The sequence below is a fragment of the Salvelinus alpinus genome, chromosome 10, assembly GCF_045679555.1.
Source record: "Salvelinus alpinus chromosome 10, SLU_Salpinus.1, whole genome shotgun sequence".
In the NCBI taxonomy this organism is placed as follows: domain Eukaryota; kingdom Metazoa; phylum Chordata; class Actinopteri; order Salmoniformes; family Salmonidae; genus Salvelinus; species Salvelinus alpinus.
Window position 1 is genome coordinate 67,391,059 of NC_092095.1, and position 71,643 is coordinate 67,462,701.

A 71,643-nucleotide genomic window follows, 5' to 3' on the forward strand; every position below is an offset into this window, starting at 1 on the left:
ATGACAGCTTTGCACACTCTTGGCATTCTCTCAACCAGCTTCATGGAGGTAGTCACCTGGAATGCTTTTCCAACAGTCTTGAAGGAGGTCCCACATATGCTCAGCACTTGTTGGCTGCTTTTCCTTCCATCTGCGGTCCAACTCATTCCAAACCATTTCAATTGGGTTGAGGTCGGGTGATTGTGGAGGCCAGGTCATCTGATGCAGCACTCCATCACTCTCCTTCTTGGTCAAATAGCCCTTACACAGCCTGGAGGTGTGTTTTGGGTCATTGTCCTGTTGAAAAACAAATGATAGTCCCACTAAGCACAAACCAGATGGGATGGCGCATCGCTGCAGAATGCTGTGGTAGCCATGCTGGTTAAGCATGCCTTGAATTCTGAATAAATCACTGACAGTGTCATCAGCAAAGCATCAGATGGCCTCCACAATCACCCGACCTCAACCCAATTGAGGTGGTTTGGGATGAGTTGGACCGCAGGAAAAGCAGCCAACAAGTGCTCAGCATATGTGAGAACTCCTTCAAGACTGTTGGAAAAGCATTCCAGGTGAAGCTGGTTGAGAGAATGCCAAGAATGTGCAAAGCGGTCAAAGGCAAATGGGTGGCTACTTTGAAAAATCTCAAATATATTTTGATTTATTTAACACTTATGGTTACTACATGATTCCATATGTGTTATTTCATAGTTTTAAGGTCTTCACTATTATTCTAAAAGAAAAAGCCTTGAATGAGTAAGTGGTCAAAAAATTTGACTGGTACTGTAGATTGACTGAAATGTATGCTATGTTCATATGTTCATCAAGTGTAAGCATGTTAATTTTCTGGGATGGAGCATTAGCAGCCAATTGGTTTGGAACTTGCTGTGGTTACAGTAGTCTTTCGATGCCTTTGATGTGGTGGCCTCTAAATTGGAGTTTAGTTCAGCACAGAGCATGTGAACCCCAAAATGTTTTAAGTCAAAATAAATACATTTCAGCATTTTTTGTTGTTGCTATGACGTCATTCAACTTCAGCCTAATGTGACCCACAATTTTCTTTTAAGAACTAACAGTTCCTTCTTCCTTGTCATGTATTTTACAGTAGATGTCACGTTGTAATTGGCTACGGCCGGGAACCACTGGGGAACTAGGCTAATCTATACCCCCTCAACAATAAGGGATTTCCAAAAACATTCTTTCACTTCCGTTGAATATGACTCACTTCACGTGCAACTAACGAAGCAATATATTATGGTCCAACGTGAGAAACCATGAGCTTAAGTCAACATTCACCAGCTGAGAATGAATACTTTTCTCATTCTCTTTTGCTTGCTCTCTGAAGGTAATTCAATTGTTTTCCATGGCTTCTGACTAGGGGTTGATTCTGCTCAAATAAGATGAGATAGGTTAGCAACATTTACCAAGTTGAAAGGTCTTTGATTATTTTGTATGTAGGCTAAACTTGTTTTATTTATTTAACTGTTAACTTGCCTTCTTCCTTTTGTAGCGGTCTCTGTCAACATCGTAACTAGACGAAACAACACGGCTGACTTCAATGCCGACGCATCATATACCTGCTCCCATGCAGACCCGACAGGTGTGCTGCAAGTCACCTGGCAGAGGCTGTTCAAAGACGACTCGGTGGAGAATCTGGCCACCTACAGCAAGCGGTTTGGCGTTAAAATCATAGACCCGCACCGAGGCAAGGTGGTTTTCACGGAGGCATCTCTCAACTCGACGTCCATTACCGTGAAGAATGTAACATGGGCGGACGAAGCCTGCTATATTTGTTCCTTCAATGTTTACCCGAGTGGATCAAGACGCAAGCAGACGTGTCTTACCGTTCAAGGTATTTAATGCACTGAATAATAACAGTTTTAGGGCTTCCCTCTATTGTTCTCTATTCAGTTGAAGTTATATTTTAATGTAAGTGATATTGTAACTCAAAATAATAATCGTAAATCAGCACAGGTACAAGCACACCTGGTCAACTAATTATCCAGCCCTTGATTAGACCTAGTTGAATCAGGTGTGCTGGTACTGGAATAGAAGGGAGTCACTGGGGGTATCCTTGGAGATAATATTATTGGGGAGAAACACTCTTATAGAGCATTCATAAAGACTTCATAAGTAATACATACGGTGCATTCGGAAAGTATTCAGACCCCTTGACTTTTTGCACATTTTGCTACGTTACAGCCTAAAATGGATTAACAAAAAAAAAAAGATTTGCGAAAATGTCTAAACATGTTTTTGCTTTGTCATTATGTGGTATTGTGCGTAGATTGAGGAATTAGTATTTATTTAATCCATTTTAGAATAAGTTTGTAACGTAACTAAATGTGGAAAAAGGGAAGCGGTCTGAATACTTTACGAATGCACTGTAGACGATTCACTAATACATTTTTAAGCTAAACCACCAATACAGGTAATATAAAGGTCCTTACATCTGGTGCTTCGCCAAATATAGAATAATCCTTTATTCACCCTTTACTGCAGGACATTTGCTAAGGAATGATATATCTGAATAATACAGTATGGGCCGTGTAAAGGGTTTATTAGGGGAGTAGAAACACTATGCTTTAGAACACCAGCTAACTGCAACTATAAATCACCATATTGGCATTGTTACATCACTGGCAGGATTTTAAAAAACTGTCTGAATGACCATGAATTCTGCATGCATTAATAAGGGACATTTGCTGGTGTCAAAACATATATGAAAACATGATACATATTTTGAAAGCAGTTCTTAATTGATCTGCCTGGTAAAATAAATAAAATCAACATGATCTAATATTCCCTGTTTCATCTATTCAAAGGTGTATCTGAAGTGAGAGCCACAATGCAAAAAGTCCCCAGCACTGAACCTAAAGCAGACATGGAAGTTGTGGTCAGCTGCTCTGCCACAGGTAAACCAGCACCTTGGATCCAATGGAACATTTCTGCAGCAGCACTCATAAAGACACCTAACAACTGGACTGTCATTAACAAAGACCAAACTGTCACAGCCATTAGCAACATCACCCTCCAACTGTTGCCAGGCTCAGGGGGATACGTGGACTGTATCGTAAACAATGGGATGAGGACACAGAGACACGAGCGGGTCCTGCTTCCTATTCTCCCTGGAGAGAGGGAGGTTGAAGAGGGTACGTGATGTTGACGTATTATATACTTCTAAAGCATACTCTTTTAGCGTGTCAGAATGGTCCAACTTGAAAACAACATTGAGAAAACATCATCCCTAGCTCTATAAATAGCATGCCAAATTCATGATATTAATAATAAACATTTACATTTGGATACATGAATTTGGCGTTCTATTTAACAGGCTACATCATCCCCAGGGGCATGTTGTGATAGCCTTGTGACCAACATCATCGTGCAATAGCGCGACATTCTGTTTCCTGAAAACAGAACGCAGCGATTTCAGGCTGGTTCCAAGAGGCTAATGTTGTGATGCTATTAGTGCTGTTGGTAATGTTATCTCACCAGTTGGGTTTAATGTTGACTACCAATGTAAAGCATCACGAGTCACTCCCTTTTAAAATCACACTGTAGTCAAGTGTTGTGTTGAGTTCTGGGTAGTTTTCAGCCCCTCAGGGAAGCTACGTGATGGATGATATGATTGGATAGATGGAACAGAACATGATGTCAACATGTTATTCAAACTGAATGCATTAAAAAGGAATGGTGTAAAATTCCTTGTCTTTCTCTTTGGAGTAAATGCTGTCTCCAAACACATGCTCACTGGAATTTCATGTTTCACCTTCCAGATGACAAGAGGACATCCACGTGGGCTGTTGCCATTCCAGTATTCCTAATCATTTCCCTTTTAGTCATCTTTGGCTGTGTCGAGCTTCAAAAGAAAAAAAGGTGAGTCCGCACAAGATTATTTGTAATATCTAATATCTTTATTTTAATCGTCTTAGTAAGACAAATGGAATGAATTGAGTCATCAACTCTATATATGGTTCTGGCTTTTATCAAATAAACTGTGAGTAACGCATGCCTTAGAGCTCAGGAATGTTTATGGATAACGTCATTTTAGATTCACTGTAGTACAGTATAGTAACCTTCACATTCTATCTGGCAGGTTGCAGGCAAGCAGCGTTGGAAACCACAGCAGACGAGCAGGACCCTCTTAGGAGCATTGTGTAAACATCTGTCTGTTGTTGCTGACCGTGCTTATATGCACTGTAGCTGACCGCTGTTTTTGTTGAGGACTGGAGCACCTGTTGTTACTGAGCCTGGATGTCGAACCTTGTTGAATCATTCTTACGCAGTCATGAATAAACTAATTAACACGTGAATCATACAAGCAATGATATGGTTAATGTTGTTTAGAGGGACTGAAATGGCACTTTTAGGTTTGAGAGATTGATGGCCTCTTGTAGGTGAGTGTTGTGATATGAGGTTGGCTACCTGTTGCCTGGCTACCCAAACTCCTTGCTCCGGGCCAAACGCCACGCCCAAGGACGTTAGTTTCTTCTTCGCAATGAGTCTGGATTTGAGTACCTCCCCAACCTTTCACTGTATAAACTGTACAGTGTAGTGAAAGTCACTGCATAAACTGTATAGTGTAGCGAGAGTCATTGCATAAACTGTATAGTGTAGTAAAAGTCATTGTCTAAAAAAAACTGTTTTAATGAGTGAACAAAGTAAGAGGATTGATCTGTAGCCATAGTTCCTTATATTCACTGATGCCCACACATTCTGTAGTTGATGTTACTTTAATAATTCAACACATGGACCCATACTGCAGTCATTTACTAACCCATACTGCAGTCAGTTACTTACCCATACTGCTGTCAGTTACTAACCCATACTGCTGTCAGTTACTAACCCATACTGCTGTCAGTTACTAACCCATACTGCAGTCAGTTACTAACCCATACTGCAGTCAGTTACTAACCCATACTGCAGTCAGTTACTAACCCATACTGCAGTCAGTTACTATACTAACCCATACTGCAGTCAGTTACTAACCCATACTGCAGTCAGTTACTATACTAACCCATACTGCAGTCAGTTACTACCCCATACTGCAGTCAGTTACTTACCCATACTGCAGTCAGTTACTAACCCATACTGCTGTCAGTTACTAACCCATACTGCAGTCAGTTACTAACCCATACTGCAGTCAGTTACTAACCCATACTGCAGTCAGTTACTAACCCATACTGCAGTCAGTTACTATACTAACCCATACTGCAGTCAGTTACTAACCCATACTGCAGTCAGTTACTATACTAACCCATACTGCAGTCAGTTACTACCCCATACTGCAGTAAGTTACTTACCCATACTGCAGTCAGTTACTAACCCATACTGCTGTCAGTTACTAACCCATACTGCTGTCAGTTACTAACCCATACTGCTGTCAGTTACTAACCCATACTGCTGTCAGTTACTAACCCATACTGCAGTCAGTTACTAACCCATACTGCAGTCAGTTACTAACCCATACTGCAGTCAGTTACTAACCCATACTGCAGTCAGTTACTAACCCATACTGCAGTCAGTTACTATACTAACCCATACTGCAGTCAGTTACTAACCCATACTACAGTCAGTTACTATACTAACTCATACTGCAGTCGGTTACTATACTAACCCATACTACAGTCAGTTACTAACCCATACTGCAGTCAGTTACTTACCCATATTGCAGTCAGTTACTAACCCATATTGCAGTCAGTTACTAACCCTTATTGCAGTCAGTTACTATACTAACCCATACTGCAGTCAGTTACTATACTAACCCACACTGCAGTCGGTTACTATACTAACCCATACTGCAGGCAGTTACTATACTAACCCATACTGCAGTCAGTTACTATACTAACCCATACTGCAGTCAGTTACTATACTAACCCATACTGCGGTCAGTTACTATACTAACCCATACTGCGGTCGGTTACTATACTAACCCATACTGCGGTCGGTTACTATACTAACCCATACTACAGTCGGTTACTAACCCATATTGCAGTCAGTTACTAACCCATATTGCAGTCAGTTACTAACCCATACCGCAGTCAGTTACTAACCATACCGCAGTCAGTTACTAACCCATACCGCAGTCAGTTACTAACCCATACCGCAGTCGGTTACTTACCCATTTTGCAGTCAGTTACTAACCCATATTGCAGTCAGTTACTAACCCATACCGCAGTCAGTTACTAACACATACCGCAGTCAGTTACTAACCTATACCGCAGTTAGTTACTAACCTATACCGCAGTCAGTTACTATACTAACCCATACTGCAGTCAGTTATTATACTAACCCATACTGCAGTCAGTTATTATACTAACCCATATTGCAGTCAGTTACTATACTAACCCATACTACAGTCAGTTACTAATCCATACTGCAGTCAGTTACTATAGTAGCCCATACTGCAGTCAGTTACTAACCCATACTGCAGTCAGTTACTAACCCATATTGCAGTCAGTTACTAACCCATATTGCAGTCAGTTACTAACCCATACCGCAGTCAGTTACTAACCCATACCGCAGTCAGTTACTAACCCATACCGCAGTCAGTTACTAACCCATACCGCAGTCGGTTACTAACCCATATTGCAGTCAGTTACTAACCCATATTGCAGTCAGTTACTAACCCATATTGCAGTCAGTTACTAACCCTTATTGCAGTCAGTTACTATACTAACCCATACTGCAGTCAGTTACTATACTAACCCATACTGCAGTCGGTTACTATACTAACCCATACTGCAGTCAGTTACTATACTAACCCATACTGCAGTCAGTTACTATACTAACCCATACTGCAGTCAGTTACTATACTAACCCATACTGCGGTCAGTTACTATACTAACCCATACTGCGGTCGGTTACTATACTAACCCATACTACAGTCAGTTACTAACCCATACTGCAGTCGGTTACTAACCCATATTGCAGTCAGTTACTAACCCATATTGCAGTCAGTTACTAACCCTTATTGCAGTCAGTTACTATACTAACCCATACTACAGTCAGTTACCATACTAACTCATACTGCAGTCGGTTACTATACTAACCCATACTACAGTCAGTTACTAACCCATACTGCAGTCAGTTACTAACCCATATTGCAGTCAGTTACTAACCCATATTGCAGTCAGTTACTAACCCTTATTGCAGTCAGTTACTATACTAACCCATACTGCAGTCAGTTACTATACTAACCCATACTGCAGTCGGTTACTATACTAACCCATACTGCAGTCAGTTACTATACTAACCCATACTGCAGTCAGTTACTATACTAACCCATACTGCAGTCAGTTACTATACTAACCCATACTGCGGTCGGTTACTATACTAACCCATACTACGGTCGGTTACTAACCCATATTGCAGTCAGTTACTAACCCATATTGCAGTCAGTTACTAACCCATACCGCAGTCAGTTACTAACCCATACCGCAGTCAGTTACTAACCCATACCGCAGTCAGTTACTAACCCATACCGCAGTCGGTTACTTACCCATATTGCAGTCAGTTACTTACCCATATTGCAGTCAGTTACTAACCCATATTGCAGTCAGTTACTAACCCATACCGCAGTCAGTTACTAACCCATACCGCAGTCAGTTACTAACCCATACCGCAGTCAGTTACTAACCTATACCGCAGTTAGTTACTAACCTATACCGCAGTCAGTTACTATACTAACCCATACTGCAGTCAGTTACTATACTAACCCATACTGCAGTCAGTTATTATACTAACCCATATTGCAGTCAGTTACTATACTAACCCATACTACAGTCAGTTACTAATCCATACTGCAGTCAGTTACTATAGTAGCCCATACTGCAGTCAGTTACTAACCCATACTGCAGTCAGTTACTAACCCATATTGCAGTCAGTTACTAACCCATATTGCAGTCAGTTACTAACCCATACCGCAGTCAGTTACTAACCCATACCGCAGTCAGTTACTAACCCATACCGCAGTCAGTTACTAACCCATACCGCAGTCGGTTACTAACCCATATTGCAGTCAGTTACTAACCCATATTGCAGTCAGTTACTAACCCATATTGCAGTCAGTTACTAACCCTTATTGCAGTCAGTTACTATACTAACCCATACTGCAGTCAGTTACTATACTAACCCATACTGCAGTCGGTTACTATACTAACCCATACTGCAGTCAGTTACTATACTAACCCATACTGCAGTCAGTTACTATACTAACCCATACTGCAGTCAGTTACTATACTAACCCATACTGCGGTCAGTTACTATACTAACCCATACTGCGGTCGGTTACTATACTAACCCATACTACAGTCAGTTACTAACCCATACTGCAGTCGGTTACTAACCCATACTGCAGTCAGTTACTAACCCATATTGCAGTCAGTTACTAACCCTTATTGCAGTCAGTTACTATACTAACCCATACTACAGTCAGTTACCATACTAACTCATACTGCAGTCGGTTACTATACTAACCCATACTACAGTCAGTTACTAACCCATACTGCAGTCAGTTACTAACCCATATTGCAGTCAGTTACTAACCCATATTGCAGTCAGTTACTAACCCTTATTGCAGTCAGTTACTATACTAACCCATACTGCAGTCAGTTACTATACTAACCCATACTGCAGTCAGTTACTATACTAACCCATACTGCAGTCAGTTACTATACTAACCCATACTGCGGTCAGTTACTATACTAACCCATACTGCGGTCAGTTACTATACTAACCCATACTGCGGTCGGTTACTATACTAACCCATACTACAGTCGGTTACTAACCCATATTGCAGTCAGTTACTAACCCATATTGCAGTCAGTTACTAACCCATACCGCAGTCAGTTACTAACCCATACCGCAGTCAGTTACTAACCCATACCGCAGTCAGTTACTAACCCATACCGCAGTCGGTTACTAACCCATATTGCAGTCAGTTACTAACCCATATTGCAGTCAGTTACTAACCCATACCGCAGTCAGTTACTAACCCATACCGCAGTCAGTTACTAACCCATACCGCAGTCAGTTACTAACCCATACTGCAGTCAGTTACTAACCTATACCGCAGTCAGTTACTATACTAACCCATACCGCAGTCAGTTACTATACTAACCCATACTGCAGTCAGTTATTATACTAACCCATATTGCAGTCAGTTACTATACTAACCCATACTACAGTTAGTTACTAACCCATACTGCAGTCAGTAACTATAGTAGCCCATACTGCAGTCAGTTACCATACTAACCCATACTGCAGGCAGTTACTATACTAACCCATACTGCAGTCAGTTACTATACTAACCCATATTGCAGTCAGTTACTAACCCATATTGCAGTCAGTTACTAACCCATATTGCAGTCAGTTACTAACCCATACTGCAGTCAGTTAATAACCTATACTGCAGTCAGTTACTAACCCATACTGCAGTCAGTTACTAACCCATACTGCAGTCAGTTACTAACCCATACTGCAGTCAGTTACTAACCCATACTGCAGTCAGTTACTAACCCATATTGCATTCAGTTACTAACCCATATTGCAGTCAGTTACTAACCCATACTGCAGTCAGTTACTAACCCATACTGCAGTCAGTTACTAACCCATACTGCAGTCAGTTACTAACCCATACTACAGTCAGTTAATAACCCATACTACAGTCAGTTTAAAAGCCCCTTCATTCATAACTTCCTTCTACTGTACCGAGACTAGATTATAGACTAGTTCTGTCCTCCCCCTTCTGACCATTTTGAGTACTACATCACAATATTATACTCTCCAACCCTGTTCCTGGAGAGCTACCGTGCTATAGATTTTCAATCCAACTCTAATCTAGCACACATTATTTTAATAATTTGCTGGTTGTGAGTTGATTTAGGTTAGATACAACTGGAGTTGGAGTATATACCTACAGGAGGGTATCTCTCCAGGAACAGGGTTTTAGAGCCCTGTTCTATTGCTTCCTAAAGATTGATAGAATTGTGTGTCTACTTTGGAACAGTAGTCAACCCACCTTTTCAGAGGAATGTGGTTTGAAGACGAGGGTCTGCAGAACTGCTCTATCGTCAACAAAGGAGTGTCAAGAGGAGACGAGTCCTGCTACAAGTGTCTGTTTAACGCCTATCCAGAAGGAGCTATCAGCGGCAGGACCTGCCTCCAAATTAATGGTAAAATATAACTAACTGTAAGTGGGGGTTAAAGGGACATTACACTCTAAAATCCAACTTGTATAATGTGGATTCACTTTAACATTAGACTACTTTTGAGGTCTTAAAACAATGTTATGTCCCTTTAAAACAGGAACAGGCTATAGCGCAAGCAATTCAATCATCACAGCACATAGGTGATTTTACCCACGCACTCCTATTGGTTCACAGTCCATTTTATAAGTATGAAGGGTTTATAAATGAGACGCCAGGATTTATTGCCCTGCTGCAAATGTATTAAAAAGGCATTTGTATATAAAAGGTAATAATTGAATGATTATAATAATGTTATATCATAAACATAGCAGTTGGTAGGTTCATTTCCTGTTATTAACCTGGAGGACCAGATCTAACACTCTATTCCACATCAAGTAACTCATACAAGCAGTAACATTAGATCTGCCAAGGCAGCGGCTAATGGGGATCCATAAAAAATACAAATAACGATCACCTACTTACACTTGATATAACCCCTCCCCATATGTGGTGGTTACACTGCAGAGTCCCTAGACACAGCCCAAGAGCTGTGTTGTCGTTGTGAAAGTCACACTTAGAAGATAGAATACATTTACACAGCACCACTTCCTCCTCTCAGAGAGCACCAGATCATGTAACTGGGTCAAACCTGTCAAAGGACCATCACTTTGGTTTGATTTGGTTTGCCTTTTGTTCTGCTGTCGGTCTGAGCAGAAAATGTTGGACTAACGTCTGGTTCTGCAGTTGGTCATTATGTGTGGAATACGAGCATTCAGGCTTTCTCTGCTTCTGCTGGTGTGGGGTGTGTACACATCCTTTGAAGGTAAGATGTCCTTTTCTCAAACACACAGCATGCATGGACAGTTTGTACAACACCGAAAAAGGAAAGAGGTCCTGTCCTCATGTTTCATTTGTGAAATGTTAATTGGACATCATGAGCTTCATGTACATATTTCTGTCAACAGTAAGTGTCCAGTCTGATGGGGTTGTTCATTAGAATTTTAAAATGACCCTCAGTATACAGTTTATCTGATGTGTAATGGTAGAGAGAAGAGCCATGCTGGATCACAAGCAGTTTCTTACCTCGTATAACAATCTGAACTGCATTTAGGGAAGAAGCAACATTTGCATCAGAATATTCTCTTTTTATATATATACACACACCTTTCTCTTATGCAACAAACGGTGCATTGCAATTGTAATGCAAAACAAACATTTTAGATGAAACAATACACTCACAACCCATTTTCCTTCATGTTTACAGAGATTCAAGTGAAAACATTGGAAACAGGAGCAGATTTGGAAACTCTTGCCTGTCCAAACCAAACCATTCATGACATGATGTCTGAAGTATGCAAGTTAGATGGAGTGATAAGTGGTGGGAATGAGTGTCAAGTGTCTCTTCGGTTTGACCAAAATGTTACCAACAGCACTTGTGACCCCAGACTCACACTGCAGATAAAGAGTGACAGAGTGTTTCTACACATCACCAACATACAACCATCTGATGAAGGGAACTACACCTGTCAGTGTACATATAATGGAGGACATCATGATCTTCATGTACATATTTCTGTCAACAGTAAGTGTTGGGTCTGATGGGGTTGTTCATTAGAATTTTAAAATAACCCTCAGTATACAGTTTATCTGATGTGTAATGGTAGAGAGAAGAGACATGCTGGATCACAAGCGGTTTTCCCCTTTCTCAGGATCCCATGAGGACATGGACAACAGACATTTCCATATTGAGATAATAGTAGGCCTAGCAGCAGCTGTTCCTGTCATGGCCTTTGCTGTCGTAATCATGAGGAAAATGCATTTTAAGTAAGAGATTCTCTTTAGCTCTGTAATGAGTATTTGTCCATTTTGGTATTTGTATAATTACGTTGTAATGGAGAAACTGTAATAATATAAGTGCCTACTCAACAAATCAGATTCATAATTCAGGTACTGAACTTTGTCTCAGAAAGGCATCCAATGCTGTAGCCTGCTGAGAAACAATGTGACATACCTAAACACTATGTCACATAAAAAGTAGGTCAAGTAATCTAGGTTTTAACTCAGAGTTTGAGGTTTTTGGTGACTAACAATTGCACAGTTGTGGCTTCTCAGTTCCTGTCTTGTCAAAATGTAGTGTACTGAAAGAAAATGAACGCACACGCATGCGTAAACATTTTTTTGCGCCACAAGACATGCACTGTGTAAAATCATCTTCCATTTGGTGTGATGATGATATCTACTGTATCTACGTTCATTCACTGGTCTTCTCTTCTTTTACACAGCGGGAGAACACAGCAGAAAGCGGTGTACACCTTTAAAGAGGTGATGAAACAACACTTTTCTGTTAGGGCTGTTCTTGTTTGATGTTACCTGGAGTTGTAAGACTGTCAGGGCTGTTATTGGCTGTTACCTGTTGTCGTGATACATCTGCAGACTATGCTCTTTCACATTTTCGATTGAATTTACCAACATTTACAAATATTTCCACAGTCCCATATGAGATTCTACAGTGTAATATGGTGACATATTGTTAATGTCTTTGTAGGAGGAGCAACAGGACATTGAGCCCTACAGCACATTCACAAGGAGAGACAATGGGCTTTACTCAACTCTCCAGCTGCCACATTGTAACCCCTGACCTCTGGCACCGTTGACCAATGACAACAGGGCATGAGACACCTTTTTCTATCACAAAGGGTTAAATAGTATTTCAGCAGCCATGATAGACAACTGCACAGTATATCCATTTACTGTATATCTTGATTACTGTAATGCCCCTATTTTTACAGCTGATACACTGACTTTATATTGTTCCATTGATTGGTTACTGATACCTGGCTGAATAGGTCCTGTACTGTAGATCGTCTTCTGTTGCTGTAAATATCAGCACTTACTGTATGAATCCTGCACATTGTTACGTTGAACCAATGTTCCTGTGGACAGATGATGTGAATCCTGCACATTGTGTTACATAGAACCAATGTTCCTGTAGACTGAAGATGTGAATCCTGCACATTAGGTTACGTAGAACAAATGTTCCTGTGGACAGATGTGATCATGTGCATTTCCACCAGGTGTCAGTGTATTGCATTTGTAAAAGATATTCCCTGCAGCAGTAGAGATGTACAGTCATCATCACAACATGCTTCATGACAATGTATTTTCCTTGCTTTCAATGTTCCATCTCCATGTATCATGTAGGCCTACATGAATGACATGTTCAAGTTTAGAAATGTAACGACAAAACTAAACCATTCATGAAAACTTAATTTCCTAAAAGATCCATGACCTCTATAGTTGTATACTGTATGGGCTGTATGTATCTAACCCAGCATGTACACTCTAGCACAGTGGTTCCCAAACTTCTTATAGTCCCGTACCCCTTCAAACATTCAACCTCCAGCTGGCACCAGGGTCAGCGCACTCTCAAATGTTGTTTTTTGCCATCATTGTAAGCCTGCCACACACAGACTATACTATACATTTATTAAACATAAGAATGAGTGTGAGTTTGTCACAACCCGGATTGTGGGAAGTGACAAAGAGTTCTTATAGGAACAGGTCACAAATAATAATATAATATTAATCAATAATTTTGCTCTTTATTTAGCCATCTTACATATAAAATCTTATTTGTTAATCGAAAATTGTGAATAACTCACCACAGGATAGTGAGACGGGTATGCTTGAAAGGATTCACATAACTCCGCAATGTTGGGTTGTTGATAAAGGAATTTTATTCCTATGTTTATCAACCAATTCAATTAAAACACTCTGCCCATACATAATAATTTGTAAGATACTTATCAGCATAAAATGGATAAAAACCAGTCTTAAAATCAATCAATCAATAGCGTTTATTCTCGAGAGTACTGAATCATAGTACAATTTACATCAGGTTATATAATAAAGATGATGTCATAGGTTTTAATGTCCATCCTCCTCTAGAATACAATGGCAATACAGTTCACAGCCTCATTACGTTGTCTGCCACCTGTTAAACTATCTGCAACCAACCCAAGGTCTCTCCCCTCCCTGGGTAGAGACAGAATGTCCTGTAAGGAACACAGCATTCCAGCCTGTCTGAAGATAACTCCATTCTTTCTAATAAGGAACACATTATATTCAGCATTATGATTATAATACGTTTCATTCATACAGTAACATCTAAGTCAAATGTATACATATTTTAGTCATTAAACACAAAAATCCCGTAACAGTTGTATTAGAGAGAGTCTCAGTAATTTTCCACACAGTCTGTGCCTGTATTTAGGTTTCATGCTAGTGAGGGCCGAGAATCCACTCTCACATAGGTAGGTGGTTGTAAAGGGCATCAGTGTCTTAACAGCACAATTTGCCAAGGCAGGATACTCTGAGTTCAGCTCAATCCACAAATCTGGCAGGAGCTTCGGATTAAATTAAATTAAATTTTCACAGAACCGCTTGTTGCAATTTTTATGAGGCTCTCTTGTTCAGATATCGGTAAGTGGACTGGAGGCAGGGCATGAAATGGATAACGAATCCAGTTTTTTGTCATCCATTTCGGGAAAGTACCTGCGTAATTGCGGACCCAATTCACTCAGGTGCTTTGCTATATCAAATTTGACATTGTCCGTAAGCTTGAGTTCACTTGTACACAAAAAATCGTACAATGATGGAAAGAACTGTGTGTTGTCCTTGTTAAAGCAGACAGAGAAGAGCTCCAACTAGTTAGTTGCAGAGAGTCACCTGTAATCGTAGATTAAGATCATTCAGGTGAGAAAAAACATCACCCAGATAGGCCAGTCGTGTGAAAAACTAGTCATCATGGAACCGGTCAGACAAGTGGAAATTATGGTCAGTAAAGAAAACTTTAAGCTTGTCTCTCAATTTAAAAAAACGTTTCAATACTTTGCCCCTTGATAACCAGCTCACTTCTGTATGTTGTAAAAGCTTTTTATGGTCGCTGCCCATATCATTGCATAATGCAGAAAATACACAAGAGTTCAGGGGCCTTGCTTTACCAAAGTTTTTACTGTAGTGTCCAAAACGTCTTTCAAGCTGTCAGACATTCTCTTGGCAGCAAGAGCCTCTCGGTGGATGCTGCAGTGTACCTAAGTAGCATCGGGAGCAACTCCTTGCATGCGCTTTACCACTCCACTATGTCTCCCTGTCATGGCAACACATCTTGACAACCAAAGTCCATTTGACATCACAAAGCAGTCCAGTACTTTCAAAATATCCTCTCCTGTTGTCCTGGTTTCCAGTGGTTTGCAGAGGAGGAGGTCTCCTTATCAACCCACCATAAATGTAACGGACATATACCAGGAGCTGTGCCAGGCCCATCATGTCTGTTGACTCATCCAGCTGTAACGCATAGAATTCACTGGCTTGTTTGCCAAGCAGTAATTGTTTCAAAACATCTTCTGCCATGTCACTGATGCGTCATGAACAGTGTTGTTTGATGAAGTCATTGTCTGTATAGTTTCCACGGCAGCAGGAAGAATTAAGTCCTTCACAATAGTAGGGGGCTTGCCTGTCCTAGCCACTCGGTAGCTCACCATATAAGACACTTCTAGCCACTTCTTATTAATGGTATCTGTTGCTTTTATACATGTCTTAGTACTCGAAAGTCATCTTAATTCTCGCTCCAAAAACTCCCGTGGTTTATTTCCAAATTGGCATGTTTTGATTCTAAATGTCTGTGCAAGGTTTCATCAAGTTGTGAGATAGTACTTTTGCACATATAGCACACTGTGGCTGAGGAAAGCCACTACTCCCAATATAAGTGAACCCCAAATCAATGTAGTTCTCATCATATTTACACCTCTTCGATGGTCCAACGTCCCTGTCTGTTGTTCGGTGCTTTCCCGGGTAAGGGGGCAGTAGCTCTTTGGCTGCATCAGATTCACAACTGTCAGTGTCCATGCTAGCTAGGCTAACAACAAATGTAGAATTACTGATGCTAGCAATGGATGTGCTGTTGGAAGCAGAACAACTTGTGTCGTCGATAGGTGCAAGTGTAGTACTGCTGGTAGTAGCAGTACTAACAATAGAGCTGGTATGTGTCTCTATGGACGCCGGCCTTACTTTTTTAAACCATTTTCGATCAAACGGAATGAGCAGTAGCTACGTTTGGCTACATACGGACCCTTAGTGGAATTCCCGCAAGAGAGAAACGGTTAAAGTGATTGGATGTTAATTATTTGACTAGGCTACCTGTATTTGACATTGTGTTGTTATTTCGCTGAACACTAGATGGTTTAATTTTATTTTTGTCAGTGAAACGAGGCTACTCAGGCGATAAAAAAACCTCACCCAAATGTATAGCCACGTTGGAAAATCTAAATGGACAGTTTGAAAGTGTGAAGGAAAATATATATATAATATATATATAATATAAATATAAAATATATATAATAAACATATTTAAAAAAAAAAGTGAATCACATTTTTATTTTTCATTCCCCGACAGCATTGCGTGTACCCCAGTTTGGGAATACCTGCTCAAGAGGAAAACAAACCATTATCTACATCAGGCTTATAAGATATAAGAACCCTTCAGCCTTGTGGTGGTGCAGAATCTATCATTGTTTTTGTTCTAAAGAAGGAAGTGGACCTGTTGAGGTGTATGCAGTTATTAATTTGGCCTCTCTGTAGTGCTTTGCAAAGACCAAGATGCACTAGCAGAGGTCCAAGTGTTTCTGTGAAACAGTAAGACAGGTAGAAGCTAGAAAACAGAACCACTTCCTCCTATCAGCTCTCAAGGTCCATTATAACTAGTCAACCCAAGTTTGACTTTGTTTCTCTATTGAACAACTAACGTTGGATAGACGTTGAGTTCTGTACTCAGTCTGAGCAGACAACATTGAGTAAGTCATGTTTGGTTCTGCAGTTGGCCAGTATGTTTGTATTCAGGCTGCTTCTGCTTCTGGTGCTGTGGGGTGCAGTTAGCCAATAAGAAATCAACTTTAATTTTTAAACTTTACTTTTTGCTCAATCTAAATCCCATGAAACAGTACACTCAATCTGTTTACCTTCCTGTTGGCAGTGACTGAAATAAAGACATCTGTCTGCCCATCAAAACATCTGTCTGCCCATTAAAATATATAAAATAGAGTGATAAGTGGGGGGAATGACTGTCAAGTGTAATGTCGGACCAACCATAATGCTGTTGTGTAAAGTACTTAAGTAATACTTGAAAGTATTTTTACTTAAATAGTTTCTTGTGGTACCTGTACTTTATTTTTGACAACTTCTACTTCGCTACATTACCGTTTCCCATTGTCTCGAGCTTGGAAATGAGCGGACCAAGGCACAGCGTGAATTGAATTCCACATCTTTAACTACAAAGTGAAACTAGAGACAAAATAACAAAACTTACAAAGACCGTGACCACGTAGTGCTCAAACACACTAACACAAACAATATCCCACAAAACACAGGTGGGAAAAAGGCTACCTAAATATGATCCCCAATTAGAGGCAACGATTATCAGCTGCCTCTAATTGGGAACCATACAAACCAGCCACATAGAAAATAAATTACTAGAACACCCCCCTAGTCACGCTCTGACCTAAACACCATAGAGAACCAAGGGCTCTCTATGGTCAGGGCGTGACACCCATTATAAATCAGACCTGTCCTGAAACTGAATGTGCGTGAAAGACATTAAAACGCCACCTGAAAAAGTCAATCATTCAGCTGTGAATGGTCCTGGTGCACCAAAAAATAAATAAAAAAAGGAAATAAAAAAGTGTCAAGGGAAGCCTGTGTGGATTTGGCTTCAGACCAATCACATCACAAGCCAAACGTCTTTATTGACAGAAAAAAAACTTGAATTGTTGCATCTTGTTGTGTTGTTGTACTCCGGTGGCTAACTAGCAAGCTAAAAATCGTCCCTTTCCCAAAATAGCCATGGATGGAGATAGGGATTTGGACTGGTTTTACTTAATTCTCTGTACTGGCCAATGATTATAACAGCAATTCTGATCCAACCATAAATTAGTACATTGTGCTCCTGGCTTGAGAGGATGGAAGTTCAACATGTAGCTAGATGTAGTATGCTAATGTTACCTAGCTGGCCTGGTGTATCGTTGTCCATGAAAAGAAGTTAGTCTAGCGAGCAAGTATTTTAGCCAGGTAGCCTAGGACAACAAAAACTAAAAGCATGTACTGTATGACAGAGTGATAGACCGTTTCGGCAACATGAAAGAGGAGGATGGCATTGGTGTTTCTCTACAAGTAGGGCGAGTCAACATGTTTTTTCTACTTGCACGCACACACACACAGAAATCAGTACCATGGACAGCCACATATTTAGCTTACATTGATCGGACTAAATCGTTTTGGGTATCTTTTAGTTATCACTTCATTAGACTAAGTATAGGTGATTAGATGTTGAAATGTTGAAGTTGAAACGGTGCTGGAATAGTGGAGGCAGCTCCTGTTTTCTTTGCGACTCGCCGTAACTCTGTAGTATATTTTGATTTGTTTAATTTTTTTGGGTTACTACATGATTCCATGTGTTATTTCATAGCTTTGATGTCTTCACTATTATTCTACAACTTAGAAAAAAGTAAAAACAAAGAAAAACCCTCAAATGAGTAGGGGTGTCCAAACTTTTGACTGGTACTGTGTATGTAGGTATGCATGTATGTGTGTAGTACCAGAGGGAACCACAGTATTACTATGGCTCCCTCTGGTTTTAGTGTTGCTGAACAGTAGAGACAGGCCATGAGTGTCTGTCACCTTTACAGCAACATGCATTATTAAATCAGTCATTTTAATTCCTGTTTTTTTTTAAGAAACAAAAAGGAAAATAAAACTGCAGTTCCACTAGGTGTCGCTGTGCTGCATTTGAATAAGGACTTGTCACAGCTCTATGAACGGATAGTGATGCAACATTTCTGAAGTAAGAATTCCAGAAAAGTGCCCTGTCTGATGACATATGGGAATGCTTTATATTTGTGTAAGAGCCTTGCATCACCTGATTGTACTGAATTCTCTCCATACTTTAGATTTTTTACCGTTGTGTTTGTAACATACCTTATATTTCTATATTCTGTGCTGTAGACTACATCAATTGTTAAGAAATATGTGTTTCAGAAAATGTTATCGTCTTTGTCTTTTCACTGTGTCTGTTTTTATGTACATTAGATATGTAAGTGTTGAGATGCAGCTGGAATCATCCTCTGGTTGAGTGAGACAGCATCACATGCATCAATGTCACCACAGTAATTTAAGACCGCAACTGTTAATCAGAATATTAAAAACAGGTTCTTCCCAAGTGTTACGCACGCCTCTATGCAGAGGGAACGCAACACCCTGCTACAACTCAACTCTCTGTGAAGTGAAAGAGGTATGGACTGAAGGTACGAGTAAGGACAAAAGGCAGAGAATTGTACCGTTGACAAGGAATTTATTCCGTCACACGGTAATTTTGGGGAAAAGGGTCTGGACGGAACCAAAGCAAAGAAAGTAAATATCAAAGCCCCCTCTCCTACTTTACCTGCCTACCCACTACTTGCCTAACTTATCAACACCTGGTGAACTAACCAAAATACAGGGGGTGGTCCGCCTAGGTCTTACCTAGTGTGCCCCCTAGACAGTGAATATACTACGGGTATATGTATGCCCGCGGGCCTCTTGCCTAAGCACTCCATAGGTGCCTTCCCCTTCCCCCCTGGGAACAAACAAACATTTTTTTTACTAACTATTTCACAATCAAAAACAGTCCTTTTGGTCACAGACATACCTTATTAGAACCGGCTACAAAAATACTGGCAACAAATTATACATCTGCGCAAAAACGAAAACACAGGACATACTAATCATCTCCCTCTGAGAACAACCAACACAGTAAATAACCCACAGCCATCAGCAATGACCTCTCAGCAATGACCTCTCTTTCTGCGCAACAGATCACTGGTTCTTATATAGCTTCAGAAGGAGTTGGTAATTGGAGACAGCTGCTTCCTGATGAGGGGGCGGGGTCAGCTCTCCAATTAGCCATGGAGTCGACCAATCAGCTGCTTGGGGGGGGATTTTAGGAAGCCATTCTGAAACACACACCTAACAAACCACAACACAGAAAATGGGGAACATAACACCAAGAAATAATGAAAATGTTTGGTTCAGATGTTCGGATTAGAACACACCTTTTTACACAATTTGCCCCTACAGTGTTGTGACACACTGCAATACAGAAGCCCTGGAGAAGTTTCTCCCGTCTGGCATGGGATTTACACCGGCAACCTTCTGGTTACTGGCCCGCCGCTCTAAACTAGGCTACTTTCAGTTTTACCAGATAACTCTTAGTACACATTCCAATACCCTTTATACAATCACAGGATCTCAAAGTGTACAGCGATTTCTGACAATGAGTGTCTACTGTAAGTATCATTTTGACTGCTCTCCTTTCCTGGAACTGGATTCAGTTACTACCGAGGCCACCGAGAGTGGCCCAGAGTATTGTAATAACCCTCCAGTAGTGGATCCTCTTTAATTTATTCCATTCTACAGTAACCATGACTCAGACCTTCTCTTGGGCCACTCCCCGAGACACCCTCTGAGATCAGGCATTATTGATGGCGACCCTGGAGTGGGCTCAAGGATTCGAACCAGCAACCTTTTGATTATTGGCCCAAAGCTCTTAACCGCTAGGCTACCTGTCACCCTTAAGGCTACTCCTAGCTAGACTGTAAAGGGTAAAATTATAGAATGATGGGATTATACTTTAATAGACATGCAGTTTATGACGTAATAAAATTTACCATTACAATTATGATAATAAAATTAACTATATTATACTCTGTGGTGGACCCCATTGTCATACTTAACAATACCTTAATAAAAAATGACTAAAGTAAAAGTGAAAGTCAACCAGTAAAATACTACTTGAGTAAAAGTCTAAAAGTATTTGAATTTAAATATAATTAAGTGGTGCAGCAGGTAGCCTAGTGGTTAGAGCGTTGGGCCAGTAACCGAAAGGTTGCTGGATTGAATCCCTGAGCTGACAAGGTTAACATCCGTCGTTCTGCCCCAGAACAAGGCAGTTAACCCATTGTTCCCCGGTAGGCTGTCATTGTAAATAAGAATTTATTCTTAACGGACTTGCCTAGTTACACAAAGGAAAAAAAATTATAATTAAGTATCAAAAGTAAATGTCATTGCTAAAATATACTTAAGTAGTAAAAGTATAAATAATTTCTAATTCCTTATATTAAGCAAACCAGACAACATTTACAAACAAAAGATGTGTGTTTAGTGAGTCCGTCAGATATTTTCGAGAATTGGACCATTTTCCTGTCCTGCTAAACATTCAAAATATAATGAGTACCTTTGGGTGTCAGGGACAATGTATGGGAGTAAAAAGTACCTTATTTTATTTAGGAATGTAGTGGAGTAAAAGTTGTCAAGAAAATAAATAGTAAAGTAAAGTACAGATACACCCAAAAACTACTTAAGAAGTACATGATAGTATTTGTACTTTTACACCACTGGTTACACTAACGTGATGTTAACATCACCTTCAATTAAGGAAGTCACATAAGTATCTAAAGAGCTTTCAGTTTCACTTGTGTAATGCAATCCTGTCTTCTACCCACTGGGGCAGTGGACTTCCCCCTTTTGCTATGACATTCAGGCACTGTCACGCACTACACATCTCCTAGGAAGAGGAAAGCCCACAACCCCTACAACCAGATTAACAATGGAGACCAGCAACCACCAGGAGGAGAATCGGGGAACTTCCTGCTGACACAATTTCCAGAGCAGCACTTCATGTGAGAAGCATGTAGTAAAAACTCTGTGAACCCCTATGACACACATACTACTGTAATAGATTTAAAATCTTGAAAATGTCTCACTCATAAAATGCTCACCTTATTACCATAACACGGAGTCATCATTTCCCACATTGTAAAATGTTTTATGTACAGTACCAGTCAAAAGTTTGGACACCTACTCATGTAAGGGTTTTCATTTATTTGTACTATTTTATAAATTGTAGAATAATGGTGAAGACATCAAACCTATGAAATGACACATTTGCTATCATGTAGTAACCAAAAAAGTGTATAGGTGTATGATATATTTTATATTTGAGATTCTTCAAAGTAGCCACTCTTTGCTTTGACAGCTTTGCACACTCTTGGCATTCTCTCAACCAGCTTCATGAGGTAGTCACCTGGAATGCATTTGAATTAACACGTGTGCCTTGTTAAAAGTTAATTTGTGGAATTTCTTTTCTTCTTAATGCATTTCAGCCAATCAGTTGTTTTGTGACAAGGTAGGTGTGGTTTACAGATGATAGCCCTACTTGGTAAAATACCAAGTCCATATTATGGCAAGAAGAGCTCAAAAAAGCAAAGAGAAACGACAGTCCATCATTACTTTAAGACATGGAGGTCAATCTATCCGGAAAATTACAAGAACTTTTAAAGTTTCTTCAAGTGCAGTCGCAAAAACCCTCAATCACTATGATGAAACTGGCTCTAATGAGGGCCGCCACAGGAAAGGAAGACCCATAGATAAATTCATTAGAGTTACCAGCCTCAGAAATTGCAGCCCAAATAAATGCTTCACAGAGTTCAAGTAACACACACATCTCAACATCAACTGTTCAGAGGAGACTGCATGCGTCACACCTTCATGGTCAAATTGCTGCAAAGAAACCACTACTAAAGGACACCAATAATAAGAAGAGACTTGCTTGGGCCAAGAAACACTAGCATTGGACATTAGACCGGTGGAAATCTGTCCTTTGGTCTGATGAGTCCAAATTTTTGATTTTTGGTTCCAACCACCGTATCTTTGTGAGACGCAGAGTAGGTGAACGGATGATCTCCGCATGTGTGGTTCCCACCGTGAAGCGTGGAGGTGTGAGGATGCTTTGCTGGTGACACTGTCTGTGATTTATTTAGAATTCAAGGCACACTTAACCAGCATGGCTACCACAGCATTCTGCAGCGATACGCCATCCCATCTGGTTTGCGCTTAGTGGGACTATCATTTGTTTTTCAACAGGACAATGACCCAACACACCTCCAGGCTGTGTAAGGGCTATTTGACCAAGAAAGAGAGTGATGAGGGGCCTCCCGGGGGGGCCTCCCGGGTGGCGCAGTGGTCTAGGGCACTGCATTGCAGTGCTAGCTGCGCCACCAGAGTCTCTGGGTTCGCGCCCAGGCTCTGTCGCATCCGGCCGCGACCGGGAGGTCCGTGGGGCGACGCACAATTGGCCTAGCATCGTCCGGGTCAGGGAGGGTTTGGCCGGTAGGGATATCCTTGTCTCATCGCGCTCCAGCGACTCCTGTGGCGGGCCGGGCGCAGTGCGCGCTAACCAAGGGGGCCAGGTGCACGGTGTTTCCTCCGACACATTGGTGCGGCTTGCTTCCGGGTTGGAGGCGCGCTGTGTTAAGAAGCAGTGCGGCTTGGTTGGGTTGTGCTTCGGAGGACGCGTGGCTTTCGACCTTCGTCTCTCCCGAGCCCGTACGGGAGTTGTAGCGATGAGACAAGATAGTAATTACTAGCGATTGGATACCGCGAAAATTGGGGAGAAAAGGGGATAAAAAAAATAAAAATAAAAAGAAGAAGAAAAAATAATAAGAAAAAAAAAGAAAAAAAAGAAAGAGAGTGATTTTCCTGCTGCATCAGATGGCCTCCACAATCACCCAACCTCAACCCAATTGAGATGGTTTGGGATGAATTGGACCGCAGGAAAAGCAGCCAACAAGTGCTCAGCATATGTGGGAACTCCTTCAAGATTGTTGGAAAAGCATTCCAGGTGAAGCTGGTTGAGAGAATGCCAAGAGTGTGCAAAGCGGTCAAAGGCAAAAGGATGGCTACTTTGAAAAATCTAAACTATATTTTGATTTGTTTAACACTTATGGTTACTACATGATTCCATATGTGTTATTTCATCGTCTATGTCTTCACTATTATTCTACAATGTAGAAACTAGTAAAAATAAAGAAAAACCCTTGAATGAGTAGGTGTGTCCAGACTTTTGACTGGTACTGTAGACTGACTGAAATGTATGCTATGCTATGTTTATCAAGTGTAGGCGTGTTTAGTTTCTGGGGTGGAGCATTAGCAGCCAATTGGTTTGGAATTTGCTGTGGTTACAGTAGCCTTTCGATACCTTTGATGTGGTGACCTCTACATTGTAGTTTAGTTCGGCACAGAGCATGTGAACCAATTTTTTTAAACATCAAAATAAATATATTTCCGCGTTTATTTTGTTGCAATGACGTCATTCAGCTTCTGGCTAATGTGCGCCACAAAACAAATAAAGAACTAACAGTTCCTTCTTCCTTGTCATGTATTTTACAGGAGATATCACGTTGTAATTGGCTACGGCCGGGAACCACTGGGGAACTAGGCTAATCTATACCCCCTCAACAATTTAAGGGCTTTCCAAAAACATTCTTTCACTTTCGTTGAATCTGACTCACTTCACGTGCAACTAACGAAGCAATATATTATGGTCCAACGTGAGAAACAAAACCATGAGCATAAGTCAACATTCACAAGCTGAGAATGAATACTTTTCTCATTTTCTTATGCTTGCTCTCTGAAGGTAAATTGTTTTCCATGGCTTCTGACTAGGGGTTGATTCTGCTCATATAAAATAAGATTAGTTAGGTAAACAACATTTCCCACGTTTGACAGGTAATTGATTATTTTGTATGTAGGCTAAACTTGTTTTATTTATTTACCTGTTAACTTGCCTTCTTCCTTTTGTAGCGGTCTCTGTCAACATCGTAGCTAGAGGAGACACCAGGGTTGACTTCAATGCCGACGCATCATATACCTGCACCCATGCAGACCCGACAGGTGTGCTGCAAGTCACCTGGCAGAGGCTGTTCAAAGACGACTCGGTGGAGAATCTGGCCACCTACAGCAAGCGGTTTGGCGCTCAAATCATAGACCCGCACCGAGGCAAGGTGGTTTTCACGGAGGCATCTCTCAACTCGACGTCCATTACCGTGAAGAATGTAACATGGTCGGACGACGCCTGCTATATTTGTTCCTTCAATGTTTACCCGAGTGGATCAAGACGCAAGCAGACTTGTCTTACTGTTCAAGGTATTTAATGCACGGAATAATAACAGTTTTAGGGCGTACCTCTATTGTTCTCTATTCAGTTGAAGTTAAAACATTTTAATGTAAGTGATATTGTAATTCAAAATAATAAGCACAGGTACAAGCACACCTGGTCAACTAATTATCCAGCCCTTGATTAGACCTAGTTGAATCAGGTGTGCTGGTACTGGAATAGAAGTGAAAGTCACTGGGGGTATCCTCTTATGGAGCATTCATAAAGACTTCATAAGTAATACCTTCAGTACATTCGGAAAGTATTCAGACCCCTTGACTTTTTGCACATTTTGTTACATTACAGATTAAAATTGATTTAAAAAAAATTAAGATTTGCAAAAATGTCTAAACATGTTTTTGCTTTGTCATTGTGGGATATTGTGTGTAGATTGAGGAATTGGTATTTATTTAATCAATTTTAGAATAAGTCTGTCACGTAACTGAATGTGGAAAAAGGGAAGCGGTTTGAGTACTTTACGAATGTACTGTAGATGCTTCACTAATACAGTTTTAAGCTAAACCACCAATACAGGTAATATAAAGGTCCTTACATCTGGTGCATTGCCAAATATAGAATAATACTTTAGTCACCCTTTACTGCAGGACATTTGCTAAGGAGTGATATATCTGAATAATACCGTATGGGCCGTGTAAAGGGTTTATTATGGGTTTTATTAGGGAATAGAAACACTATGCTTTAGAACACCAGCTAACTGCAACTATAAATCACCATATTGGCATTGTTACATCACTGGCAGGATTTTATTTTATTTTAATGACCATGAACTCTGCATGCATTAATAAGGGACATTGGCTGGTGTCAAACCATATATGAAAACATGATACATATTTTGAAAGCTCTTCTTAATTGATCTGTCTGGTAAAATAAATAAACTCAATATGATCTAATATTCCCTGTTTCATCTATTCAAAGGTGTATCTGAAGTGAGAGCCACAATGCAAAAAGTCCCCAGCACTGAACCTGACTCAGACATGGAAGTTGTGGTCAGCTGCTCTGCCACAGGTAAACCAGCACCTTGGATCCAATGGAACATTTCTGCAGCAGCACTCATAAAGACACCTAACAACTGGACTGTCATTAACAAAGACCAAACTGTCACAGCCAATAGCAACATCACCCTCCAACTGTTGCCAGGCTCAGGGGGATACGTGGACTGTATCATAAACAATGGGATGAGGACACAGAGACACGAGCGGGTCCTGCTTCCTATTCTCCCTGGAGAGAGTAGAGAGAGGGAGGTTGAAGAGGGTACGTGATGTTGACGTATTATATACTTCTAAACCATACTCTTTTAGCGTGTCAGAATGGTTCAACCTGAAAACAACATTGAGAAAACATCATCCCTAGCTCTATAAACAGCATGCCAAATTCATGATATTAATAATAAACATTTTACATTTGGATACATGAATTTGGCGTTCTATTTAACAGGCTACATCATCCCCAGGGGCATGTTGTGATAGCCTTGTGACCAACATCATCGTGCAATAGCGCGACATTCTGTTTCCTGAAAACAGAAGGCAGCGATTTCAGGCTGGTTCCAAGAGGCTAATGTTGTGATGCTATTAGTGCTGTTAGTAATGTTATCTCACCAGTTGGGTTTAATGTTGACTACCATAGTAAAGCATCACGAGTCACTCCCTTTTAAAATCACACTGTAGTCAAGTGTTGTGTTGAGTTCTGGGTAGTTTCCAGCCCCTCAGGGAAGCTACGTGATGGATGATATGATTGGATAGATGGGACAGAACATGATGTCAACAGGTTATTCAAACTGAATGCATTAAAAAGGAAGGGTGTAAAATTCCTCGTCTTTCTCTTCAGTGTAAATGCTATCTCTCCAAACACATGCTCACTGGAATTTCATGTTTCACCTTCCAGATGACAAGAGGACATCCCCGTGGGCTGTTGCCATTCCAGTATTCCTAATCATTTCCCTTTTAGTCATCTTTGGCTGTGTCGAGCTTCAAAAGAAAAAAGGTGAGTCCGCACAAGATTATCTGTAATATCTTTATTTTAATCGTCTTAGTAAGACAAATGGAATGAATTGAGTCATCAACTCTATATATGGTTCTGGCTTTTATCAGACAAACTGTGAGCAACACATGTCTTGGAGCTCAGGAATGTTTATAGATAACGTCCTTTTAGATTCACTGTAGTACAGTATAGTAACCTTCACATTCTATCTGGCAGGTTGCAGGCAAGCAGCGTTGGCAACCACAGCAGACGAGCAGGACCCTGTTAGGAGCATTGTGTAAACATCTGTCTGTTGTTGCTGACCGTGCTTATATGCACTGTAGCTGACCGCTGTTTTTGTTGAGGACTGGAGCACCTGTTGTTACTGAGCCTGGATGTCGAACCTTGTTGAATCATTCTTACACGGTCATAAATAAGCTAATTAACACATGCATTATACAAGCCATGATATGGTTAATGCTGTTTAGAGGTACTGAAATGTCACTTTTAGGTTTGAGAGATTGATGACCTCTTGTAGGTGAGTGTTGTGATATGAGGTAGGTTACTTGTTGCCTGGCTACCCAAACTCCTTGCTCCGGCCAAACGCCACGCCCAAGGACGTTAGTTTCTTCTTCGCAATGAGTCTGGATTTGAGTACCTCCCCAACATTTCACCGAATGCCAACACATTGAGGGGCCATCTGATTTGTCCAGTAACGATGGGTTGAGTCAGAGCTAGAACACACGTGGGTAAAACAGAGGTTTGAAAATTCATCATTGGCTGTTACTCTGATTGGTTAGAGACAATCCAATTGCTGAAGACATTGTTTTGTACAACGCCCGTCGTGCCCCTCGTCACCACAAACAACTTCAAAAAAAAAAACTAAACATATCCAGACTAAAGTATGTAGTGAAGGACAAAGCAGTGGAATAATTTAGTTTGAGTCGTCAGGCTAGGTTACCTCATCTATTAGGACAGCACCACCTACTGTTTGAATGTACTTTATTATAACATACACCAAGTAGAATAGATTGATCTATTTATTTTCTGTTCTAAATAACCTAGTAATTTATTTTATTTCAACCCACTTCAATATGATTGACCTTGTTGCACTTTTGTTCAAGTTAAGTTTACAGTGTATTGTTATTATAAATCTATGGATCTACAGAGTTTTGTTTTTCTTCATGTTATGTCAGTGTAATGTGTGAATGTATTTAAGCCCTTAGAATGTAATGGTGATAATGTTTGCTCTTTGATTGTTTGTTATATCCTCATGTTTGAGTTCCTATTGTTATTTATTTTGATTATGGATGTTGCTTGTTGTGTTCGATTCCAATTTCCATTTGATTTGACGCTGTTTATACATCAGGCAATTATTCTCGCTTGATCTGTACAATGTTTTCGGTTGTTTAATATTCAAAAACATTCTTTATATGGATTTATGGATTGTGTTACCACCTGTTTGATATAAAACTATTCGCTGTATTTAAAAATAAAAAAAACTGCCAATTGTCTCCTTGTTTACAGTAATATCACAACTTAAAATCAGGGGTAGGTTGTTATAGCTCTGTTTCAGTAACATCACCATTTAAGATCAGGGGTAGGTTGTTATAGCTCCTCCTTGTTTACAGTAATATCACCATTTAAAATCAGGGGTAGGTTGTTATAGCTCCTCCTTGTTTACAGTACCATACCATACCATCACCATATCAGGGGTAGGTTCTTATAGCTCTGCGCCAGGCTCACTTGGCTATGTGTGTGTAATATTTCAGCTCCTATCTGTTTTATTACCTGAGAAGAGCTCCTTTAAACTTCACAACTAAAACTGGTAAAACAGTGGTTCTGACATTGGCTTACACACTATGGAAGAAAAACATAAAAAATATATGAATTAAATCTCACCAGCTGAGTTTACTTTTAGCCTGGTGTATGGGGAGGGGCCATATGTGATTCAACCTCATGTTGGTTGGACACAGAGGGAAATTAAAATTCCCTTTCTATAAGAGAACTCACATTTTCACCAGGTCTTCTGCACACTACAACTACCTGTTTATTATACTAATAGTCTAGTCATTTCTAAAAGGTGAGGTAATTAGTTTTATGCATGATATACTGCATTTGTCAGAATTATTTTCAGAATGTACACAATATTGCTGATACTATTGCTTTTCTTTATGAAATATAGTGCTTTTTACAGCAGTTCAAACCTGTATTTCACTACATACATTATTTTATTTATATAGGTATAGGCTATATACAGTGGGGCAAAAAAGTATTTAGTCAGCCACCAATTGTGCAAGTTCTCCCACTTAAAAAGATGAGGGAGTCCTGTAATTTTCATCATAGGTAGACTTCAACTATGACCGACAAAATTAGGGGGAAAAATCCAGAAAATCACATTGTAGGATTTTTTATGAATTTATTTGCAAATTAGGGTGGAAAATAAGTATTTGGTCAATAACAAAAGTTTATCTCAATACTTTGTTATATACCCTTTGTTGGCAATGACAGAGGTCAAACGTTTTCTGTAAGTCTTCACAAGTTTTTCACACACTGTTGCTGGTATTTTGGCCCATTCCTTCATGCAGATCTCCTCTAGAGCAGTGATGTTTTGGGGCTGTTGCTGGGCAACACGGACTTTCAACTCCCTCCAAAGATTTTCTATGGGGTTGAGATCTGGAGACTGGCTAGGCCACTCCAGGACCTTGAAATGCTTCTTACGAAGCCACTCCTTCGTTACCTGGACGGTGTGTTTGGGATCATTGTCATGCTGAAAGACCCAGCCACGTTTCATCTTCAATGCCCTTGCTGATGGAAGGAGGTTTTCACTCAAAATCTAACGATACATGGCCCCATTCATTCTTTCCTTTACACGGATCAGTCGTCCTGGTCCCTTTGCAGAAAAACAGCCCCAAAGCATGATGTTTCCACCCCCATGCTTCACAGTAGGTATGGTGTTCTTTGGATGCAACTCAGCATTCTTTGTCCTCCAAACATGACGAGTTGAGTTTTTACCAAAAAGTTCTATTTTGGTTTCATCTGACCATATGACATTCTCCCAATCGTCTTCTGGATCATCCAATTGCTCTCTAGCAAACTTCAGACGGACCTGGACATGTACTGGCTTAAGCAGGGGGACACGTCTGGCACTGCAGGATTTGAGTCCCTGGCGGCGTAGTGTGTTACTGATGGTAGGCTTTGTTACTTTGGTCCCAGCTCTCTGCAGGTCATTCACTAGGTCCCCCCGTGTGATTCTGGGATTTTTGCTCACCGTTCTTGTGATCATTTTGACCCCACGGGGTGAGATCTTGCGTGGAGCCCCAGATCGAGGGAGATTATCAGTGGTCTTGTATGTCTTCCATTTCCTAATAATTGCTCCCACAGTTGATTTCTTCAAACCAAGCTGCTTACCTATTGCAGATTGAGTCTTCCCAGCCTGGTGCAGGTCTACAATTTTGTTTCTGGTGTCCTTTGACAGCTCTTTGGTCTTGGCCATAGTGGAGTTTGGAGTGTGACTGTTTGAGGTTGTGGACAGATGTCTTTTATACTGATAACAAGTTCAAACAGGTGCCATTAATACAGGTAACAAGTGGAGGACAGAGGAGCCTCTTAAAGAAGAAGTTACAGTTCTGTGAGAGCCAGAAATCTTGCTTGTTTGTAGGTGACCAAATACTTATTTTCCACCATAATTTGCAAATAAATTCATTAAAAATCCTACAATGTGATTTTCTGGATTTTTTTTTCTCATTTTGTCTGTCATAGTTGAAGTGTACCTATGATGAAAATTACAGGCCTCTCATCTTTTTAAGTGGGAGAACTTGCACAATTGGTGGCTGACTAAATACTTTTTTGCCCCACTGTATACAGTTGAATTCGGAAGTTTACATACACTTAGGTTGGAGTCATTAACTCGTTTTTCAACTGCTCCACAAATTTCTTGTGAACAAACTATATTTTTGGCAAGTCGGTTAGGACATCTACTTTGTGCATGACACAAGTAATTTTTCCAACAATTGTTTACAGACAGATTATTTCACTGTATCACAATTCCAGTGGGTCAGAAGTTTACATACACTAAGTTGACTGTGCCTTTAAACAGCTTGGAAAATTCCAGAAAATGATGTCATGGCTTTAGAAGCTTCTGATAGGCTAATTGACATAATTTGAGTCAATTGGAGGTGTACCTGTGGATGTATTTCAAGGCCTAACTTCAAACTCAGTGCCTCTTTGCTTGACATCATTGGAAAATCAAAAAAAATCAGCCAAGACCTCAGAAAACAAATTGAAGACCTCCACAAGTCTGGTTCATCCTTGGGAGCAATTTCCAAATGCCTGAAGGCACCACGTTCATCTGTACAAACAATAGTACGCAATTATAAATACGCCGTGTCATAACGCTCAGGAAGGAGACGCATTCTGTCTCCTAGAGATGAACGTACTTTGGTGTGAAAAGTGCAAATCAATCCCAGAACAATAGCAAAGGACCTTGTGAAGATGCTGAAGGAAACAGGTACAAAACATAACCTGAAAGGCCGCTCAGCAAGGAAGAAGCCACTGCTCCAAAACCGTCATAAAAAAGCCAGACTAAGGTTTGCAGCTGCACATTGGGACAAAGATCGTACTTTTTGGAGAAATGTCCTCTGGTCTGATGAAACAAAAGTAGAAATGTTTGGCCTAAATGACCATCATTATGTTTGGAGGAAAAAGAGGGATGCTCGCAAGCCGAAGAACACCATCCCAACCATGAAGCACGGGGGTGGCAGCATCATGTTGTGGGGGTGCTTTGCTGCAGGAGGGACTGGTGCACTTCCCAAAACAGATGGCATCATGAGGTAGGAAAATAATGTGGATATATTGAAGCAACATCTCAAGACATCAGTCAGGAAGCTAAAGCTTGGTCGCAAATGGTCTTCCAAATGGACAATGACCCCAAGCATACTTCCAAAGGACAGCAAAGTCAAGGTATTGGAGTGGCCATCGCAAAGCCCTGACCTCAACCCCATAGAAAATGTGTGGACAGAACTGAAAAAGCATCTGCGAGCAAGGAGGCCTACAAACCTGACTCAGTTACACCAGCTCTGTCAGGAGGAATGGGCCAGAATTCACCCAACTTATGGAAGCTTGTGGAAGGCTACCGAAAACGTTTGACCCAAGTTAAACAATTTAAAGGCAATGCTACCAAATACTAATTGAGTGTATGTAAACTTCTGACCCACTGGGAATGTGACAAAATGTATGAAATATGAAATAAATAATTCTCTACTATTATTCTGACATTTCACATTCTTAAAAAAAGTGGTGATCCTAACTGACCTAAGACAGGGAATTTTTACTAGGATTAAATTTCAGGAATTCTGAAAAATTTAGTTTAAATGTATTTGGCTAAGGTGTATGTAAACTTCCGACTTCAACTGTACCTATAGTCCACGTGTCAAACTCATTCCACGGAGGGCCGAGTGTCTGCAGGATTTCGCTCCACCCTCGCACTAGATTTATGAATTACGGTCACTAATTAGTAAGGAACTCACCTCATTTGGTTGTCTAGGTCTTAATTGAAAGGAAAAAACAAAAACCTGCAGACACTCAGCCCTCCATGCAATGAGCTTGACACCCCTGCTATAGGCTAAATTAAAGGTAAATTATGAATGTAATGTAGTGAAATGTATGTGTAGTGAAAGTCACTGTATAGTGTACAATGATTTAGTCAGAGAACAAACTAAGAGGATTGATCTATAGCCATAGCTCCTTATATTCTCTGATGTCCACACATTCTGTAGTTGATGTTACTTTAATAATTCACCACATGAACCCATACTGGTGTCAGTTACTTACCCATACTGCTGTCAGTTACTAACCCATACTGCTGTCAGTTACTTACCCATACTGCTGTCAGTTACTAACCCATTCTGCAGTCAGTTACTAACCCATACTGCTGTCAGTTACTAACCCATACTGCTGTCAGTTACTAACCCATTCTGCTGTCAGTTACTAACCCATACTGCTGTCAGTTACTAACCCATACTGCTGTCAGTTACTAACCCATACTGCAGTCAGGTACTAACCCATACTGCAGTCAGTTACTAACCCATACTGCTGTCAGTTACTAACCCATACTGCTGTCAGTTACTAACCCATACTGCTGTCAGTTACTAACCCATACTGCTGTCAGTTACTAACCCATACTGCTGTCAGTTACTAACCCATACTGCTGTCAGTTACTAACCCATACTGCTGTCAGTTACTAACCCATACAGCTGTCAGTTACTAACCCATACTGCAGTCAGTTACTAACCCATACTGCTGTCAGTTACTAACCCATACTGCTGTCAGTTACTAACCCATACTGCTGTCAGTTACTAACCCATACTGCTGTGAGTTACTAACCCATACTGCAGTCAGTTACTAACCCATACTGCTGTCAGTTACTAACCCATACTGCTGTCAGTTACTAACCCATACTGATGTCAGTTACTAACCCATACTGCAGTCAGTTACTAACCCATACTGCAGTCAGTTACTAACCCATACTGCAGTCAGTTACTAACCCATACTGCTGTCAGTTTAAAAGCCCCTTCATTCATAACTTCCTCCTACTGTACCGAGACTAGATTATAGACTAGTTCTCTACTCGCCCTTCTGAGTACTACATCACAATACTATACTCTATACTGCAGGAATCTCCAACCCTGTTCCTGGAGAGCTACCGTGCTATAGGTTTTCAATCCAACTCTAATCTAGCACACATGATTTTAATAATTAGCTGGTTGTGAGTTGATTTATGTTAGATACAACTGGAGTTGGAGTATAAACCTGCAGAAGTGTATCACTCCAGGAACAGGGTTAGAGTATAAACCTACAGGAGGGTATCTCTCCAGGAACAGGGTTGGAGTATAAACCTACAAGAGGGTATCTCTTCAGGAACAGGGTTGGAGTATAAACCTACAGGAGGGTATCTCTCCAGGAACAGGGTTGGAGTATAAACCTACAGGAGGGTATCTCTCCAGGAACAGGGTTGGAGTATAAACCTACAGGAGGGTATCTCTCTAGAAACAGGGTTGGAGTATAAACCTACAGGAGGTTATCTCTCCAGGAACAGGGTTTGAGAGCCCTGTTATATTGCATCCTAAAGATTGATAGAATTGTGTGTCTACTTTGGACCAGCAGTCAACCCACCGTTTCAGAGGAATGTGGAGTTTGAAGACGAGGGACTGCAGAACTGCTCTATCGTCAACAGAGGAGTGTCAAGAGGAGACGAGTCCTGCTACAAGTGTCTGTTTAACACCTATCCAGATGGACCTATCAGTGGCAGGACCTGCCTCCATATTAATGGTAAAATCTTACTGCATAATGTAATGAGTAGGTGTTGACAGGAACAATGATCATCAATGAACCTCAATGTCATTTATTTGATTTCCCACATCGATAAATCCACGAGAATTGAGAATTTCAATAAGCATTTTTCTATGGATGGCCATGCTTTCCACCTGGCTACCCCTACCCCGGTTAACAGCCCTGCATCCCCCACAGCAACTTGCCAAAACCTCCCCCATTTCTCCTTTACCCAAATCCAGATAGCTGATGTTCTGAAAGAGTTGCAAAATCTGGACCCCTACAAATCAGCTGGGCTAGACAATCTGGATCCTCTGTTTCTATAATTGTCCGCCGCAATTGTTGCAACCCCTACTACTAGCCAGTTCAACCTCTCTTTCGTATCGTCTGAGATCCCCAAAGATTGGAACGCTGCCGCGGTCATCCCCCTCTTCAAAGGGGGTGACACTCTAGACCCAAACTGTTACAGACCTATATCTATTCTACCCTACCTTTCTAAGGTCTTTGAAGGCCAAGTTAACAAACAGATCACCGACCATTTCGAATCCCAACGTACCTTCTCCGCTATACAATCTGGTTTTCGAGCTGGTCATGGGTGCACCTCAACCACGCTCAAGGTCCTAAACGATATCATAATCGCCATCGATAAAAGACAATACTGTGCAGCCGTATTCATTGACCTGGCCAAGGCTTGACTCTGTCAATCACCACATTCTTATCGGCAGACTCAACAGCCTTGGTTTCTCAAATGACTGCCTCGCCTGGTTCACCAACTACTTCTCAGACAGAGTTCAGTGTGTCAAATCGGAGGGCCTGTTGTCCGGACCTCTGTCAGTCTCTATGGGGGTGCCACAGGGTTCAATTCTCGGGCTGACTCTTTTCTCTGTATACATCAATGATGTCGCTCTTGCTGCTGGTGATTCTCTGATCAACCTCTACGCAGACGACACCATTCTGTATACTTCTGGCCCTTCTTTGGACACTGTGCTAACAAACCTCCAGACGAGCTTCAATGCCATACAACTCTCCTTCCGTGGCCTCCAACTGCTCTTAAATGCAAGTAAAACTAAATGCATGCTCTTCAACCGATCACTGCCCGCACATGCCCGCTCATCCAGCATCACTAATCTGGGTAGTTCTGACTTAGAATATGTGGACAATTACAAATACCTAGGTGTCTGGTTAGACTGTAAAGTCTTCTTCCAGACTAACATTAAGCATCTCCAATCCAAAATTAAATCTAGAATCGGTTTCCTATTTCACAACAAAGCCTCCTTCACTCATGCTGCCAAACATAACCTCGTAAAACTGACAATCCTACCGATCCTCGACTTCAGCGATGTAATTTACAAAATAGCCTCCAACACTCTAGTCAGCAAATTGGATGCAGTCTATCACAGTGCCATCTGTTTTGTCACCAAAGCCCCATATACTACCCACCACTGCGACCTGTATGCTCTCGTTGGCTGGCCCTCGCTTTATATCCGTCGTCAAACCCACTGGCTCCAGGTCATCTTTTAGTCTTTGCTAGGTAAAGCCCCACCTTATCTCAGCACACTGGTCACCATAGCAGCACCTACCCGTAGCACACGCTCCAGCAGGTATATCTCACTGGTCACCCCCAAAGCCTATTCTTCGTTTGGCCGCCTTTCCTTCCAGTTCTCTGCTGCCAATGACTGGAACAAATTGCTAAAATCACTGAAGATTTAGTGAGGGAGACTCATATCGCCCTCACTAACTTTAAGCATCAGCTGCCAGAGCAGCTCACAGATCATTGCACCTGTACATAGCCAATCTGTAAATGGCCCATCCAACTACCTCATCCCCATATTGTTATTTTTTTTCTTCTACTTGCACGTTCATCTTCTGCACAACTATCACTCCAGTGTTTAATTACTAAATTGTAATTATTTCGCCACTACAGCCTATTTATTGCCTTACCTCCCTAATCTTACCTCATTTGCACACACAGTATATTGATATTTTTCTATTGTGTTATGGACTGTACGTTTGTTTATTCCATGTGTAACTCTGTGTTGTTGTTTGTGTCGCACTGATTTGCTTTATCTTGGCCAGGTCGCAGTTGTAAATGAGAACTTGTTCTCAACTGGTCTACCTGGTTAAATAAAGGTGAAATAAAATAAAAATTATATACCTGCTTTATGACTCATGTGCTGTTCACTGTGAACTGTGTCTGTTGTTGTCCTATAGAGCTGTATGGACCCTCACTCCTCATCACACAAACCAACAACAGTCACACCGCTCTGTCCTGTTCTGCTACTGGACGACCTGTTCCTATAGTAACCTGGGACCACATAATGATAGAACATTCCACCACGGTCGATGTCACCCACCCCAATGAACTGTCACAACTACTGCAACAGTGTCCTGTCTACCTTACAAAGACACCAAGGTTAAGTGTGTGGTGCCTTCTGGTGGTGCCACTAAGGAGGTTTCTATGGTGATTTCAGTTAGTGATTAAGTCTTATTGGCTGGTGAAAGATGCCATGGTTTGTCAATACATACATGTTAATTGGCATGATAGGTCTAGGTTAATCTCAAATCTCCAATATCTGGATCAGCGGAAACTCAGGGATTGTTTTAATGCCAAGTCATAGTCAAACTATTTACTTACTGTAATAGTGCCAAGTCATAGTCAACCTATTTACTTACTGTAATAGTGCCAAGTCATAGTCAAACTATTTACTTACTGTAATAGTGCCAAGTCATAGTCAACCTATTTACTTACTGTAATAGTGCCAAGTCATAGTCAAACTATTTACTTACTGTAATAGTGCCAAGTCATAGTCAACCTATTTACTTACTGTAATAGTGCCAAGTCATAGTCAACTATTTTCTTATTTTAAGAGTGCCACGTCAGTTAAATAAATGTGTCTGTCTGTCTGTCTGTCTGTCTGTCTGTCTGTCTGTCTGTCTGTCTGTCTGTCTGTCTGTCTGTCTGTCTGTCTGCCTGCCTGTCTGTCTGTCTGTACAGAAGTTAGGCTTCTTAAGTTTAGGATTCTTCCACAAACTGGTTTTATACAAAATAGACAAACTCAAGATAACATTAGAATAACTCTCTATCATCAACAATATAACATATATCACTCGTTGGTCTATCCTGAGTGGTGCAGCGTTCTAAGGCACTCCATCGCAGTGCTAGAGACGTCACTACAGACACCCTGGTTCGAATCCAGGATGTATCACAAGTCGCTGTGATTGGGAGTCCCATTGGGCAGCGCACAATTGGCCCAGCGTCGTCCGGGTTTGGCCGGTGTAGGCCGTCATTGTAAATAAGAATTTGTTTTTAACTGACTTGCCTGGTTAAAAAATGTTTAAAAATACAAATATAGACTTACAGTAGAAAAGAAGAGCTCCATTTTGGTTTAGTCTGACCACCCATCCACATTGCTCTGGCCAAATGCCACGCCTACTTTCTTCTCCACAATTAGTCTGGATTTGCTTTCCTCCCCAACCTCTTCTACAATCTACAATTTTTACTTCAACGACGAATCAAAGAGGATCATTCAAACTCTGTATTGTGAACCTCTTGCTAATGTAGTAAATTGACAATTATGGGATAAGATAAACCTAGAAATGGCCATGAGACAAAGTTGACTCCTATATCCTTGCTACCATTTGCATTATCTAACCACTAGCTCAATCCATGTTTTCCAAGTTACTTTGAGTGTGTGAGGGTGTAAGAGTAAAATAAAATCTTCTAAACATTTAGGATTATTTCTGAGGGCAAAAGGGGATGCAACTCAATATTAGGAAGGTGTTCCTAATGTTTTATACACTCGGTGTATTGTCTTTGGTGACGTGCTGCAGCTCAGCTGTGATATTTGTAACTTCTGACTGTTCTACACCACACGATACTACTAGTCAGCTGCTTATTAAAACCTTGAATATTAGAATCAGGTGTGGTAGAACTGGGCCGGAGCAAAAACCTGCACCACCATGTGGAGACCCCTGATTTATATTTAATAAAATTCCTATGTCTGATGAATGTATGTTTGGCTGTAAATTGTGTCTTTGTGATAACTCACTTTTGTTTACATGTATTTAGTGCTACGCCTGTCTTCAGTAAACTTTCAAGTACAAGGTTTATGTTGATGATTTGTGTATTTTACAGAAGCTTGCTCAATTGTCTTGTTAAAAGATATTAGGGAACATTTTTCCAGTTTATCACACATTGGTTTAAATGGGTTTCTGGTTGTTCACTTCCCTCTGGAAAATCAGCTGTTAGTATTTCACAGTAACATTGAATAAATACTAATAACTACCTTATTTCTATTGCCTTTTTAACATTTTTACTACAGATAGATGACACACATTACTAACGGCTTCACACATAACTACAAGTTTGGTAAACGTTCCTACATAATAGTACAGCTACACTTTAGGGTTGAATGGCGGGAAACCGGTAACAGAGATTTACCGGGATTACCGCCCAAAACCGCTCCCTTTTACCTGGATAAATAACTGCGAGAAACCGGTAAATTAATAAACTATGTATATGAACAGTATTCCGTGAAATGGAACTGTTAAATGATATGTGATGTTTAAATCTGGATTCTCTATGACCCCTGCTTGATGAATCATCAGACATACGTATCATGGAAACTTTTTTTCTAGTGACAGGTAGGCCTACATTTACTGCAGCATTGCCTATCCTACAGTAATATAAAGACCAAATGTGTGTCTAATTTACTCATCTCCTTCTGGCTTTCGGGAGTCACCTTGTTTTAAATTTTTTTTAATTGCAACTGCAGATTTATAAAACAGCCTATTACTTGAATATTATTGCTTTAAATCAGTGCACGCGTGAGCACTCTGTCTCTCTCTCCGTCAACTCCATTCAAATTGCATCCAAAATAGATAATCCTGTTCTAGATTGACATATAGCCCTATATATTGATGTCCTAGGCTACCTAAGTCAGGTAATACATTCAATGCAGCATTAGCCTGATATTTAGCTAATTGATTATGGATTATGCATAATAGGCTCCTAATTTATAGCTTCTGTCGCTTGTGTATTATGCAAGCAGCTGTGCTCCGTTGGCCTCTCCTTAAAAAGCGATCCGTAGCTCTTGGAGTCCTATGCAAGAAAAGCTAGACTATAAATCTTCTTAGGGCTAGGGGGCAGTTCCCTGAATTTCCGCCTGACTGACGTGCCCAAAGTAAACTGCCTGTTACTCAGGCCCAGAAGCCAGGATATGCATATAATTGGTAGCATTGGATATAAAACACTCTGAAGTTTCTAAAACTTAAAATAATGTCTGAGACTATAACAGAATTAATATGGCAGGCAAAAATCCGACCAAATGTGATTTTTTTCAGCTCCCAGGCTCTTATATATATATATGTCCGTCACCCAAATTGCAATTCCTATGGCACTCGATGTCAACAGTCTTTATTCAAGGTTTCAGGCTTCTTTTTTGAAAAACGAACAAGTATTTGGAGTTTTTGTTAGGAGAGCACCTGAACCAAATCAGTCTCCTTTGGCGCGCTTATGAATTTTCCTTTCCAATTGAACATAGTACTTTCCGTGTGAAATATCATAGTTTATTTACATTTAGACTACCTGTGGATTATATAGAAACGTTGCTTGACTTATTTGGACTAATTTTCCCTGTAGCTTTTGGACTTCTTTGTCTGCATGTTGAACTAGTGGATTACTGAAATCAATGGCGCCAACTAAACAGACTTTTAAGGATATAAAGAAGGATTTTATCAAACAAAACGACCATTCATGTTGTGGCTGGGACCATTGGGATTGCAAACAGAGGAAGATCTTCAAAGGTAAGTGATTTATTTAATCGTTATTTGTCATTTTGTGAAGCCTGTGCTGGTTGAAAAATATGTTGACGTGGGGCGTTGTCCGCAGATAATCGCATGGTATGCTTTCGCCGTGAAGCCTTTTTGAAATCTGACAACGCAGTTGGATTAACAAACAGTTAAGCTTTTAAATGATATGAGACACTTGCATGTTCATGAATGTTTAATATTACAAATATTTATTTGAATTTGCGCGCCCTGCAATGTCACCGGATGTTGTCCGCAGGTGTCCCGGTAGCGGGAAACTAGCCCTAAATAACAGCTTGCTGGACATTAGTTTTTTTATTTCTTATAGCAAGACTATTCGAATACGGATGCAAGTTCTTTTTTGCTGAATTTCTGCTGTTAGATACAGCAGAAAAGCGAACGCGTGATGGCAGTACCCTATGGCAGTTATTTATTCAAACCCATAACCATTCAATCTTCCTGAAAAGAAGTGAAAGCCTTCTTCTGCATCTAATTCTAGTCCTATATTATTCAAGGATGTCATTAGAATGATGACGATATGGACAACGGAACTTATTTAATTTAACTGTTGAAAGGAGGAAAGAATGAAGCAACAATAGAGAAAGAGAGGAGGTAGGCTAATAACATTAAAAGGAAATATTTTACATTTTTAACCTTTATTTAACTAGGCAAGACAGTTAAGAACAAATTGTTATTTACCATGACGGCCTATCCCGGCCAACGCTGGGCCAATTGTGTGCCGCCCCATGGGACTCCCAATCACAGCCGGATGTGATACAGCCTGGATTCAGGGATACTGTTGGGGATACCAGCAGGGTATCTGTACTAGGGGCAGAGTTGTCAGAGGAAACAGTCTCTGGGTCTGACACAGTCTGAGACTGGAAGGAGGGAGCGCTCTGGGCTCCATTGGCAGGAACTGGCTTGTCCTCTAGAGCAGGACCAGGTAGTAGCTCTATGACAGCGTAAAGGGCTCTGGCTCTGGCGGAGACTCCCCAACCGGACCAGGCAGGGACCTCCAGACGAGGGGAAACTGAGTCTTAGGGTCAGGAGACAGATCTGCAATAATGGCTCTATATAATACTGGACTCTTACATTTTTTCTGGATTTGGGGACTATGAAAAAAACCCTGGTGGCATGTCTGGTGGGGTAAGCGTGTGTATCAGAGCTGTGTGTAAGTTGACTATGCAAACAATTTTGAATTTTCAACACATAAATGTTTCTTATAAAACATTGAATGTTAGCTAGAGACTGGTATTCAGGCTAGTCCATTTTCCCCTTGACACATGAATATCTTACATGTCTTTCTCACACACACTTGGTTGTGCATGCTGGCTACACATGTATAATATACAGTACTTACAAATCAAATCTGCTTGCTGTGTAGAGCAGAGTTCAAACGCCACCCTTATCTTTGATTTCACACTCAATTTGCTGGGCCAGTCAAACGGCTGTAGGGAGAGACTTACTTCACAGCTACATCTTTGAGCAAGCAATGGTAATGACACACACAAGGGAAAAACCTTCATATATGTTAAGTTAATCTCACCGTTAGATTCACTTAGCTATGATGATACATAATGTTATTACCTCCAACCTTGTAATGGTGTTTTCCTGATACTGTTCTGTGTTTACTTTCACTTTCACTGGAGGAGGAGCTGTAGAGACTAGCAACTGTCCTTACCTCTGTGGGAGGAGCTCACAACACAAAGCCACATTCAAAATTGGCCAACAAGGTTGCAGAACAGAGCTTGTTATTTTTTAAACTATCCAATGTACTAAGTTACCATGCCTCACTTGAAAACGGTTCCAAGCTTCAAATAGTGCTTTGCCACACATCATCCAGAGGTCCATCACCTAGCTTCACCAAGCCACACATTGCTGCCATGGCTCATGTTAACGGTTACCTTTCTATTCTGCTGCTATTCCTTCCTGAGGGTGAGTTACATCAGTTTTCATATGAAATACTTGATAAGTCTGTAGGTCTTAAATGTAAGTTATACAGTATAATACATTTCAGAGTTGCGTTTCGTTATGAGATGTAGATAACTACACTAAATATATAGGTGCATTATGCATCAGTTGTAACTGCAGATAGTCCTTAAAGGAATACATTTAATTCAAAGAAAATTATTATATTTTGAAAATGATTTGAAGCTACGGTGTCTTTTTACTGGTGAATAACCAGTCCAGTCACCATCAGTATACAAACATCAGCATCTTCCTGTTCTATAATGTAAAAATGCAACTTAGAAAAGTCCATGTAGCTTAAATATCCAAATTGCCTGGACATTTGAATTGGGAGATTTTTGAGCTGACATTGAATACTCAGCTTGAAATACATGTGTCTTATTAACATATTTCCCAATGTGCCTCTCTGCAAGATGTATTTTACTTTATTTTTGTACATTTACTTGCCAGGGACTAGTTTACAATTTAAATATATATTTCAGTAGCTGCCATATGATGCATTACATCAGCTATAGCAAAAAAGTGAATTTGTTGTCAGGACAGAAAAAAACACTGTCCAGTCAATTAATTGGATAATAACTGAAACTGGAAAGAAGTCAATGGGGACTGTATGTACAACATTAACATACGTGTCTCAAACTTATATATAACAGCCTACAAATGATTTTATTAGGATCTCTTTTAGCCCTCCAAGGGCAAGTCTTCGAAGAGTCCTTTGAAATGTACAAACATACAGAATGGGAATTTAAATGATTGATACAATACTGTATATACATTTAAATGTATTTATGCAGTTGTTTAATCCCTTCACAGTGTTCACTGCAGGTTGCTAAAATGTAGCGCTGTATTAGATGTGTGTACTAAACAGCCTGTAACTGTCTTCATGAAGGGCTCGCTCAGCTGGTGAGAACACAGCAGGTTGTCACAGCAACCCTGGGAGAGGACGCTCACTTCAGCTGCAGGCTCATGAAACCCAAAGATGTGCTTCAAGTCACCTGGCAGAAAGTGACATCAGGGGCGACTGAAAATGTGGCCACCTACAACAAACGATTTGGACCAGTAGTCAACCCACCTTTTCAGAGGAACGTGGAGTTTGAAGATGAGGGACTGCAGAACTGCTCTATTGTCATCAGAGGAGTGTCAAGAGGAGACGAGTCCTGCTACAAGTGTCTGTTTAACGCCTATCCAGATGGAGCTATCAGTGGCAGGACCTGCCTCCATATTAATGGTAAAATATGATCACTGTAAGGAGGGTATAATTCACTCTAAAATCAAAATTGTATAATGTGGATTCACCTTAACATCAGACTACTTTTGGGCTTCTTGAGTGATGCAGCGGTCTAAGGCACTGGCTGGCCGGGATGTTCTAGTCCCATCGCGCTCTAGCGACTCCTGTGGCGGGCCAGGTACATGTACGCTGACATGGTCACCAGTTGTACAGTGTTTCCTCTGACACTTTGGTGCGGCTGGCTTCTGGGTCAAGCGAGCAGTGGTGTCAAGTAGCAGTGTGGCTTGGCAGGGTCGTGTTTCAGAGGACGCATGGCTCTTGACCTTCACCTCTTCTGTATCCGTACGGGAGTTGCAGCGATGGGACAAGACTGTAACTACCAATTTGATATCACGAAAATTGGGGAGAAAAATGGGTAAAAAAATAAATAAAATACATTAGACTACTTTTGAGGTCTTAAAATAATGTCTTATATCCCTTTAAAACAGGAACAATGGCCTCCAAATGCCTTCAATCCATTGTTCTACCTTGACCTGTGTGTAAATGATTAACCCAGGAACAATTCCCTCAAATCATCATGCATCCATTTGACCTTGATGTACATGAAAACATTATAGTATTGACATTCACTGTGACCTGTGTCTGTTGTTGTCCTATAGAGCTGTATGGACCCTCACTCGTCATCACACAAACCAACAACAGTCACACCACTCTGTCCTGTTCTGCTACGGGACGACCTGCTCCTACAGTAACCTGGGACCACATAGAAAACATCAGTCTAGACAAATCCACCATGGCTGATGTCACCCATTCCAATGAAACAATCACTGTCACCATAACTGCCATGGTGGCATCGTCCAATCTACCTGACGAAGACACCAGGGTTAGATGTGTAGCATCATCCGGCGGTGCCATCAAAGACTTTTCCATGGTGATTCCAACTAGGGATCAAGCTTCATTTGCAGGTGAGAAATGGTTAGTGTTAATACCAGCATAATATATTGACATGATCAGGAGCATGATGTCATGATGAATTACTGCCTGTGTTCATGATGAAGTACTTCCTGTGTTCACAAGGAATTACTTCCTGTGTTCATGATGAAGTACTGCCTGTGTTCATGATGAAGTACTGTCTGTGTTCATGATGAAGTACTGTCTGTGTTCATGATGAAGTACTTCCTGTGTATTTCTGTTCTAGGTCAATCTCAGGTCTCTGATGATGACAGGATCAGTGGTAAGTGGTTGTTATTCTAATAATGACAGGTCATAATCAACCTATCGACTGGCTCTTTTACTATTCAACTTTCAGGTGTAGTGCAGAGCCATATTTACATGTATGAGGCTTTGGTGTAGTGTACCTGGGAAGTTGACCTCTGTCTTCTTCTGCCATCTCTCTTATTCACAGGTGCAGTGATTGGTGCAGTGATGGGTTCAGTGATGGGTTCAATGTGTCTCATTGCTGTATTCTGTGTAATATGGCTGCAAAAGAGGAGAAAATATACCTCTTCCAGGTAGATAAAAACTATTACCTTGAAACTGAACAGTTACTCTGAACTGAATGTGATTTGACTGCCAGTTGTTTACCAGTTGATCTCTAATCTGATCTAGAAAACCCCCAGTTCCTGACCCTGAAATCAGCAGGACTCCCTTAAAGACACCACCAACATCCAAACAGTAAGATGCTCATTCTAGAGAACATTTAAGGGATTATGATGGATACCTATTTGAAGGAAAACATGAAACATTATAATTAAAATTTCAGAGAATGTGCTTTACAGGTTAAAACACATTCTTCATGATTAAATAATTATAATGAAAGAATAATGAATCAGATGATGTGGTTCTTGTCAGTACAGTGTTTATTTTGATTTATTTCAGTGTCACACCAACCTCCAGTCCATCACAAATGTGAGTATCTCTTCCACATTTTTAACAGCTTAACAGATAAATAATAATTATATATTTTTAAACAATACCTTTTGTTTTTTTCAGGTCACAGGTCACAGGTCACAACAGCTCAACAATCAAGCGTAGGACGACTAAGAAGTAGGTTTACTTTCATAGTCTCTTAATGTTTCTGTAATCTCTCTCCTTGATCAAGAAACTTGGGAATGAAACTTGTAAATGTATTTCTGTGGTGTATGTTTCTTGCCGCTACATTGTCTGTTTTGATCTCTTTCACACCAAGCTCCAGTCCGTCACAAATGTGACTATTTTTACAACTTTATTTGATTATCCCGATAGAAAGCGTGAAACAGACAATATTGAGAATGATACAAAAGCTTTTAGTATAAATTACAATATCCCCAAAATTCAAACATTACTCAAAAATGTACTTTTTGTGGTTCAGGATAGACTATCTTAGCTCCTCAGCCAAGTGTATGATGCAACAAGCACAGATGTTGTAGAGAATTAGGTTTAAGTTCTCTTGTTTTTTGGGGTGGGGTTTTTATACCGTATTCTCTCATTGAACAAGAAGCTCTGGAATGATGTTTTGAGGTGGTAGTCATGGTGACTGCATACATGCAAATGAGTTGCATTTGTTGCATTGCTGCATTGTTGTTATGTTACTCATGTCACTAATATAGGATACTCCATTCAGTCGATATTTAAATTACCTTCTTTTATACAGAATATCTCCTGAGAAACCAGATGACCTGCAATGTAGAAGGTGAGCTGAAATAATCATAAATAATTACAAAGATGCAGTCAGAAGTATATATTTTTTAAATAAATATCTTTGCCATTTTGTTGTATCTATCTTAGGAAACTTTTAGAGGGTGAAGAGAACTGAGTGACCACCATGCTGCCTCACACACATCTGTGTGGTTCAGAGACCATTTCTATCCATAGGCATTGTGGGTACTGAATAGTGGACTGAATGGCTGACACACATAGGCCTGCTGGTTATTGTACATGTAAATACAGTATGTAAGTATATTTTGTAGTTGGTTAATGATGAAACATGATAAATCCACACTAGACTTGTTTGTGGTTTTATTCTTCACTTTTTTATAAATCAAGTGTTGTGATAATATAGTCTACACAATGTCATAATGTAGACTACTTTCATGGTGTGTGTGTTTTTGTGTGTGTATTGTTTTCTTTCTTCACTTTTTATAAATCAAATGCTGTAATATTCTCAAATGTTGTGATGTCCTTTGTTGTATGTTTGTTTTCTACTTTTCTTAATAAAATATTTATTAAACAATACTGTAATGTATGTTGTGACATCGCTTGTTAAACAATGTGTCATAAATCTGCTGCTGGCAATGCTTCAAGAGTGAATTGTCTGATTCTTCTGCCACTCAAGAGACCAACCAAAAATACAAACAATTGCCACTAGAGGTCGCGTAAATGTAATTTTAGAGAGGTTGTTGAGAAATGGGATTGATACTAGTTTTGCAGCGCTCATGCAACTGCGCGCCACCAATGGTACGCTTGATCCACAGTTGACGTGACTGACTCTGACGTCTCTCATAAAGAGGCAGAACGCATCACACCCGGTCTCTTCAGTTTAAGGACTTTTGAAACATGGATTTGATAGTCAGTGTACCAGATTGTTTTACACCATACAGAGGACATACGTAATTCTCACTAACTCCCTGCACTGCTCAATGGTTAAGTAGTTGTTAGAGCAGAGTTAATTTGTTATAGGTCCCAGTTAAAATAAAACGTTGTGTTATGTTTGATATTTAATAAGGCTAAAAACGTTCATAATAACATTGTCGATATTGAATTATTTTCTAAAGGTGATACAAACCTATAGAGTTAGCCTATAGACCCTACATTTATAATAATCAATGTATTTGGGGGGGGGGGGGATTGTATAGCCTACTTAGAGAGCAATAGTAATGGTGTATTTTTGTAGGCACTAACTCTGTCATTGTTCATTGGGCAAAGACTATGGGGAAAATGTATGGCCTTTTTGTAAGGTTTTTTGATAAAGGCTGAAAATAAGGTCTGTGGTAACACTGGCTTAGAAGATCTGTTACGTGTTGTACTATGAGATCATCTTCATCACATAACATAATCTTTTGTGATTTTTGAAGCATTTACGTAAATATAATAAAAACAACACATGAAGGCTTCATAATTCATTAAGGTCATGTTGACTGACTGGTATATACATAAAGGCTTCATGAATCAAAAAGCAGCCATTTGTAAATGTAGCACTTGGAGATGTGTGAATCTCCTCAGCAGTACTGAGCAGGTCATTGGGGGTAAGCAGTACTCACTAAGGAAGCGGCGCGACATCCTTTACACTGGTGCGTAATGACTCGGATCAACAGTTGTGCTCAGCTCAACACTGAGGGGCTGTTGAGGAAGTTTGAGGGATGAATGTAGCACATGGAGACGTGTGAAACTTCCTCCTCAGCAGGGTCATTGTGGGGTCACTTCCATTTTAATTCCAGATCAATTCAGAAAGTAAACCAAATTCTAATTCCAAATGTTCCTAATTGAAAGGCATTGAAGAGAATTGGACTTGGAATTTCAGTGTACTTCATGAATTGACTGGAATTGACCCCAACCCTGCACCTCAAATCAAATCAAATTTTATTGGTCACATACACATGGTCAGCAGATGTTAAAACGAGTGTAGCGAAATGCTTGTGCTTCTAGTTCCAATCATGCAGTAATATCTAACAAGTAATCGAACAATTTCACAACAACTACCTTATACACACAAGTGTAAAGGAATGAATAAGAATATGTACATATAAATATATGGATGAGTGATGGCCGTGCGCCATAGGCAAGATGCAGTAGATGGTATAGAGTACAGTATATACATATGAGATGAGTATTGTAGGTTATGTAAACATTATATAAAGTGGCATTGTTTAAAGTGACTAGTGATACATTTATTACATCCAATTTTTTATTATTAAAGTGGCTAGAGATTTGAGTCAGTATGTTGGCAGCAGCCACTCAATGTTAGTGATGGCTGTTTAACAGTCTGATGACCTTGAGATAGAAGCTAAGATCAGTCTCTCTGTCCCAGCTTTGATGCACCTGTACTGACCTCGCCTTCTGGATGATAGCGGGGTGAACAGGCAGTGTGGTTGTCCTTGTTGATCTTTTGGCCTTCCTGTGACATCGGGTGGTGTAGGTGTCCTGGAGGGCATGTAGTTTGCCCCTGGTGATGCGTTGATAGGATGCTCTCGATTGTGCATCTGTAAAAGTTTGTGAGTGTTTTCGGTGACAAGCCAAATTTCTTCAGCCTCCTGAGGTTGAAGAGGTGCTGTTGCGCCTTCTTCACCATGCTGTCTGTGTGGGTGGACGATTTCAATTTGTCCGTGATGTGTACGCAGAGGAACTTAAAAAAACATTCCACCTTCTCCACTACTGTCCCATCGATGTGGATAGGGGGGTGCTCCCTCTGCTGTTTCCTGAAGTCCACGATCATCTCCTTCGTTTTGTTGATGTTGAGTGTGAGGTTGTTTTCCTGACACCACACTCCGAGGGCCCTCACCTCCTCCCTGTAGGCCGTCTCGTCGTTCTTGGTAATCAAGCCTACCACTGTAGTGTCGTCTGCAAACTTAATGATTGAGTTGGAGGCACGCATGGCCACTCAGTCATGGGTGAACAGGGAGTACAGGAGAGGGCTGAGAACACACCCTTGTTGGGCCCCAGTGTTGAGGATCAGTGGGGTGGAGATGGTGTTTCCTACCCTCACCACCTGGGGGCGGCCCGTCAGAAAACCCATGAAACCAGGTGCACAGGGCGGGGTCGAGACCCAAGGTCTCGAGCTTAATGACGAGTTTGGAGGGTATTATGGTGTTAAATGTTGAGCTGTAATCGATGAACAGCATTCTTGCATAGGTATTCCTCTTGTCCAGATGGGTTAGGGGAGTGTGCAGTGTGATTGCGATTGCGTCGTCTGTGGATCTATTGGGGCGGTAAGCAAATTGGAGTGGGTCTTGGGTGTCAGGTAGGGTGGAGGTGATATGATCCTTGACTAGTCTCGTAAAGCACTTCATGATGACGGAAGTTTAGCACAGTTACCTTAGCTTTCTTGGGAACAGGAACAGTGGTGGCCCTCTTGAAGCATGTGGGAACAGCAGACTGGGATAGGGATCGATTGAATATGTCTGTAAACACACCAGCCAGCTGGTCTACGCATGCTCCGAGGATGCGGCTAGGGTTGCCGTCTGGGCCAGCAGCCTTGCGTGGGTTAACACGTTTAAATGTTTTACTCACATTGGCCGCGGTGAAGGAGAGCCCGCAGGTTTTGGTAGCAGGTTGTGTCAGTGGCACTGTATTGTCCTCAAAGCGAGCAAAGAAGTTGTTTAATTTGTCTGAGAGCAAGATGTCGGTGTCCTCGACAGGGCTGGTTTTCTTTTTGTTATCCGTGATTGACTGTAGACCCTGCGACATACGTCTCGTGTCTGAGCCCTTGAATTGCGACCCTACAGTCTCTATACTGACGCTTAGCTTGTTTGATTGCCTTGCAGAGGGAATAGCTACACTGTTTGTAGTTGGTCATGTTTCCGGTCGCCTTGCCATGATTGAAAGCAGTGGTTCTTTCAGTTTTGCATGAATGCAGCCATCAATCCACGGTTTCTGGTTGGGGAAGGTTGTAATAGTCACTGTGGGTACAACATCACCGATGCACTTGCTAATAAACTCGCTCACCGAATCAGTGTATACATCAATGTTGTTTTCTTAGGCTATCCGGAACATATCCCAGTCCACGTGATCGAAGCAGTCTTGAAGTCTGGAATCCGATTGGTCGGACCAGCGTTGAACAGACCTGAGCACGGGCGTTTCCTGTTTTAGTTTCTGTCTATAGGCTGGGAGCAACAAAATGGAGTTGTGGTCAGATTTGCCGAAAGGAGGGCGAGGGAGGGCTTTGTATGCGTCGCAGAAGTTAGAGTAGGAATGATCCAGAATGCTGCCAGTCCGGGTCGCGCATTCGATATGCTGATAGAATTTAGGGAGCTTGTTTTCAGATTAGCTTTGTTAAAATTCCCAGCTACAAATGCAGCCTCGGGATATATGGTTTCCAGTTTACATAGAGTCCAATGAAGTTCTTTCAGGGCCGTCGAGGTTTCTGCTTGGGGGGGATATACACGGCTGTGATTATAATCGAAGACAATTATCTTGGTAGATAATGCGGTCGGCATTTGATTGTAAGGAATTCTATGTCAGGTGAACAAAAGGACTTATGTTCCTGTATGTTGTTATGATCACATGATGTCTCGTTAATCATAAGGCATACACCCCCGCACTTCTTCTTACCAGAGAGATGTTTGTTTCTGTCGGCTCGATGCGTGAAGAAACCGGGTGGCTATACCGACTCTGATAACATATCCAAAGTGAGCCATGTTTCCGTGAAACAGAGAATGTTGCAATCTCTGATGTCTCTCTGGAAGGCAACCCTTGCTCGGATTTCATCTACCTAGTTGTCAAGAGACTGGACATTGGTGAGTAGTATACTCGGGATCGGTGAGCGATGTGCCCGTCTACGGAGCCTGACCAGAAGACCGCTCTGTCTGCCCCTACTGCAGCGCCGTTGTTTTGGGTTGCCTACTGGGATCCGATCCATTGTCCTGGGTGGTGGTCCAAACAGAGGATCCGCTTCGGGAAAGTTGTATTCCTGGTCGTAATGTTGGTAAGTTGACATTGCTCTTATATCCAATAGTTCTTCCTGGCTGTATGTAATAAAACTTAAGATTTCCTGGGGTAACAATGTAAGAAATAATATAATAGTAATAATAATAATAACAAAATACTGCATAGTTTCCTAAGAACGCGAAGCGAGGCGACCATCTCTGTCGGCGCCATGATACAATTCATTAGCTTTAAGTGTCCCGCTTGCATCGCCTCATTAGCGTTTGATCAGCTAAGATGCATGAGGGAGGATGGTCATGTGTGCTAGCAAGGCAGAGGTCCCGAGTTCGTGCCAGGTATGGGCCAAATCGGGGGGAAGCGGTACTCGCCAAACAGGTAGTGTATCAACCTTTACATAAACAAAATAATAACATTCAGAGTAGATAAAGATGTGACGTGTAAAATATCATATTGGATGAGATATAGCCTTGTACACTAGCCCCAGGGGAACAACTTCAATCACAGAACCCATGGTCCCCAGTAGGAGTAGGCACTGGTGAAAACACACTGGGTGACCCAGCCAGAACCAGCCAGCTGGGAAAAAGTTGCGTGTAGTAGTGCAGAGGAACGTCAGCGGGTGAATTCAGATGGAGCCCTTGGAAAGATGATACCCAAAATTATTATTTTCGGTTATAAATACTACGCTGTATCAACAAAAAACAGATTGCAACTTGCAAAACATTCGGGAAGAAAATTACAGAAGGAGGTGTCAGGTTTTGGCCAGGACTGTTCTGGTTTTGTCACTAGATGTCCCCATTGCACCTTTTTTGAACCTTTTGTTTTTTCCTTGCTCTTTTATTGTTTGCACCTGTAGGTCGTTCCCTTGTTTGTATTTAAACCCTGTGTGTTCCTCAGTTCTTGGCTCAGTGTTTGTATGTTAGCACCCAGCCCCAGACCAAGCCTTTTTGTGTGAAACATATATTTCTCGGATTGGATTTTCCAGAGGTTCTCTGGTTTAGTTCTTGTGTAATTTTGAGTAGTCTTTTGAGGTTTGTTTTTCCCTGCTGTTTTTTACCACTTTGTGGAGTTTTCTTTGTATTTTTGAGGATATCCATTTTGTGCCTCTTGGCTTTATTTTGGACATTGTGGATTTAGATTTTGGCCTGAAGATTTTGTTCTTTAATTAAACCACCATCTCTAGAACTACTGTGTCTGCCTCATCTTCTGGGTTCTGCTGATTATTAGTGACTGTTTCTCGCACCGGGTCCTGACAGGAGGTGCAACAACTTCCAACTTTGTTCGACATTTGAAGTTGCAAACCAAAACCCGGCTTGTTAGCCTTTTCGTTTCGGTCGTGTTAGCCATCTTACTCATTGCTACAGCCAGGCCAAGCAATCCAAAGAATAACTTAGTGGTTTGTAGTTAGGAAACCAGGAGAACAAATCCAAACTCCAGCACACAACATCCAGGGGTGAGCACGCTCTACCACAAAGGGACAGTTAAGTTGGTGCAGAAGGGACATTTTGAACTTTGAAGGCCGAGCCTAGGCACTAATGACGCCAAAAGCATTACTTTACTTAAGTAATAATTACTATTATTTAATTGATACCCATGATTTACTCAATCAAACACACACCATAAGTCAATTTTTTTCATCACTTTTTACTACCACAAGAACTCATTACATCAATACAAGTTCAACACGTGCTATCATTTTGAAATGGAATGAGGTTAAATAAATTAAGGATGAAAAATGGCAGACAAAGAAAATTACTGAACTAATGTCATATTTTGTAAGAGAAGTGAACATTATCTATAATATGTTCCACTCTTCTCTTTGGTCTTTCAATAAGTAAACAGCAGGTGGTCTTGATAAAGCCACAATCTGGAGTTTGTGTTTTTGCCCAATGGTAGCCACATTAGCTGAGAGATAGGGATGGAGAAAGGTAACATCACAAAACATGGATACCGCAATAACACAAAAGAATTGAATACATTTGGTTAGTGTTAGTGTTGATTGAAACTAACCATAACCTGCATCAGTTCTACGCTTGATAAAAAGCGTAGAACCCTTCAGCCTTATGGTGGTGCAGAATCTATCATTGTGTCTAAAGAAGGAAGTGGACCTGTTGATGTGTCTGTGGTTGATCATAAGACCTCTCTGTGGTGAGTTCTCCACAAAGACCCCAGTCACAAAGACCAAGATGTACTAGCAGAGGTGTAACACGAATACAAGCTAGACAACAGCAGGACTTCCTACGCTCAGATCTCAAGGTCCATTATAACTAAGTCAACCCAGCATAATTTTCATTGAATTTTTACCTGGTTCCTCTATTGAGAATAGAACGCTGATTAGCCGTTAAGTTCTGTACTCGGTCTGAGCAGACAATATTGAGTAACGTTTGGTTCTGCAGTTGGTCAGTACGTTTGTATTCAGTCTGGTTCTACTTCTGGTGCTGTGGGGTCTATGCACAGCTGTTGAAGGTAACGGGGATGTTTTGCAAGATAGATTTAATTTATTAACATCTGTCAATTTTTGCAACAAACTTGATTGCAGTTCTAATGCAGTTAGTCAATAGGAAATCAACTTTCCATGAAACAGTTCACTCACAATCTGTTTCCCTTCATGTTTGCAGTGACTGAAATAAAGATATCCTTCTGCCCAGACCAAACACTTCATTCATTATTTTTTGTAATATATAAGATAGAGTGATAAGTGGGGGGAAATGACTGTCCAGTGTAATTTTGGACCGACCATAATGGTACAGACTTCACTTATGTTAGGTTCTTATTTTTCTGAGTAAATGACTCACGGACATTAGAGAAGCTTTAACCAAGTTTAATTGTTCCCAAAGGTTCTGTACAGCTGTAATCAGACAGTAAAACATTTCTCACATCACAGTTTATATACATCCTACTTAAGACACTCCCTCTCTCCATCCTTAGTTTATGCCCAAGAGAAAGAAGGTAACCAGATACTAACCCTGATTACTCCCTTAGGGGAACTGACCTCACCCCTCACCTCAACCCCTCCTTCACCTAATCCACAGATATCCATCTGTCTTCCCTATATCAACACATCGCTCTCCTCTCCTCCATCAAACACATTCCAAAGCCTTCTGGCTTGCTACAGACTCTTTCTATTCAAGGCTTCGTCTCTATCATTTATTTAATATCTCAATGTTCAAAGTTTAGCCGATTCCATCACTTATGACCCCAGATTCACACTACATATAAACTCAACAAAAAAAGAAACGTCCTCTCACTGTCAACTGCGTTTAGTTTCAGCAAACTTAACGTGTGTAAATATTTGTATGAACATAAGACTCTACAACTGAGACAAACTGAACAAGTTCCACAGACCTGTGACTAACAGAAATGGAATAATGTGTCCCTGAACAAAGGGGGGGTCAAAATCAAAAGTAACAGTCAGTATCTGGTGTGGCCACCAGCTGCATTAAGTACTGCAGTGCATCTCCTCCTTATGGACTGCACCAGATTTGCCAGTTCTTGCTGTTACCCCACTCTTCCACCAAGGCACCTGCAAGTTCCCGGACATTTCTGGGGGGAATGGCCCTAGCCCTCACCCTCCGATCCAACAGGTCCCAGACGTGCTCAATGGGATTGAGATCCGGGCTCGTCGCTGGCCATGGCAGAACACTGACTTTTTGCCAGTCCTGTCTGGTCCAGCGACGGTGGGTTTGTGCCCATAGGCGACGTTGTTGCCGGTGATGTCTGGTGAGGACCTGCCTTACAACAGGCCTACAAGCCTGAAATTCAACTGAAATGTGTCTTCCGCATTTAACCCTGAATCAGAGGGGTGCGGGGGGCTTTGCTCAGGGGCAGAACGACAGATTTTTACCTTGTCAGCTCTGGGATTCGATCCAGAAATCTTCCGGTTACTGGCCCAACACTCTAACCACTAGAACTACACCTGTGAGTGTGTACATCATGGAGGAACATACATTTTTTATTTCAATATTTCTGTCAAAGCTAAGTGTTTGGTCTGATGGTGTATATTTTTTTTAAATAAAGGAGAGCCGCACACTCTAGGAGCTCAGATGCAAAAATGTAATGTCCAACGTTGACAGACAAGCTGTCTTCAGGGTAGGATGAATATTACCTCTGATGGTGTATATTACCTCTGCTTACTTCCCTAAATTCAATGACCTTTAAATTGCTAGTGTGAAAATGAAAGTCACATTTGAGAGATGTTATAGGTGCAAAATCCTCTCACAAACTCCAGAGGCCTCATTTACAACCATTGTGTAAATTTCACACTGAATGTATGTGTGTGCCATTTCTGAAAAAACTGGGCACCTACAAAAATAGAGATTTATAAACTTGGAGCACGCCATGCATAAGCATGTTTCCCATTATAAATCAGACCCGTACTGAAACTGTACGCACGTGAAAGAGCATTAAAACTCCACCTGAAAACGGCCATCATTCAGCTGTATATGGTCCTGGTGCACCAAAAAAAAGAAAAAAAAGACTGTTTGGATTTTGCTTCAGACCAATCACATCACAAGCCAAACGTCTTTATTGACAAAAAAAAACGTGCATTTTTGCATCTCGTTGTGTCGTTGTCCTCCTGTGGCTAGCTAGCTAAAAATCATTCCTTTCCCAAATTAGCCATGGATGGAGATAGGGATTTGGACTTGTGGTTTTACTTCATTCGTACTGGCCAATGAATAAAACGATTCGGAATCAAACATCGGTGATTGTGGAGGCCATGTCATCTGATGCAGCACTCCATAACTCTCTGTCTGTCGCCTCCACAGCAACATGCATGTAAAGAAACAAAACTAACTGTCGTTCCACCAGGCGTCGCTGTGCTGCATTTGAAAAAGGACTTAATCACAGCGGTATGAACGGATAGTGATGACACATTTGAAGTAAAAATTCCAGAGAAGTGTCCCGTCTGATTACCTAAATATGTGATGGTTTATATTTGTGTAAAATCCTTGCATCACCTGACTGTGTGGAATTCTCTTCATTCTTTAGATTTTTTTACCATTTGTTCTTCGCAACAGACCTTATATAGTTCATATTCTGTACTGTAGACTACATCAATTGCTAAGAAATGTATAATTTCACTATCTGTTTATGTACATTGGATAAGTGAAATGCAGCTGGAATCATCCTCTGGTTGAGTGAGACAGCTTCACATTTATCAATGTCACCACAGTAACATAAGAACACACCTGCCAACTAGGATATAAGACAGGTACTTCCCAAGATATAATGAAAATGTTTTGGATCTGATGTTCGGGTCAGAACACACCTTTTTACGTAAAATCCCATGTTAGGGGATTCTACAGAAACGACACACATGCACACAATTTGACACCGACACATTGCAGTACACTACAGTGCCCCTGGAGAAGTTTGTCTCATCTGACCTGGGATTTTAACCGGCAACCCGTTCACCAGATGACTCCTCGTACACATTCCAACACCCTTTATACAATCACAGGACATCAAAGTTTACAGTGATATCAGATAAGGAGCTTCTACTTTTGACTGCTCCTCCTTCCTGGAATTGGATTCAGTACAACACTCAGTTACCACAGAGGCCGCTGAAAGTGGCCACAGTACTGTAAAACCCTCCAGTCAGGTTGGTTCCTCTTTCATTATTTTCTACAGTAACCTTCTGTTGGGTCACTCCCCCTGAGACACCCTCAGATAGTGGGGTCACAGCCAGAGATCAGCCATTATTGACGGTGACCCTGGAGTTGGCTCTGGGATTCGAACCAGCGATTTTTCGGTTATTGGCCTAACACTCTTAACCACTAGGCTACCTGCCACCCTTAGGGTACTCCCAGCTAAATGGTAAAATAACAGAACGATGGGATTAATACACATATATAATTTAATAGACATGCTGTTTATGTAATACAATGTACCATTACAATTAGAACCAAATTATTATAATAAAAACAAATTATATAAAAATCCAACTATGTTATACTCAGTGGTGGAAAAAGTACCCAATTGTCATACTTGAGTAAAAGTAAAAGTTACCTTAATATTTAATGACTCAAGTAAAAGTTAAAGTCAACCAGCAAAATACTACTTCAGTAAAAGTGTTAAAGTATTTGGGTTTAAATATTCTTAAGTATCAAAAGTAAATGTAAATTACTCAAATATACACTTAAGTTTCAAAAGCTAAGTATAAATAATTTAAAATCCCTTAAATTAAACAAACCAGACGGCACCATTTTCTTGTTTATTTATGGATAGCCAGGTGCACACTCCAACAGTTAGACATCATTTACAAACGAAGCATGTGTGTTTAATGAGTTCGCCAGATCAGAGGCAGTAGGGATGACCAGGGATGTTCTCTTGATAACTGCGTGAATTGGACACTTTTCCTGTCCTGTAACAGGTACTTTTGGGTGTCAGGGAAAATGTATGGAGTAAAAATAACATTACTTTCTTTAGGAATGTAGTGGAGTCAAAAATATAAATAGTAAAGTACAGATACCCCCAAAAATGACTTAAGTAGAACTTTAAAGTATTTTTTACTAACTGATTTTACACCACTGGATATACTAAAAGTTAACATCACTTTCAATGAAAAAAAAAAAATCACATAACTAAAACACTTTCAGTTTCACTTGTGTAATGCAACTAGTGTCTTCTACCCACTGGGTCAGTGGACTTCCCCCTTTTGCTATGACATTCAGGCACAGTCAGTCACTACACATCTCCTAGGAAGAGGAAAGCCCACAACCCCTAACACCAGACTAACAATGGAGACCAACAACCACCAGGAGGAGAATCGGGGAACTTCCTGCTGACACAATTACCAGAACAGCACTTCATGTGAGAAGCATGTAGTAAAAACTCTGAACCCCTATGACACACACATACTACTCTAATAGTTTTAAAATGTCTCACTCATAAAATGTTCACCTTATTCCCATAACACAGAGTCATCATTTCCCACATTGTAATTTTTTCAAATGTAGATTGACTGAAATGTAATGTTCATCAAGTCTAGGCCTATTTATACTGAACAAAAATATAACACGCAAAGTGTTGGTCCCATGTTTGATGAGCTGAAATAAAGGATCCCAGAAGTTTCCAATACGCACAAAAAGCTTATTTCTCTCCAATTTTGTGCACAAATTTGTTTACATCCCTGTTAGTGAACATTTCTCCTTTGCCAAGATAATTCATCCACCTGACAGGTGTGGCATATCAATAAACTGATTAAACAGCATGATCATTACACAGGTGCACCTTGTGCTGGGGACAATAAAAGGCCACTAAAATGTGCAGTTGTGTCACACAACACAATGTCACATGTCTCAAGTTGGGGGAGTGTGTAATTGACATGCTGATTGCAGGAATGTCCATCAGAACTGAATTGAATGTTATTTTCCCTACCATAAGCCGCCTCCAGCGTCGTTTAGAGAATTTGGCAGTTCATCCAACCGGCCTCACAACCGCAGACCACATGTAACCACGCCAGCCCAGGACCTCCACATCCAGTGTCTTCACCTGAGGGATCGTTTGAGACCAGCCACCCGGATAGCTGATGAAACTGAGGAGTATTTATGTCTGTAATAAAGCCCTTATGTGGGAAAAAAACCTCATTCTGATTGGCATGGGCCTGGCTCCCAAGTGGGTGGGTTTATGCCCACCCATGGCTGCATCCCTTCCCAGTCAATCCATAGACTGGGGCCTAATACATTTATTTCAATTGACTGATTCCCTTATATGAACTGTAACACAGTAAAATCGTTTAAATTGTTGCATGTTGAGTTTATTTTTGTTCAGTATAGTTTCTGGGGGTGCAGCATAAGCTGCCAATTTGTGTGGAACTATCTGTATTTGTAGTAGCCTGTTGATGCCTTTGATGTGGTGGCCTCTAAATTGGACTTTAGTTTGGCACAGAGCCTGTGAACAAAAATAATGTTACGTCAACAAACTATAGCTAAATAGATTTCCCATCTGTTTGTTTTTTTGCTATGACGTCATTCAGGTTCAGCCTACTGTGAGCCACAACAAAATACAAGAACCAACAGTTCCTTGTTCCTTGTCATTTAATTTACAGTAGATGTCACATTGTAATTGGCTACGGCCGGGAACCGAGACTACTCTATAGGCTTCCCGCATCAACAATAATGGATTTCCAAAAACATTATTGCACTTTCGTTGAATATGACTCACGTCACGTGCAACTAACGAAGCAATATATTATATGGTCCAACGTGAGAAACCATGAGCTTATGTCAACATTCACCAGCTGAGAATGAATACTTTTCTCATTCTCTTATGCTTGCTCTCTGAAGGTAAATTGTTTTCCATGGCTTCTGACTAGTGGTTGATTCTGCTCATATATGATAATATAGGTTAGGTTAGCAACATTTACCAAGTTTGACAGGTATTTGATTATTTTGTTTGTAGGCTAAACTGTATTAATTTACCTGTAAACTTGCCTTCTTCCATTTGTAGCGGTCTCTGCCAACGTCGTAGCTAGAGGAGACACCAGGGTTGACTTCAATGCCGACGCATCATATACCTGCACCCTTGCGGACCCGACAGGTGTGTTGCAAGTCACCTGGCAGAGGCTGTTCAAAGACGACTCGGTGGAGAATCTGGCCACCTACAGCAAGCGGTTTGGCGTTAAAATCATAGACCCGCACCGAGGCAAGGTGGTTTTCACGGAGGCATCTCTCAACTCGACGTCCATTACCGTGAAGAATGTAACATGGGCGGACGAAGCCTGCTATATTTGTTCCTTCAATGTTTACCCGAGTGGATCAATACGCAAGCAGACGTGTCTTACCGTTCAAGGTATTTAATGCACTGAATAATAACAGTTTTAGGGCTTCCCTCTATTGTTCTCTATTCAGTTGAAGTTATATTTTAATGTAAGTGATATTGTAACTCAAAATAATAATCGTAAATCAGCACAGGTACAAGCACACCTGGTCAACTAATTATCCAGCCCTTGATTAGACCTAGTTGAATCAGGTGTGCTGGTACTGGAATAGAAGTGAAAGTCACTGGGGGTATCCTCTTATGGAGCATTCATAAAGAAGTAAGTAATACCTTCAGTACATTCGGAAAGTATTCAGACCCCTTGACTTTTTGCACATTTTGTTACTTTACAGCCTAAAATAGATGTTTTGCTTTGTCATTGTGGGGTATTGTGTGTAGCTTGATGAGGAATTAGTATTTATTTAATCAATTTTAGAATAAGTCTGTCACATAACTGAATGTGGAAAAAGGGAAGCGGTCTGAATACTTTACGAATGTACTGTAGATGCTTCACTAATACATTTTTAAGCTAAACCACCAATACAGGTAATATAAAGGTCCTTACATCTGGTGCTTCGCCAAATATAGAATAATCCTTTAGTCACCCTTTACAGCAGGACATTTGCTAAGGAGTGATATATCTGAATAATACAGTATGGGCGTGTAAAGGGTTTATTAGGGGTTTTATTAGGGAATAGAAACACTATGCTTTAGAACACCTGCTAACTGCAAGTATAAATCACCATATTGGCATTGTTACATCACTGGCAGGATTGAAAAAAATGTCTGAATGACCATGAACTCTGCATGCATTAATAAGGGACATTGGCTGGTGTCAAACCATAAATGAAAACATGATACATATTTTGAAAGCAGTTCTTAATTGATCTGCCTGGTAAAATAAATAAAATCAACATGATCTAATATTCCCTGTTTCATCTATTCAAAGGTGTATCTGAAGTGAGAGCCACAATGCAAAAAGTCCCCAGCACTGAACCTGACTCAGACATGGAAGTTGTGGTCAGCTGCTCTGCCACAGGTAAACCAGCACCTTGGATCCAATGGAACATTTCTGCAGCAGCACTCATAAAGACACCTAACAACTGGACTGTCATTAACAAAGACCAAACTGTCACAGCCAATAGCAACATCACCCTCCAACTGTTGCCAGGCTCAGGGGGATATGTGGACTGTATCATAAACAATGGGATGAGGACACAGAGACACGAGCGGGTCCTGCTTCCTATTCTCCCTGGAGAGAGGGAGGTTGAAGAGGGTACGTGATGTTGACGTATTATATACTTCTAAACCAGACTCTTTTAGCGTGTCAGAATGGTTCAACCTGAAAACAGCATTGAGAAAACATCATCCCTAGCTCTATAAACAGCATGCCAAATTCATGATATTAATAATAAACATTTACATTTGGATACATGAATTTGGAGATCTATTTAACAGGCTACATCATCCCCAGGGGCATGTTGTGATAGCCTTGTGACCAACATCATCGTGCAATAGCGTGACATTCTGTTTCCTGAAAACAGAACACAGCGATTTCAGGCTGGTTCCAAGAGGCTAATGTGGTGATGCTATTAGTGCTGTTAGTAATCTTATCTCACCAGTTGGGTTTAATGTTGACTACCATGGTAAAGCATCACGAGTCACTCCCGTTTAAAATCCCACTGTAGTCAAGTGTTGTGTTGAGTTCTGGGTAGTTTCCAGCCCCTCAGGGAAGCTACGTGATGGATGATATGATTGGATAGATGGGACAGAACATGATGTCAACATGTTATTCAAACTGAATGCATTAAAAAGGAAGGGTGTATAATTCCTCGTCTTTCTCTTCAGAGTAAATGCTATCTCTCCAAACACATGCTCACTGGAATTTCATGTTTCACCTTCCAGATGACAAGAGGACATCCCCGTGGGCTGTTGCCATTCCAGTATTCCTAATCATTTCCCTTTTAGTCATCTTTGGCTGTGTCGAACTTCAAAAGAAAAAAGGTGAGTCCGCACAAGATTATCTGTAATATCTTTATTTTAATCGTCTTAGTAAGACAAATGGAATGAATTGAGTCATCAACTCTATATATGGTTCTGGCTTTTATCAAACAAACTGTGAGCAACGCATGCCTTAGAGCTCCGGAATGTTTATGGATAACGTCCTTTCAGATTCACTGTAGTACAGTATAGTAACCTTCACATTCTATCTGGCAGGTTGCAGGCAAGCAGCGTTGGAAACCACAGCAGACGAGCAGGACCCTCCTAGGAGCATTGTGTAAACATCTGTCTGTTGTTGCTGACCGTGCTTATATGCACTGTAGCTGACAGCTGTTTTTGTTGAGGACTGGAGCACCTGTTGTTACTGAGCCTGGATGTTGAACCTTGTTGAATCATTCTTACACAGTCATAAATAAGCTAATTAACACATGCATTATACAAGCCATGATATGGTTAATGCTGTTTAGAGGTACTGAAATGGCACTTTTAGGTTTGAGAGATTGATGACCTCTTGTAGGTGAGTGTTGTGATATGAGGTTGGCTACCTGTTGCCTGGCTACCCAAACTCCTTGCTCCGGCCAAACGCCACGCCCAAGGACGTTCGTTTCTTCTTCGCAATGAGTCTGGATTTGAGTACCTCCCCAACATTTCACCGAATGCCAACGCATTCGGGGCCATCTGATTTGTCCGGTAACGATGGGTTGAGTCAGAGCTAGAACACACGTGGGTAAAACAGCAGTTTGAAAATTCATCATTGGCTGTTACTCTGATTGGTTAGAGACAATCCAATTGCTGAAGACATTGTTTTGTACAACGCCCCTCGTGCCCCTCGTCACCACAAACAACTTCATTAATAACCCTCACCATATTCATACTAAAGTATGTAGTGAAGGACAAAGCAGCGGAATAATTTAGTTTGAGTCGTCAGGCTAGGTTACCTCATCTATTAGGACAGCACCACCTACTGTTTGAATGTACTTTATTATAACATACACCAAGTAGAATAGATGTATCTATTTATTTTATGGTTTTAAATAACCTATTAATTTATTTTATTTCAACCCACTTCAATATGATTGACCTTGTTGCACTTTTGTTCAAGTTAAGTTTACAGTGTATTGTTATTATAAATCTATGGAAGTACAGAGTTTGTTGTTCTTCCTGTTATGTCAGTGTAATGTGTGAATGTATTTGAGACCTTAGAATGTAATGGTCATAATGATGATAATGTTTGCTCTTTGATATATCGTCATGTTTGAGTTCATATTGTTATTTATTCTGATCATGGATGTTGCTTGTTGTGTTTGACCCCACTTGATTTGACACTGTTTATAAATCAGGCTATTATTCTCACTTGATCTGTACAAGGTTTTATATTGTTTAAGATTCAAAAACATTCTTTATATGGATTGTGTTTCCCCCTTCTTGATATAAAACTATTCGCTGTATTTAAAAAAACACAAACTGCCCATTGTCACCTTACAGTAACATCACCATTTAAAATCAGGGGTAGGTTTTTAAAGCTCTGTTTACAGTAACATCACCATTTAACATCAGGGGTAGGTTTTTATAGCTCTGTTTACAGTATCATCACCATTTAAAACCATTTAAAGCTCTGCGCCAGGCTCACTTGGCTATGTGTGTGTAATATTTCAGCTCCTTTCTGTTTTTTAACTTGAGAAGAGTTCCTTTAACCTTCTCAACTAAAACTGGTAAAACAATGGTTCTGACATAGGCTTACACACTATGGAAGAAAAACATTAAAAAATATATATTTAAAAATTCACCAGCTGAGTTTACTTTAGCCTGGTGTATGGGGAGGGGCCATATGTGATTCAACCTCATGTTGGTTGGACACAGAGGAGAATTCAAATTCTCTTTCTATAAGAGAACTCACATTTTCACCAGGTCTTCTGCACATTACAACTACCTGTTTATTCTGCTAATAGACTAGTCATTTCTATAGGTGAGCTAATTAGTTTTATGCATGATATACTGCATTTGTCAGAATTATTTTCTGAATGTACACAATATTGCTGATACTATTGCTTTTCTTTATGAAATATAGTGCTTTTTACAGGGGTGTCAAGCTCATTCCACGGAAGGCCGAGTGACTGCGGGTTTTTGCTCCACCCTCGCACTTGATTTATGAATTAAGGTCACTAATTAGTAAGGAACTCGCCTCACCTGGTTGTCTAGGTCTTAATTAATTAAAAGGCAAAAACAAAAACTCGCAGACACTCGGCCCTCCGTGGAATGAGCTTGACACCCCTGCTATAGGCTAAATTAAAGGTAAATTATGAATGTAATGTAGTGAAATGCATGTATTGTAGTGAAAGTCACTGTATAAACTGTATAGTGTAGTGAAAGTCACTGTATAAACCCTACAGTGAAGTGAAAGTCACTGTCTAAAAAACTATGGTTTAATCAGTGAACAAAGAGGATTGATGTGTAGCCATAGTTCCTTATATTCACTGATGTCCACACATTCTGTAGTTGATGTTACTTTAATAATTCAACACATGGACCCATACTGCAGTCAGTTACTAACCCATACTGCTGTCAGTTACTAACCCATACTGCAGTCAGTTACTAACCCATACTGCTGTCAGTTACTAACCCATACTACAGTCAGTTACTAACCCATACTGCTGTCAGTTACTAACCCATACTGCAGTCAGTTACTAACCCATACTGCAGTCAGTTACTAACCCATACTGCAGTCAGTTACTAACCCATACTGCAGTCAGTTACTAACCCATACTGAGATCAGTTACTAACCCATACTGCAGTCAGTTACTAACCCATACTGTTGTCAGTTACTAACCCATACTGCTGTCAGTTACTAACCCATACTGCAGTCAGTTACTAACCCATACTGCTGTCAGTTACTAACCCATACTGCAGTCAGTTACTAACCCATACTGCGATCAGTTACTAACCCATACTGCTGTCAGTTACTAACCCATACTGCAGTCAGTTACTAACCCATACTGCTGTCAGTTACTAACCCATACTGCAGTCAGTTACTAACCCATACTGCTGTCAGTTACTAACCCATACTGCAGTCAGTTACTAACCCATACTGCGATCAGTTACTAACCCATACTGCTGTCAGTTACTAACCCATACTGCAGTCAGTTACTAACCCATACTGCTGTCAGTTACTAACCCATACTGCAGTCAGTTACTAACCCATACTGCTGTCAGTTACTAACCCATACTGCAGTCAGTTACTAACCCATACTGCTGTCAGTTACTAACCCATACTGCTGTCAGTTACTAACCCATACTGCTGTCAGTTACTAACCCATACTGCTGTCAGTTACTAACCCATACTGCAGTCAGTTACTAACCCATACTGCGATCAGTTACTAACCCATACTGCTGTCAGTTACTAACCCATACTGCGATCAGTTACTAACCCATACTGCAGTCAGTTACTAACCCATACTGCTGTCAGTTACTAACCCATACTGCAGTCAGTTACTAACCCATACTGCTGTCAGTTACTAACCCATACTGCGATCAGTTACTAACCCATACTGCAGTCAGTTACTAACCCATACTGCTGTCAGTTACTAACCCATACTGCTGTCAGTTACTAACCCATACTGCTGTCAGTTACTAACCCATACTGCAGTCAGTTACTAACCCATACTGAGATCAGTTACTAACCCATACTGCAGTCAGTTACTAACCCATACTGCTGTCAGTTACTAACCCATAATGCTGTCAGTTACTAACCCATACTGCTGTCAGTTACTAACCCATACTGCTGTCAGTTACTAACCCATACTGCAGTCAGTTACTAACCCATACTGCTGTCAGTTACTAACCCATACTGCGATCAGTTACTAACCCATGCTGCTGTCAGTTACTAACCCATACTGCTGTCAGTTACTAACCCATACTGCTGTCAGTTACTAACCCATACTGCGATCAGTTACTAACCCATAATGCTGTCAGTTACTAACCCATAATGCTGTCAGTTACTAACCCATACTGCAGTCAGTTACTAACCCATACTGCAGTCAGTTACTAACCCATACTGCAGTCAGTTACTAATCCATACTGCAGTCAGTTACTAACCCATACTGCTGTCAGTTACTAACCCATACTGCTGTCAGTTACTAACCCATACTGCAGTCAGTTACTAACCCATACTGCTGTCAGTTACTAACCCATACTGCAGTCAGTTACTAACCCATACTGCGATCAGTTACTAACCCATACTGCTGTCAGTTACTAACCCATACTGCAGTCAGTTACTAACCCATACTGCTGTCAGTTACTAACCCATACTGCAGTCAGTTACTAACCCATACTGCGATCAGTTACTAACCCATACTGCTGTCAGTTACTAACCCATACTGCGATCAGTTACTAACCCATACTGCTGTCAGTTACTAACCCATACTGCAGTCAGTTACTAACCCATACTGCTGTCAGTTACTAACCCATACTGCAGTCAGTTACTAACCCATACTGCTGTCAGTTACTAACCCATACTGCTGTCAGTTACTAACCCATACTGCTGTCAGTTACTAACCCATACTGCTGTCAGTTACTAACCCATACTGCAGTCAGTTACTGACCCATACTGCTGTCAGTTACTAACCCATACTGCAGTCAGTTACTAACCCATACTGCAGTCAGTTACTAACCCATACTGCAGTCAGTTACTAACCCATACTGCAGTCAGTTACTAACCCATACTGCAGTCAGTTACTAACCCATACTGCTGTCAGTTACTAACCCATACTGCAGTCAGTTACTAACCCATACTGCTGTCAGTTACTAACCCATACTGCAGTCAGTTACTAACCCATACTGCTGTCAGTTACTAACCCATACTGCAGTCAGTTACTAACCCATACTGCGATCAGTTACTAACCCATACTGCTGTCAGTTACTAACCCATACTGCAGTCAGTTACTAACCCATACTGCTGTCAGTTACTAACCCATACTGCAGTCAGTTACTAACCCATACTGCTGTCAGTTACTAACCCATACTGCAGTCAGTTACTAACCCATACTGCTGTCAGTTACTAACCCATACTGCTGTCAGTTACTAACCCATACTGCTGTCAGTTACTAACCCATACTGCTGTCAGTTACTAACCCATACTGCAGTCAGTTACTAACCCATACTGCGATCAGTTACTAACCCATACTGCTGTCAGTTACTAACCCATACTGCGATCAGTTACTAACCCATACTGCAGTCAGTTACTAACCCATACTGCTGTCAGTTACTAACCCATACTGCAGTCAGTTACTAACCCATACTGCTGTCAGTTACTAACCCATACTGCGATCAGTTACTAACCCATACTGCAGTCAGTTACTAACCCATACTGCTGTCAGTTACTAACCCATACTGCTGTCAGTTACTAACCCATACTGCTGTCAGTTACTAACCCATACTGCAGTCAGTTACTAACCCATACTGAGATCAGTTACTAACCCATACTGCAGTCAGTTACTAACCCATACTGCTGTCAGTTACTAACCCATAATGCTGTCAGTTACTAACCCATACTGCTGTCAGTTACTAACCCATACTGCTGTCAGTTACTAACCCATACTGCAGTCAGTTACTAACCCATACTGCGATCAGTTACTAACCCATGCTGCTGTCAGTTACTAACCCATACTGCTGTCAGTTACTAACCCATACTGCTGTCAGTTACTAACCCATACTGCGATCAGTTACTAACCCATAATGCTGTCAGTTACTAACCCATAATGCTGTCAGTTACTAACCCATACTGCAGTCAGTTACTAACCCATACTGCAGTCAGTTACTAACCCATACTGCAGTCAGTTACTAACCCATACTGCAGTCAGTTACTAACCCATACTGCAGTCAGTTACTAACCCATACTGCAGTCAGTTACTAACCCATACTGAGATCAGTTACTAACCCATACTGCAGTCAGTTACTAACCCATACTGCTGTCAGTTACTAACCCATACTGCTGTCAGTTACTAACCCATACTGCAGTCAGTTACTAACCCATACTGCTGTCAGTTACTAACCCATACTGCAGTCAGTTACTAACCCATACTGCGATCAGTTACTAACCCATACTGCTGTCAGTTACTAACCCATACTGCAGTCAGTTACTAACCCATACTGCTGTCAGTTACTAACCCATACTGCAGTCAGTTACTAACCCATACTGCGATCAGTTACTAACCCATACTGCTGTCAGTTACTAACCCATACTGCGATCAGTTACTAACCCATACTGCTGTCAGTTACTAACCCATACTGCAGTCAGTTACTAACCCATACTGCTGTCAGTTACTAACCCATACTGCAGTCAGTTACTAACCCATACTGCTGTCAGTTACTAACCCATACTGCTGTCAGTTACTAACCCATACTGCTGTCAGTTACTAACCCATACTGCTGTCAGTTACTAACCCATACTGCAGTCAGTTACTAACCCATACTGCGATCAGTTACTAACCCATACTGCTGTCAGTTACTAACCCATACTGCGATCAGTTACTAACCCATACTGCAGTCAGTTACTAACCCATACTGCTGTCAGTTACTAACCCATACTGCAGTCAGTTACTAACCCATACTGCTGTCAGTTACTAACCCATACTGCGATCAGTTACTAACCCATACTGCAGTCAGTTACTAACCCATACTGCTGTCAGTTACTAACCCATACTGCTGTCAGTTACTAACCCATACTGCAGTCAGTTACTAACCCATACTGCGATCAGTTACTAACCCATACTGCTGTCAGTTACTAACCCATACTGCAGTCAGTTACTAACCCATACTGCTGTCAGTTACTAACCCATACTGCAGTCAGTTACTAACCCATACTGCGATCAGTTACTAACCCATAATGCTGTCAGTTACTAACCCATAATGCTGTCAGTTACTAACCCATACTGCTGTCAGTTACTAACCCATACTGCTGTCAGTTACTAACCCATACTGCAGTCAGTTACTAACCCATACTGCTGTCAGTTACTAACCCATACTGCGATCAGTTACTAACCCATGCTGCTGTCAGTTACTAACCCATACTGCTGTCAGTTACTAACCCATACTGCTGTCAGTTACTAACCCATACTGCGATCAGTTACTAACCCATAATGCTGTCAGTTACTAACCCATAACGCTGTCAGTTACTAACCCATACTGCTGTCAGTTACTAACCCATACTGCAGTCAGTTACTAACCCATACTGCTGTCAGTTACTAACCCATACTGCGATCAGTTACTAACCCATACTGCAGTCAGTTACTAACCCATACTGCTGTCAGTTACTAACCCATACTGCTGTCAGTTACTAACCCATACTGCAGTCAGTTACTAACCCATACTGCGATCAGTTACTAACCCATACTGCTGTCAGTTACTAACCCATACTGCAGTCAGTTACTAACCCATACTGCTGTCAGTTACTAACCCATACTGCAGTCAGTTACTAACCCATACTGCGATCAGTTACTAACCCATAATGCTGTCAGTTACTAACCCATAATGCTGTCAGTTACTAACCCATACTGCTGTCAGTTACTAACCCATACTGCTGTCAGTTACTAACCCATACTGCAGTCAGTTACTAACCCATACTGCTGTCAGTTACTAACCCATACTGCGATCAGTTACTAACCCATGCTGCTGTCAGTTACTAACCCATACTGCTGTCAGTTACTAACCCATACTGCTGTCAGTTACTAACCCATACTGCGATCAGTTACTAACCCATAATGCTGTCAGTTACTAACCCATAATGCTGTCAGTTACTAACCCATACTGCTGTCAGTTACTAACCCATACTGCTGTCAGTTACTAACCCATACTGCAGTCAGTTACTAACCCATACTGCTGTCAGTTACTAACCCATACTGCTGTCAGTTACTAACCCATACTGCGATCAGTTACTAACCCATGCTGCTGTCAGTTACTAACCCATACTGCTGTCAGTTACTAACCCATACTGCTGTCAGTTACTAACCCATACTGCAGTCAGTTACTAACCCATACTGCTGTCAGTTACTAACCCATACTGCAGTCAGTTACTAACCCATACTGCGATCAGTTACTAACCCATACTGTTGTCAGTTACTAACCCATACTGCAGTCAGTTACTAACCCATACTGCTGTCAGTTACTAACCCATACTGCAGTCAGTTACTAACCCATACTGCGATCAGTTACTAACCCATACTGCTGTCAGTTACTAACCCATACTGCGATCAGTTACTAACCCATACTGCTGTCAGTTACTAACCCATACTGCAGTCAGTTACTAACCCATACTGCAGTCAGTTACTAACCCATACTGCTGTCAGTTTAAAAGCCCCTTCATTCATAACTTCCTCCTGCTCTACCTAGATGGCAGGTAACCTAGTGGTTAGAGCATTGGACTAGTAACCGAAAGGTTGCAAGATCAAATCCCTGAGCCGACAAGGTAAAAATCTGTCGTTCTGCCCCAGACCAAGGCAGTTAACAAACTGTTTCTAGGCCATCATTGAAAATAAGAATTTGTTAGTTAAATAAAGGAAAAATAAATAGACTAGTTCTGTACTACATAACAATACTATACTCTATACTGCAGGAACCTCCAACCCTGTTCCTGAAGAACTACCGTGCTTTAGGTTTTCAATCCAACTCTAATCTAAAACACATGATTTTAATAATTAGCTGGTTTTGAGTTGATTTAGGTTAGATACAACTGGAGTTGGAGTATAAACCTACAAGAGGGAATCTCTCCAGGAACAGGGTTAGAGTATAAACCTACAAGAGGGAATCTCTCCAGGAACAGGGTTGGAGTATAAACCTACAAGAGGTTGTGTCTTCGTTCTCAACTAACATCAAGGCGGTGGCCCGTTCCTGTAGGTTCATGCTCTACAACATCCGCAGAGTACGACCCTGCCTCACACAGGAAGCGGCGCAGGTCCTAATCCAGGCACTTGTCATCTCCCGTCTGGATTACTGCAACTCGCTGTTGGCTGGCCTCCCTGCCTGTGCCATTAAACCCCTACAACTCATCCAGAACGCCGCAGCCCGTCTGGTGTTCAACCTTCCCAAGTTCTCTCACGTCACCCCGCTCCTCCGCTCTCTCCACTGGCTTCCAGTTGAAGCTCGCATCCGCTACAAGACCATGGTGCTTGCCTACGGAGCTGTGAGGGGAACGGCACCTCAGTACCTCCAGGCTCTGATCAGGCCCTACACCCAAACAAGGGCACTGCGTTCATCCACCTCTGGCCTGCTCGCCTCCCTACCACTGAGGAAGTACAGTTCCCGCTCAGCCCAGTCAAAACTGTTCGCTGCTCTGGCCCCCCAATGGTGGAACAAACTCCCTCACGACGCCAGGACAGCGGAGTCAATCACCACCTTCCGGAGACACCTGAAACCCCACCTCTTTAAGGAATACCTAGGATAGGATAAAGTAATCCTTCTCACCCCCCCCCCCCCCCTTAAAAGATTTAGATGCACTATTGTAAAGTGGCTGTTCCACTGGATGTCATAAGGTGAATGCACCAATTTGTAAGTCGCTCTGGATAAGAGCGTCTGCTAAATGACTTAAATGTAAATGTAAGAGGGAATCTCTCCAGGAACAGGGTTGGAGTATAAACCTACAGGATGGTATCTCTCCAGGAACAGGGTTAGATTATAAACCTACAGGACGGTATCTCTCCAGGAACAGGGTTGGAGTATAAACCTACAGGGCGGTATCTCTCCAGAAACAGGGTTGGAGA

General features: G+C 41.0%; 5 protein-coding genes and 2 long non-coding RNA genes across 12 annotated transcripts; 5 read left to right on the forward strand and 2 right to left on the reverse strand.

Annotated features, from left to right (window-relative positions):
- The first annotated feature begins 1,017 nt into the window (after positions 1–1,017).
- Positions 1,018–37,435, forward strand: LOC139532696 (OX-2 membrane glycoprotein-like). 5 transcript variants are annotated; one of them, XM_071330637.1, is made up of 6 exons: positions 1,148–1,321; positions 1,487–1,828; positions 2,802–2,891; positions 2,991–3,128; positions 3,756–3,855; positions 4,076–4,297. In XM_071330637.1, the coding sequence occupies exons 1-6, from the start codon at positions 1,282–1,284 to the stop codon at positions 4,125–4,127; spliced, it is 762 nt and encodes a 253-aa protein (XP_071186738.1). In that variant the 5' UTR covers positions 1,148–1,281; the 3' UTR covers positions 4,128–4,297. The 5 variants fall into 5 exon arrangements, with proteins under 5 accessions (XP_071186735.1, XP_071186737.1, XP_071186736.1 ...); XM_071330638.1 differs by having other exon boundaries at positions 3,024–3,128; XM_071330634.1 differs by having other exon boundaries at positions 1,018–1,321; positions 2,802–3,128.
- LOC139532699 (uncharacterized) lies at positions 10,813–14,425 on the forward strand. Its single transcript, XM_071330640.1, has 5 exons — positions 10,813–10,992; positions 11,434–11,751; positions 11,879–11,993; positions 12,452–12,491; positions 12,715–14,425. The coding sequence occupies exons 1-5, from the start codon at positions 10,923–10,925 to the stop codon at positions 12,805–12,807; spliced, it is 636 nt and encodes a 211-aa protein (XP_071186741.1). The 5' UTR covers positions 10,813–10,922; the 3' UTR covers positions 12,808–14,425.
- Positions 24,495–28,739, forward strand: LOC139532693 (OX-2 membrane glycoprotein-like). The gene is made up of 5 exons (XM_071330632.1): positions 24,495–24,729; positions 24,897–25,238; positions 26,185–26,520; positions 27,151–27,249; positions 27,463–28,739. Exons 1-5 carry the CDS (start codon positions 24,690–24,692, stop codon positions 27,525–27,527), a joined length of 882 nt encoding a protein of 293 aa, XP_071186733.1. The 5' UTR covers positions 24,495–24,689; the 3' UTR covers positions 27,528–28,739.
- Positions 27,266–42,130, reverse strand: LOC139532702 (uncharacterized). The gene is made up of 2 exons (XR_011666636.1): positions 41,723–42,130; positions 27,266–27,959 (listed from the first exon to the last, which is right to left on the reverse strand). It is a non-coding gene; the product is annotated as an uncharacterized lncRNA (long non-coding RNA).
- Position 42,131: 1 nt separating this feature from the next.
- Positions 42,132–46,846, forward strand: LOC139532692 (OX-2 membrane glycoprotein-like). Of its 2 annotated transcripts, XM_071330630.1 has the most exons (10): positions 42,137–42,297; positions 43,220–43,558; positions 44,218–44,523; positions 44,757–44,792; positions 44,964–45,069; positions 45,167–45,232; positions 45,437–45,466; positions 45,551–45,604; positions 46,191–46,229; positions 46,325–46,846. In XM_071330630.1, the coding sequence occupies exons 1-10, from the start codon at positions 42,246–42,248 to the stop codon at positions 46,350–46,352; spliced, it is 1,056 nt and encodes a 351-aa protein (XP_071186731.1). In that variant the 5' UTR covers positions 42,137–42,245; the 3' UTR covers positions 46,353–46,846. The 2 variants fall into 2 exon arrangements, with proteins under 2 accessions (XP_071186732.1, XP_071186731.1); XM_071330631.1 differs by lacking the exon at positions 44,757–44,792 and having other exon boundaries at positions 42,132–42,297.
- A 12,024-nt stretch (positions 46,847–58,870) lies between these two features.
- LOC139532704 (uncharacterized) lies at positions 58,871–59,835 on the reverse strand. The gene is made up of 2 exons (XR_011666637.1): positions 59,557–59,835; positions 58,871–59,026 (listed from the first exon to the last, which is right to left on the reverse strand). It is a non-coding gene; the product is annotated as an uncharacterized lncRNA (long non-coding RNA).
- On the forward strand, positions 59,148–63,371 carry LOC139532703 (OX-2 membrane glycoprotein-like). Its single transcript, XM_071330642.1, has 5 exons — positions 59,148–59,421; positions 59,585–59,926; positions 60,843–61,169; positions 61,799–61,897; positions 62,111–63,371. Exons 1-5 carry the CDS (start codon positions 59,382–59,384, stop codon positions 62,173–62,175), a joined length of 873 nt encoding a protein of 290 aa, XP_071186743.1. The 5' UTR covers positions 59,148–59,381; the 3' UTR covers positions 62,176–63,371.
- Positions 63,372–71,643: the final 8,272 nt, after the last annotated feature.

Excerpts from the sequence above, each read along its gene's own strand:
- LOC139532696 (XM_071330634.1), top strand. The coding sequence starts at position 1,282 with ATGAATACTTTTCTCATTCTCTTTTGCTTGCTCTCTGAAG. Across the intron at positions 1,322-1,486 it reads CTTTTGCTTGCTCTCTGAAG|CGGTCTCTGTCAACATCGTA; the intron begins GTAATTCAATTG and ends TTCCTTTTGTAG. Across the intron at positions 1,829-2,801 it reads GACGTGTCTTACCGTTCAAG|GTGTATCTGAAGTGAGAGCC; the intron begins GTATTTAATGCA and ends ATCTATTCAAAG.
- LOC139532699 (XM_071330640.1), top strand. The coding sequence starts at position 10,923 with ATGTGTGGAATACGAGCATTCAGGCTTTCTCTGCTTCTGCTGGTGTGG. Across the intron at positions 10,993-11,433 it reads TGTGTACACATCCTTTGAAG|AGATTCAAGTGAAAACATTG; the intron begins GTAAGATGTCCT and ends TCATGTTTACAG. Across the intron at positions 12,492-12,714 it reads CGGTGTACACCTTTAAAGAG|GAGGAGCAACAGGACATTGA; the intron begins GTGATGAAACAA and ends ATGTCTTTGTAG.
- LOC139532693 (XM_071330632.1), top strand. The coding sequence starts at position 24,690 with ATGAATACTTTTCTCATTTTCTTATGCTTGCTCTCTGAAG. Across the intron at positions 24,730-24,896 it reads CTTATGCTTGCTCTCTGAAG|CGGTCTCTGTCAACATCGTA; the intron begins GTAAATTGTTTT and ends TTCCTTTTGTAG. Across the intron at positions 25,239-26,184 it reads GACTTGTCTTACTGTTCAAG|GTGTATCTGAAGTGAGAGCC; the intron begins GTATTTAATGCA and ends ATCTATTCAAAG.
- LOC139532692 (XM_071330630.1), top strand. The coding sequence starts at position 42,246 with ATGGCTCATGTTAACGGTTACCTTTCTATTCTGCTGCTATTCCTTCCT. Across the intron at positions 42,298-43,219 it reads GCTGCTATTCCTTCCTGAGG|GGCTCGCTCAGCTGGTGAGA; the intron begins GTGAGTTACATC and ends GTCTTCATGAAG. Across the intron at positions 45,605-46,190 it reads AAGCGTAGGACGACTAAGAA|AATATCTCCTGAGAAACCAG; the intron begins GTAGGTTTACTT and ends TCTTTTATACAG.
- LOC139532703 (XM_071330642.1), top strand. The coding sequence starts at position 59,382 with ATGAATACTTTTCTCATTCTCTTATGCTTGCTCTCTGAAG. Across the intron at positions 59,927-60,842 it reads GACGTGTCTTACCGTTCAAG|GTGTATCTGAAGTGAGAGCC; the intron begins GTATTTAATGCA and ends ATCTATTCAAAG. Across the intron at positions 61,898-62,110 it reads CGAACTTCAAAAGAAAAAAG|GTTGCAGGCAAGCAGCGTTG; the intron begins GTGAGTCCGCAC and ends TCTATCTGGCAG.